This window comes from Xyrauchen texanus, chromosome 20 (genome assembly GCF_025860055.1).
Source record: "Xyrauchen texanus isolate HMW12.3.18 chromosome 20, RBS_HiC_50CHRs, whole genome shotgun sequence".
Taxonomy (NCBI): domain Eukaryota; kingdom Metazoa; phylum Chordata; class Actinopteri; order Cypriniformes; family Catostomidae; genus Xyrauchen; species Xyrauchen texanus.
This window is the reverse complement of record NC_068295.1, coordinates 4,871,140-4,943,228: the sequence shown is the minus strand read 5'-3', so window position 1 is coordinate 4,943,228 and position 72,089 is coordinate 4,871,140. Positions and strand designations below refer to the sequence as shown.

Genomic DNA, 72,089 nt, shown 5'->3' with positions numbered 1-72,089 from the left:
CAAAAATGTAGGTCACGCACAGCCTCAAGTGGATTTTAGAAAACATTTATTGCTGAAAAATGATAAAAAAGACACTATAAATAGTTACATTTATTATTAATATTAATAATCAGAATAAACTATTATTTTGTCTAGTAATATAGTGCATTGTCCTAACTGTAAGCTATTTATGGTCACCAAGCAATTAATCAATTTAGGATACATTTGGGTTTTTTCAACTCAGAATTTAGAGTCTGAACTATCTATGATGTAACTATGATGTAAACACTGACACTGTGACTGTTGGAAATACAGCGTTCCTGTAGTTTCCATTTATCTGCCTGTCATCGTGCACTCTGTATTTGGATCCAGTGCCAAACCTGCAATACACTATCATTAGAAGAGATGACAGCAGGTTATACAAAGTTATACACTCTCTTCCAAACCTTAGAGAGCTGCACCGCCGTCTATTTTTTCATTGGCAGCTTTAAGGCTGCATCCTAATCAATTTGGAGCACTCTACATAGACAGCGACTCCATGCAAATAGCACGATATGTCTTTCGACTACGTCTGCCTAATATCATAAGATGACATTACTAAATAATATTTGAAATACCATCAAAGGAAATGTGTATTTGATTGACATATGTCGTTCTATTTAATAAATTAACTTCCATCTCATGTACCATGGTGGAAGAATAATTTATTTACCCGAAATTTTCCCCAAAGTCTTTAAAATTGAGCCAAACATCAATCTATAATTTATATTTAGAAGTCAATTTTTAATTTACATTTATGCATTTGGCAGACGCTTTTATCCAAAGCGACTTACAGAGCACTTATTACAGGGACAATCCCACCGGAGCAACCTGGAGTTAAGTGCCTTACTCAAGGACACAATGGTGGTGGCCGTGGGGTTTGAAACAGCAACCTTCTGATTAACAGCCCTGTGCTTTAGCCACTACGCCACCACCACCACAACACGCCACCATACAGAACTTATGTATGGAAATACATATCAGGAAATAAACAGACATATAATTTGTTTGATTTAATAATGCAATTATTATTGTTTTTTTTTCAGAAGAATCTTGTGAATGAAATAATGAAATTACCCTGTTGTGACTATTTTGGATTTCTTTTCATTGCAATTCAGTAAATTCCTCTTCCTGTTATTTTAATTCCTATTCAACATCCTGTACAAATCGACCAATTCAATACAAATCTCACTGAAATGAAACTCATGAAATGAAAGGCAATTCTTGAATTCCAAAATTTGCCCAATCCTGTTGAAAGCACATTTCATTACTTTCACAACTACACTGGAATTTAAGTGTCACACATCACAAGACATACTTTAGATGAATCACTCCATTATGTGTCAATTACTAGTAAATGATGTGTTCTGAAATATGCATTATGAAGAGGCTGGTTTGTATGTGTAATCATGTTTAGAACATATTGCACGTGGTTTTTGAATGACTGTAAAACGTTCTCTCTATATGACGGGTGATTGAAGGGGAAGAATTTGAAAAATAAGAAGACTGACACATCATTCCCAAATAAGAGTAAATAGCCACAGAAGTAAATAGGGTCAATTTTGGTTTCATGTTGACTATAAACCATTCACAGGTTGACAAATGTGTTGAAGGAGTTTTTAGGAAATAGGAAAGAAAGTCTGGGAAAAATGTTGAGGTCTCCATTACTTCCTGTTTTATGACACAACTGCACAAAGCTGCATGGGATATGTGTTTGTGTGTGTGTAGTGTGTGTGTGTGCGTGTGTGTGTGTGTGCATGTGCATGTGTGTGTGCGTGTTTGTGGCTGTGCCCTCATCCTCACACAGGTGCAGTGAGATCACTTCCTCTTTGCTGGGACTGTTTCCGTGGCAGCAGCCTTTTCCTGTCCCAGAGAGAGATCAGGAAACACATCCTTATCCAGCAGGAGTTGAATGTACGGGGTCAGATGAGAGATCAACAGACTGTTTTTGTGTTTATTGTGAATATACATGTATGTGTTTTTTTCTGTCTGTGTTCTGTTTGTGAGGCTTTATTTGTCTGCATAGTTTTGTGGGTGTTTTGTTGTCATATGTGGACATTTATATGTTTAAATGTCTGTGTATTTAAATACATTTTGTCATGGGTCATAAAGGTGGAATAATAAATTGTTAATGTTAAGGTTAGGGCTAGATGGCGTCAGCCTTTCAACAATATTTGATACAAAGGCACAGTTTGGCACTGTGGAAAAGTAAAGTCGTTTAAATATTTTTTACAGTTGTCTACTAACTATGTCCTACTGTGTATGAAAATGCATCACAGGAGGTTTATATAATTTTTGTCATTTTTTCTTAAAATCAAGACAATTCGCACCACTGTGTCATTTCCATCACATTTCAAATTCTATATTGTGTTTTAGAATTCTGTGCTGGAAATGACACTGTTGGAAATTAGTGTTGAAGAAACACCCATATCAATATTAATTATTTTTATATTTTTTTTCTTACCTGAGCAAAATAGGATGCTGTGGGTGGTTGCCAGGGTATTCCTTTGTGGTTGCTAATGTGTTCTGAGTAGGTTTTTCGAGCATTATATGGTTAATATGGTGCTGTTAGGTGGTTTCCAGGGTTTGCGCAAAGTCAAAAAAGACCAACCCAAAGTCTCTATGATACATTAGTCCCTAGATATAGTCTTCAATGTAAATCAAAGGGATTTGTTTTGGTTTTTATGCAAATTTTTTTCAACTGCTAAGTTTCTGATTCCATAGAAAAGTAATAGCAGAGCAATGTTTGTAATAGTGATGCTTGTCTCGGCAAACACCGATGATATGATTTTAAGTAGAATTACTCAAAGCAAAGTTAAGAGATTGTTTGCTATAGTTGTAAATGGCCTTGTCATAGTTCACTGCCCTGAGCCCAATCCATCAGTCATCAAACAGGAAATCCTCTTCTGACAGGAACTGACACAGCCCACATGTCAATGAAACAGGAAATGCAGCCCATGTGCAATATATTAATTCGATAATTCATAATCGGACGTCAAGCACAGGTAATACAAATATAACCAATTATCTAATACAGCAACTCTACTGATCACACAGTCTGAATAATGGGAAACGAAAAAGACTCTAGACACTTGATAACCTGTATAGCCACAGATAACTGTGTCTTTGAGGAACATCCCTAAAGGAATGTACACACACACACACACACACACACACACACACACTTAAAGGTAAGAGCCAGGGGGGATGATGTCATATGACAGATGACACATTTTCCACGGAATCAAATGGGAAATGACAGAGTTGGTGAGTTTTGTTTCAACATGCCACACTCTTACACAATGGTCGTTTCTACAGTTTGATGCATCAGATAATTTCAAATAGTTTCAAAGTGTGCATGCCACCAGCACTTCACTCCAATAAAATCATACCTATGTCCTGTAGATAGTAGATTCCAGGGGGGATGGGATCTCCTGTAATCTAGTACGACAAGCAAGTATAACCACCCATTTTTATACCATAATCAATGGAAACATACATATATTGTTTGTGATCAAATCACTTAGTAGACTTTTCTGTGTAAAGAAAACACAGAAAAACCTTATTGTCATGACAATGTAATGCCTTCTAGTGCTTCCTCTAGTGCTTTTAGATTTTAGTGCTGCCTTTGACATGATAGATCACAATATTCTCTTGAATAGACTGGAGAATTATGTTGCCATTTGTGTACTTGAATTAGCATGGTTTAGTTCCTATTTAGTAGACCACTACCATTTTGTCTGTGTAAACGATTAATTATCAAATCAAGCAAAAGTTAAGTATGGGGTGCCACAGAGATCAGTTTTAGGGCCTCTAATTTTCTCCTTGTATATGCTTCCCCTGGGAGATATTATCAGGAATCATGGAAAAAGTTTTCTCTGTTATGCCGATGATACCCAACTTTATATTTCTTCAAAACCTGCCGAAATTTCACAATGCTCCAAATTAGCAGAAAGTATCAATGAAATCAAAGATTGGATGGCCAGAAATTTCCTTCTACTCAAGTCCAACAAAACAGAGGAACTAATTATTGGACAACAAACCTATAAAAATAAGATGCTAAAATATCATTTGACTTTCGATGGATGTACTGTTACATCGTCTTCAACAGCGAAGAACTTAGGTGTTATATTTTATACCACTATGTCATTTGAAAATCAAATTTCCAGAGTTTGTAGAACAGCATTCTTCCACTTAAGAAATATTGCTAATTTACAACACATGCTCTCTGTTGCTGATGCCGAAAAACCCAGAACATTCCTTTAACCTTTGGTCTTTAACTCGTCTCACTCTGTTAATGGTACATACATACTGTAAATTTGACAGTACCTCAAATAATGCAGCTTGGTAGGACGATGCATGCTATTCTTTTTCTATACAAGGTTTGCCGTTTGAGATGTGTTGAGATGTCTGTTTATAAGTGGTAGGTGAGGTGGTAAGGTTCCTGTAGGTCTGGGAATGATGTACATGATCTTTCATCTTAAGGAGGATGGGCACAAACACACTTCTCTTATCCATGTCTGTCATTTACACTGGCATGTGTGGAATGAACAGAGACAGACAGGGCTCAGATGTGCTCACTGTTAGATAAACAGACAGATTAATTGACTGTCTTGGCTTTGATTCTAATGCTGCTCGTTTTAATGTCAACAACACTGACGTGCACAGAACGGGGGCAGCAGAGGCCCAAGCCCCTGCCCCTTTCCTTCACAAATCTATAGGTGCCCTTTTGGTCATTCAGAAACAGGGGAGAAATTTTAATAATTTAAAAACAGTAACAGTAATTATGTGTTATTATGAGATTTTTTTGTAAATCACGGGCGCATTAAAGAAAATGAAGCGTAGGTGCCTTTAAGAGCACAAGCTACAGCAGATTCCGGCAAGACTACGGCTGATTCCAATCGCAAGTGATCCTCCCTATGCCCTATACTCACTCTGAACTGCAGAGCCCTTGAAGTGGGTATTCTGGGTGAAGTGGGTAAAAATGGCATTACTTTATGAATGTACCCTTCACTAACAGTCTTGTAAACGCAGTCTCTTCGGACTTGAGTTGAGCACAATAATCCTCTGGGAGTAAGCTGAACAGCGCGAGCAGCTCCTCGTGAACTAGGAGAACTTTGCCCTGATAATCAACTCACTCAGATACTACAGTATATAACACATTAAAGTGGTAGATAACACTTATGGTTGAAAAAACCATATGTGAAATGTCCTTCGCTACTATTCAGAGCCGGATTTGATGACACGCGGACTGTGATAAAGGCCTATATGGCACCAACTCCCTAGGGGGGCACCGATCTCACCTCGCGCTCAGACTTTCTTATCGTGCCTTCATACTGTGCACCTAGTTACCATGGTAATGCTATGGTACTGAATGATTGATGATGTTCAAATTTCATGATACTGTCATGGTACTCCAAGGTACTTTAAAAAATACCATGGTTTTACTATGACACATGTCATAAACATGGGGTTATCACAGACCATGTGTGAAAATAAATAAATAAACAAGTGTATTACAATGGTGCTTTTCGTGAGAAATATAACAGAATAGGCTATAATTTGTGATAAATGAAAAATGGAACAATTATGTACCTTATTATATATACAAGAAAATGTTTAAATACTCAAAAAGCAAAGAAATTAGTTAAGTATTTATAATTACTACTCATAATTTTTTATTTTTTTTTTTAAATCATTGCCTTTTTTATCCTTCCATCCCTGTCCCTGCTAAGGTCTGTGCACGTCACTGCTCAACAACATGAGTTGATGTTCACCTATCAGTGATTTACAATGACTATCCCAAATATTCAAGACCTTTATTAACCTTTGACCTCTTTGGTCTTGAGCAGTACCATGCTCTGACTTGCACCTCTGATGATAACGGCATAGAAGAGCCTCTGTGTCACCATCAGATAACACTGAGAATCCTGGAAATGTGTGTTTGTTTCCTTGATCTCTGTGATATAATCAATACAGAATGTCAAATCTGAACATCAAACATTAAAGGTGAAGTCTGTGGTTTTTAAGATGTTAAAATAAGTTCTCCTATTCCATCTTAATATGCTGAGACAACTTTTAGTACGTCATTCGTAGGTTAATGTCCGCAAAACTTGGGAGGTGGAGGGGCGTTTCATGGAAGCAGGGAATTACAACGGAATTCACATTCCATTTTACTTCCTATAATGTCCTGAATGACTCCCACCACATCTCTGTCATCAACGCTCTACCTAAAGTCTGAACCACCCAAAACATCCACCGCCATCTGCGTCAGCTGTACTTATGTATACACAAACACGCGGGTACATTTCCCTTCTCCTCTGACATGGTCATAGACCCATTTACAGTGTGTGTGTTTGTCCATTTCCTGGGGCAGCTGAGTGTGGTTCTTTTTAAGCTGCTTCCTATGATCTCTCCCAGGGGTGAGTCAACAACAGATGCAGTTAAACTCAGCTTAAAATGAACACTCCTTACACTGCAACAAATGAGTTACTTGTTCAGTATTTTGGTCTTGCGATCTGGTAAAATTATCGAAACATCCTTAAAAGAAGATACATTTGCTTAAGAAGCAAAATGACAGAAGATACATCTTGATTTGAGATGGGCTAAGCATGCCACAATAATAAAAATAATAGCTTCTAATAATAGCTTGAATTTAATTATTTAAAATGAAAATGTAAAACAATTCCTGAACATATTTGTCATATCTTATTTTCTTTGCATTTTAAATTAGTAAAAGGGAAGTTCACTTAATCCATTTGAGTTGAGACAACATGAGTCATTTTCAATGGCCATAACCAGATTTGATGTGCAGTTCAAAACATATATGCAAAAATATATTTTCAAGATAAGTATTTCTGTCTTGTTTTCCTGTTTTCCAGTAAAAATATCTGATTTATTCATTTACTTGACAAGCAAACTGTAATAAGATTTCAAGTTTTGTTTTGACAGAAATACAATTTTGAGAGATTTATGCTTAAAACAAGACGTAATATCTTATTACATTTTGCTTGACAAGTAAATAAATAACGTTTTAAGAATGTTAAAATAATTTTACATGGAAAAAAAGGCGATAAAATACTAATCTTGAAAGTAATTTTTTGCATTGTGAGCAAAGATGCCAATTAGCTTTTTTAATAGTTACTGTTTCTTTGCTATATATACACAGGTGGTGTGTTTCCTGCCCGTTTGAGTTTTGTATCAAGACCCTGATATAATCCAGAGAAGTTTTTGGTTTTTCGCTCAGGGGTAAATAGAAGTTCTAAACAGCGGAGGAATGGCAAAGTGTTTGTGAACATTTAGACACCTGCCACACCATTGTGGGAGCCATTTAGAGGAGCATTTAAATATAAGGATGCTACATGTAAAACCTTTCAAATGTGTTATCAGTTACATTTTGCCTCATTATTTGAAGTCACGGTCAGTAAAATAAGCTGTTTTAACCACTCAATGGTGATTTACAGTAATATATATGCTGTAGAAAATGTTTAATTTGTCTTGTTTACATTGTGAATTCATGACGCTAATGCGCTAACACGTTAACGCTGCCATAATATGTGGAGTTTACACTCTGTTATTGTAATTGATGTCGCGCATATCTTTGGCCAGATGTGTAAATGGCTTTGCGGCAGATGGTACATGAGTGAATGGGCACTTAAGAGTATTTGAATAGATATAATTCCCTCTGTGGACAAATTAAACTAAACAAAAATCACATGACATGTTCTTGGAAAATGTTTCTAGGCGAACGATACTAATACGAACATACTAATGTAGGTAAGTGTGCACCAGCTCACTAATAATTCTACACGCTGTGTTCACGTTGAATACTGACTGAACAATGAATGTAGTAGGTGGAGCTTCAGAACACACCTGATGACGTGTACAAATGGCAGTAAAGGTGCGTACACACTGCCAGCGACTTTGTCGCTGCAGGTCGCCAGTGGCTGGCGGTGAAGTCGCTAGTGGGTGTTCCCACTACTGGTTGCCTAGCAACGTTTATAAATGACATTCACGGATGTCATTCCATTGCTGTTGACAGCTAATCTCTTTTCTTGCCACTAAAAGCAACATTTTGGAGGGAAAAGACTAAATATAAATGGAATCAGTACATAAAATGCTTTATATCAAAGATGAATGAGAAACAAGGCGTGCTGCGGCGAAAACACAAATGCCTGGCTGGGTCCATAAAATCCCCGCGATCTCAGATACACTTTTCCACGCAGTATTTTTCTTAAAAATGTCCTTGTACGTGGGAAGAGACATATCATAGAACACTGGAAAATTTCTAACAGCAAGAATTAGCCTTTCATCCATCTTTCCGTTACTGCAGGAGCTGAGAGAGAGAGAGCTAGAGAGAGAGAAGGATCACGTGAGCTCTCCCGTCTTCTCTCCTATTGGCTGTCGCTTCCGTTAGTCGCTCTTCATTTGAATAAAGTTGAACTTGTCTCAACTTTGTTGCATCGCTGGACCACATCTAGTCGCCAACGGTCGCGACAGCTCGTGTCGCTGGAAGTCGCTGTGCTCTCATTGAAAATGAATGGGATGGAGTCGCTGTCGCGCGATGTCGCTGGCAGTGTGTACGCACCTTAAGAAGGTGTTTAGCAGCCGGTTAGAAGTTTTCCTAAAATGTTGCCCAGGCGAGCTGTTACAAACCACAGAAAATAACACAAAAACACTATTTTTGGCCAGACATTGTTGACGTCACAACCGTTTGTTTTTCAATTTCATATTAAGTATATCTGGGCCTAGAGTGCTTCTCTTACCCTAAAAATGTGATTGTTGAGTGTCACTGTTATTGTTGTTTTTTGTGTTGGATGTTAAAGGCCCCAAATGCCAGGTTGAAATGCGCATGTCAAAATTCATTTGTGAGATGTAGAGTCCTATTTTGAGACTTTTAGCTCTCAGTTTGCAAAATTTGTTTCAATAAAAAAATAAAAAAATAATATATTAAATGTAATATAATTGTGTGGAAATGTTTCTCCAATTTATTACATTCACATTTTTATTTGTATTTTTTAGGCTGATTTTCATTCAATTCAATGTATTTGAAAACAAGACTTAATTAACTGTATTAGGGCATTTTGTTCCACAAGTAAATGCATCTTGTTTTAAGGATGTTAAGATATTTTACCAAAAAAAGACTGTAAGAAATAAGTTTTTTGCAGTGTTATTTTATTAAATAATGTAATTATTTTTAATAATACTAATAATGAAGGTAACTGTTCCCTGTACACTGTAGATACAGTTCTTTAAATACACAGCTAATTATCTTCAAATGTACATGTACACATCACACATTCTCAACACATCCACACTAGGATTTGTCATATTCTCTTGTCTCCCTGAGGCGATTGACATTTAGGAATGTGTGGTCACTTCCTGTTTCCTGATGAGATGGTAGTCTTGCTCAATCTCAGAGAGCCCCAGCAAGGGAGAAACCCACTTCCTGTGTCCTGGAGCAAGTTGGAAGGAAGGATGGGAGGATAAACGGAGTGACATGAGGTTGACATGCATTTCTCTGATAATGAATGTAAATTCTCAGGCAATGACTCACTGGCTAAATCAGTTTGTATCTGATCTTAAAGCTGATTCAGCAGCAGTGATTCATCACATATTTGATTAATGTTTGGGAATCAGTGCTGATGGGAAAATCCCACCAGTGAGTTTAAAGCAAATTACTGTATATTAGTCTAGTCTAGGGCATATGCATGCATACGCCGAATGCCCATCTATCTTTCTTAGGATTTTGCATATGCCCACCTAAAATAAGTGATGATACGTATGGCCACCAGAACAATGACTAAACCTTTGACCCGGAACTTTTGCAATCTACTAACGCGATGCCGCAGCACCGTTTAGCACAGAGTACAGAGATTCTCTCTAAACGTGCAAGGAGCTTAGGGAGTGCAACTGATGCAACTGGCAATACAGAAAGTCTGACTAATCTGATCCGCCAATCAGAACGTTCATTTTAGATGTAACTTTTTATTTGCTAAACAATCATATTTTCCATTTCAGTAAGGGTCGGACATTTCCAGATTCTCATGCTGTACAAGCATCCCTGGAGTAACCATAATTTGTGCTATAAATTTATTTTTATTTATATATATATATATATATATATATATATATATATATATATATATATATATATATATATATATATATATAGGTCACACATTATATTAAATGACCTTAACAACTATGTACTAACATTAAAGCATACAAGACTATGTATTTACTGTGTAACTACATGTTGTTCTACTAAATGTTCACATTTGCTGCTGCTGAGGTTGAGGTACGGGTAAGTTTAAGTGTAAGAGTAGGTTTAGGATTAGGGGTCAAGTACAAATGTAATTAAATGTAAGTACTTTATATGTAACTGCAATGCAACAACATGTGTGTACATAATAAGTACATTGTATTAAATGGTTAATTACATAGTAGTTAAGGCCACCTAAAAGTGGGTCATATATATATATATATATATATATATATATATATATATATATATATATATATATATATGAAAATACAGCATGTTATTGCACCTTTGCTAGTTTTTGATGCTCTTTGCAGATGCTGGACAACTGTGTCCCTTAATTCTTATAATTTTATTTTTGCCTTTTACTGATGGTTCTTTTTTCTTGTGATATCAGGGACTTTTTTTTCTACCCTTTTTCTTCCAATTTGGAATGTCCAATTCACAATTTGTCCTCGTGGTGGTGTAGTGACTCGCCTCAATCCGGGTGGCGGAGGACGAATTTCAGCTGCCTCTGCATCTGAGACCATCAACCCGCGCTCAATGAGGGTTACCATGGAGACATAGCATGTGTGAAAGTCCTCACCATCCACCGCGGCATCTACGTGGCATCTACGCCACCGAGAGCAAACCACATTATAGTGATCACGAGGAGGTGACTATACCGTCCCTAGCAACCGGGCCAATTTGGTTGCTTAGGAGACCTGGCTGGAGTCACTCAGCTATCCCTGGGATTCGAACTCACAAACTCCAGGGGTGATAGCCAGCGTTTTTACCAATGATCTACCCAGGCCCCCGTGACCAGGGGATTTAAAAAATTAAAAAAACACCAATAAATATAATAAAAGTTGTCCAAATGACTTATGAGGTATATTTCAAGTCTCCTGAAGGTGTATGATAGCTTTGTCAGAGGAACAGATACAAATTCCCTCCACCAGAAAAAAATCACATGCTCGTGTTTTTGACAACATTTGACAACTATGCTAAATCGCTTGATTCTTGTATGTTTCATATCTTAAAATGCAGAGACAAGCATTTATAAAACATTTGTAGATTGATTTCCCCCAAAAAGTGTAAACACTGTGGCTCTGTTGTGCTGTTGTGTTTATTTGAGCAACCCATTTAGCCTGACACAGCAACATTAGCGCAACCAGTGACATGTGTCTGGGGCGGGACTATCTCTTTGTCGACCAATGGGAGACTTGGGGAGTGTTCAGGAAAACTGTATGGAAACATCTGTAGAATGCAATGATAAATTTGTGTCTTTAAGAGGCCAAACTGCATTAAGTTTTAGCGTATGAAATTCCCACATATAATAAAATATAATAAACAGGAGTGGCTTTTTGTCACGTTTTTCCTTATTACTTCCTGCATACATATAACATATAAAATGATATAACGTAACTTACAGCAGACTATCCCAATTCAAACGAGCCCAAACGCAACAAAACATTATGAGCAGATCTTGAAATATTCCTCAAAGAGTGTACAAGGAAAGACATTTTGTGTGTGTGAGTGTGTGTGTGTGTGTGTGTGTGTGTGTGTGTGTGTGTGTGTGTGTGTGTGTGTGTGTGTGTGTGTGTGTGTGTGAGAGAGCATGTATTTATGAAGTTGTGGGGACCACATGTCCCCATAAGGATAGTAAAACCCGAAATTTTTGACGTTGTGGGGACAATTTGTCGGTCCCCATGAGGAAAACAGCTTATAAATCAATGATGTTTTTTGAAAATGTAAAACTGCAGAAAGGTAGGTTTAGGGGATAGAATATAAAGTTTGTACAGTATAAAAAACATTATGTCTATGGAAAGTCCCCATAAAACATGGAAACACAACATGTGTGTGTGTGTGTGTGTGTGTGCACATGTCTGAGAAATTTGTGTGTGCAAACGCACAACCACATGTGTTCATCTAAAGGACTGTGATGCTCCTGAACACTTAATATTTCTGTATTTTGTAGTCTAATCCAAATATTTCCAATGACTGGTCATTTTTGACCTGGAACACAAGAAGTGTAACAAAGTGAAATAAAACCAAAAAATGTTTAAAAATGTGGTAAAACATTTTTTGGTGTGTTTTCAGGTATCATATGTGAACAAAGTAAAAAAAAAAATATGAAAAAAGTCGATGGGTCAAAATGACCGGAACACAACATAAGGGTTAAAAACTTCTGATAGTTCAGTGATATAGATTCTGACCCAAATATAACATGTACGTAAATCACCGGTGTTGAATGAATAACCTCGGTCAAACACACATCTGCTTTCTTAAGAGTTCATGTATTGTTTCACTGTCAAACAAAGGCATTAAAACACTCGCTCATATGTAAACATTTCATGTCTCAGATAGCTAAAATACAATAACTCACATTCTTCAGATGCGATTTCAAAAGCTGAACTAAACTGTAAAGTAAACTGCCCATTGCACGTGTAAGATGGGATAGTTTTATGGAAAGCTGGACACATATAGCAGGAATATAGTTCTTTTCAGTCAGGAACAAACAGCCTAATGTCTATGTTCTGTCTGGAATATCAGTTCTCACTGAATACGTTGTAGTATATACTGTATACTTCCTACTATTTTTTTTAAATAGCATGTAAAGAAAAATGCATTGTGTAATGAAAAATGTTTCAAACAGTAATATGCTAAATTGTTGTCACATGACCTCATCACGTTGCATGTATAATTCAGTGAGTGGCGTCCAGTAAGAAATAAAATTGTATTATTATTATTTTTCATTTTTTTTTATTATCCAATTCTGTGTAAATCAATACTGAATTCACATTTGGCAGTCTGAAGTTAAAAAATGCAGCTGATCTTACATCTGGTTCATTCATCACACAGGAAAAGAAAGGTCAAGTTGAGTACATTGAATTGCAAACATTGTGAACAGTATTTTGCACAGTGTGTCTTGTGTGTCCGGCTCATTTTGGCAAATGTAGTTGATCATCTGTGTATTACAGTACATGCAGAAAATGTATACATTGATATACAGTAGCTTATACTAAAAATATACTGCAGAAATAGATAGAGAAGTATGGTGGCATGCTATTCTGAACATTATGTGTTTTTTATACATATGTGTGTGTGCTTGTGCGTGTGATTTTTTTGTGATGTAGCACCTCTGGTTTTTAAGTCTGTAGCATTTTGTTACATCCTGAAAGTGTTTAAAAGGACGTGCTGCCCTGTTAAAACCCAGGATGTCTTTCTACTTCCTCTTTGAAAGGTTTTCAGTCATAAACACAAACAAAACCAGACGCGCCTAGCCGGACACCACTCTCAAACACAAACCAGTTAGATTTAGACTACATTTGATTCAGAAGTGATCATCCCTATGCCCTTATTCGATTGAAGAATTTACTCTCCACTGTGAGAGTTTCAGAAGGCTGCATGGTGTGAAGCTCAAAAATATTAACGGTTACTCTGAACATACTTTTTTAATCATTTTAATTGGAAATTCTTTTTGGAATGACTCTACAGTTTCGCTACACTGAATGTTCTCCCTTTGAAGTGCCCTGTAAAGGCATCACTTATGGAATAGAGTGTTGGTTGCAGGATTTACGATTTCAACTGTTTTGCTAACTTTAACCTGCACACCCTCTCTCCAAAACCTTAAAAGATATAGCAGCCAACCTGATGTCAGCAAACCCAAACCTGCAAAATGATTCCCATGGGCATGGAAAACCTGGAAATATCAGGGAATTGTAAAAATAGTGTTTTCCAGGCCTGTAAAAGTCACTGAAAACAATCAAATCTGAAAAGTCATGGACATTTCAATAGTCGATATATATTTTTAAATATTTCATTGCTCTAAAATATTTCATGATCTATACATTGCTCTTGTGTAAAGTAAAACTTGCTCGTAAGCCATATTGATGTCCGATTTGTCAGTGAATTTGATTTGAGTCGCTGAAGCGGTTCACAAATCGGTCTAAATGAAAATAATTAAAACAAATCTGTATCCATTAATCACACATCCATGTTATATTCATGGAAATTAATTGGTCAAACGTGTTTGAACCCTGTAAATTCTCTCATTATTCACTTACCCCGATGCCATCTCAGATGTGTATGACTTTCTTTCTTCGGCAGAACACACATGAACACACATGAAGATTTTTAGAAGTTGTTAGGGCTCTGTCAGGTCCTTGTATAGAAGAACACAGGTGTCAGCACTTTGACCGTCCAAAAGTCATATTTAAGGCAGCATAAATGTAATCCAAACAACTCCAGTTGAGCAACGAATGTCTTCTGAAGCAAATCGATACATTGTGTAAATAATAAATTGATAATTAAAATGTTATTAACTTCTAAAAAGCGAAAATTAAAATTTTTGGGTGAACTATTCCTTTAACTCCTCTGCGACAATAATGTAATGCATTAAAGTGATCTGAATATATAGAAATACAGTTGAAGTCAGAAGTTTACATACACTTTGGTTGAAGTCATTAAAACTCATTTTAACCAATCCACAGATTTCATATTAGCAAACTATAGTTTTGGCAAGTCGTTTAGGACATCTACTTTGTGCATGACACAAGTAATTTTTCAGAAAATTTTTTACAGATAGATTGTTTCAATTTTAATTGACTATATCACAATTACAAGTTTACATACACTAAGTTAACTGTGCCTTTAAGAATCTTGGAAAATTCCAGAAAATTATGTCAAGCCTAATTTAGCTTCTGATGAGCTACTTGGAATCAATTGGAGGTGTACCTGTGGATGTATTTTAAGGCCTACCTTCAAACTTTGTTCTTCTTTGCTTGACATCATGGGAAAATCAAATGAAATCTATCAAGATCTCAGAATTTATTTTTTCTGAGATCTGTTTTATCCGAGTCTGGTTTATCCTTAGGAGCAATTTGCAAATGCCTGAAGGTACCACGTTCATCTGTACAAACAATAGTATGCAAGTATAAACACCATAGGACCACACAGCCATCATACCACTAAAGAAGGAGACACATTCTGTCTCCTAGAGATGGATGTAGTTGGTGAAAAAAGTGCAAATCAATCCCAGAACAACAGCAAAGGACCTTGTTAAGATGCTGAAGGAAACAGGTAGACAAGTATCTATATCCACAGTAAATCAAGTCTTATATCAACATAACCTGAAAGGCTACTCAACACGGAAGAAACCACTGCTTCAAAACCACCATAAAATATCCAGACTACAGTTTGCAAGTGCACATGGTGACAAAGATTTCCTCTGGTCTGATGAAACAAAAATGTTACTGTTTGGCCATAATGACCATCGATATGTTTGGAATAAAAAGAGTGAGGCTTGCAAGCTGAAGAAAACCATCTCAACCACGAAGCATGGGGGTGGCAGCATCATGTTGTGGGGTGCTTTGCTGCAGGAGGAACTGGTGCACTTCACAAAATAGATGGAATCATGAGGAAAGTAAATTATGTGGATATATTGAAGCAACATCTCAAGACATCAGCCAGAAAGTTAAAGCTTGGTCTCAAATGAGTCTTCCAAATGGACAGTGACCCCAGGCATACCTCCAAAGTTGTGACAAAATGGCTTAAGGACAACAAATCAAGGTATTGGAGTGGCCATCACAAAGCCCTGACCTCAATCCGATAGAACATTTGTGGGCTGAACTGAAAAAGCGTGTGCGAGCAAGAAGGCCAACAATCCTGACTCAGTTACACCAGTTCTGTCTGGAGGAATGGGACAAAATTGCAGCAACTTATTGTGAGAAGCTTGTGGAAGGTTACCCAAAACATTTTAAAGGCAATGCTACTAAATACTAACAAAGTGTATGTAAACTTCTGGCCCACAGTGAATATGATGAAAGAAATAAAAGCTGAAATAAATAATTCTCTCTACTATTATTCTGACATTTCACATTCTTAAAATAAAGTAGTGATCTTAACTGACCTAAGACAGGGAATGTTTTCTACGATTCAGGAATTGTGAAATATTGAGTTTAAATGTATTTGGCTAAGGTGTGTTACTTTTTACTTCAAATGAATTGCATATATTTGTTTTATTACCTGAATATTGTTTACAGTTCAGCTTGTGAGCGCATAATACCAAGATATAATGTGATTCTTTACTGCATCCGTGCTATGTTTGATTAGAAACATTTAGCATGGAGTAAAAGATTGATATCAGAAAGATATCTGTGTGTGTGTGGGTGTGTGTGTGTGTGTGTGTGCACGTGTGTGTGTATAATCCATCATCCATCCTGTGACTATATTTATATATTATAATCATGTCAGCTCTTATTTCGGTTCATATGTGCAAATGCCTTTGAAATGAAATCATAATCAGATTATGAGACATGAACACACTGATCTGCTGTCAGGCTGTGTGTTATTAAAAGACTAACCTCTAACCCTAAATATTAAGCTTTGGTGCATAACTAGTCCCATATAAGTGGTTTTATTTATTTTTAAGCAATCAGTCATATTTAGAGAGCAGAAAATAATCGCGACTTGGGGGTGGGCTCTTCTGACTTGGGCCAATAAGAACCAGAATTCCCTGGCGACCCCACAGCAACATGCCACTACACTCAGAATGAGTCATTACCAACACCATCAGGGCAGCACCACAGGCAAGCACCACTATCACACATTTTATTCAAGAAATAACAACAGTTATATACTTTTTGAAAATGTAAGCCACTTATGCCTTGCATTGCAGAGATAATCGTCTACCAAAATCGTTTAGAAAAGTTATGTTACACCTCAAGTATCCCTCAAATCATGTGGCTGAAATCCCCAACCCTTAGTATGAGCAATAATATTAGTGGTGCTTGCCTTACTAGGATCCACTTATTAGTATCAAATATATCTCAAATATATGTCTCAGACACTGAAATATTGTTTCACGGAAGAGGAATGGACTTCTGAAAGGGAAACAGAAAAGCGAGTCGGAGCAGTAAATGAGAAAAGCAGGGTTGGGGAAGGATTTAATCTGAAGGAGGGGAGAGAGGGGTTATTGAGGGCAAGGGATGTTGGGGGGGTGAAAAATGGGTCATGCCATTGAACACGCTAACAGAAACCCAGTGCTATGGCAACCTGACAGCAGCAGAAGATCAGTGAAAATGTGAAACTGGAACAGAATCATAATGAGCTGAAAGAGTCTGGGAAACAGCAAGCATTTGTCTCTCGTGACGATGCTTTTCCCACAACGACACAGATGTCAGTGCAAAGGTGCATGTGTGTAAAATAGAGTGCAATGTTTGCAGCCTTAAATAAATACCCTCTATAAAACAACAGCGAATTATGTTTACATACTTTGAGCAAAGAAAAGGTTACACATCTTGAGTATTTAAAGGGATAGTTCACCCAAAAATCTAAATTCTCTCATCATTTTCTCACCCTCATGCCATCGAAGATGTGTATGACTTTCTTTTCTTGCATTCCATATTCCATAGAATATTTCAGATCAGAATGTGAAAGTGAAAGTGGAGAATTACAGTAAAAAACGACTTACTGTAAAAATTTATCTTTTTCTCACCCAAACCTATTATATCTATACCTAATATCTGTCAACTATCACTGACATTCATTTCTGTGCAAATATGCCTCCTTTCTATGTAAATTAGGCTCATTATAGATTACGCTCTATTTAAACTCTATTTGCACAATTAACATCGCATTTTTACCGCCCGAGGAAAGCAGGCGGTAAACGTAATTTTATTTGCATTCTTGCACCGTTTGACTGATCTGCATAATTCCTTTATTGAATTGGGTGCTAAAACAGTGCAAAACAGCACATGCTTTTACTGGCAGCAATTCCCCCCTCAGTAATTTTGACTTTAAGAAAAAAACGACATTTTGAATACAAAGTTGACACACATTGTCGCCATAATCTTATGTGTTGTACAGCTGCTTTTCAAAGCCAGTTCATTATTTAGATTTCAACTATTTCAAGAAACTTTCACCTAAATAGCACGTAAAAGCTAAATTAACTGTAGTTGGTCGCTTTACATGTCATTCTGGTGGTTTCGTCTTGTCTAAGTGAGCGATTCTTGGCCCAGACCAGACTTTATGCTGATAGTCAAAAGTCAGGCAATGCAAGACTATGTCTGGCTTAACAGATGATTTCAATGAACTATGAGGTATCAAAGAAGCACAGCAGCAGATGTATAATTTGATGATGCATAGAGACAAAGAAAGAGAGAGAGAGAGAGAGAGAGAGAGAGAGAGAGAGAGAGAGAGAGAGAGAGATGTGGGTGGTAGAGAGAGATTATTGCACTGTTATGGCTGTGAGGGGAGTAACTCAAAAGCAGTTTTCTGTTTCTCTAATGCAAGCACACACACACACATGAACACACACACTTTCAGTTATGCTGTAGGCAAAACTATACTGCAAAAGAAAATTATACAGGATCCACATCTACAGTGGGTTCCAAAAGACCACTACTAAAAATGCTATTATAACAATTGGTTTTATCAGCGTAACATCTTGAATATTTATTTTGTATGTCCCTGTTTTGCTTTAATGACATCATGCACTCAAGCTGGCACGAACATAACCTGATGATCGTGTGATCCAGCATGGTCAATATTTGTTGACTGTCCTAGAAATACTGCAAAATGGCGATATTATTCTTCAATTCATTTCAAATATTGTTTTTAATTCTTTGGAATGCAATGTTGGACCCTACTGTAAATTACTTAAAAGAATGTGAGAGAAATGACGTGTGACTGTAAGAGAGATGATTGGCCTGTAGCTGGCACACTGACCCATTAACACTGCAGCTCCACACACACATACAGCTGTCTCTCTCTCTCTCTTATACACACTCAGTTTCTCTCTCTAGAGTATCTGTCCCTCCCCCATCCATCCAATCTAGTTCCCACACTATTCCAGAGAACAGTCCACACACACAGCTTCTCTAAGTCCCGAATGGAGCTAAATAATTTACATTTACTTTTATGCATTTGACAGATGCATTTATCCAAAGTGACTTTCAGTCCATTCAAATAATAAGGATGTGCATTCTGTGGGAATGAAACCCATGACCTTAGTGTTGCTATAGCACCATGCTCCATACCAGTTGAGCAACATGATTGAATGAAAACTGACAGTAAATGCCATTAGTTCTCATGTGTGTATTATAGTCGAATGTGGCAGTTTGAATATGCAAAAGGAGAGCTGCAGCAGAGGGGAAGATTTTCAGTGAATAATGAAATAAATTTGGGTCAGTAGTGTAGTCTAGGGCATTCGCCAGCATCCGCCGTATGCCCACATATCTTTCTAAGGATTTTGCTAACAGTATGCTCACCTAACCATACTTTCCGTTTCAGAAAGGGACGGGACATATCTAGCATCTACAGTGAAATGCTGAAATACATAATTTGAGCTGTTAATTCACTTTGCTGGTAAAAGTGACATTTTTTACTCAGTTTTATAGCCTACATCTTATGCTATTAAACTATGTGAAAGTACTGATTGCACCCATATATATGAATTTTTTAGACCGGTTGTGTGCATGTTTTGCGATCAACTGATAAATTCACAGTACGCCCACTTCTTCAGTCACTACTCAGGGCCATTTCTGAGCTAATGGGGGCCCTAAGCAAAATCCTACTTGGAGGCCACAATCCAGGCCCACCCATGAATGGTCTCGCAGTTTTGAGAATTTTTAAAAAGAATAAATAAATAAAATGAAATACAAATGACCATGCTTTGCTGGGCCCTAAGCGGCCACTTATACCACTTATAGCTGGAAACGGCCCAGTCACTATTACACCACTGGTCTATTCCTCACACAAATGTTATCATATGTCCTCAGAAGTCTTGGAATATGGAGTTGCTTAAATGGTGTTTTTGTAAATGTGCATGATTATGTGTCAATGAGTGTTTATATGCACTCCAATACACTATTCAGTTTAAAACAAAAAATCCAACTTTTTAATTATTCTCTGATTTTGACATTGAAACATGCACAGTCACTTGCACACATTGGATCATTTCAGAAAATTATTTCAAAGATTTCAGAAAGAGCCATTTTTCAAGTTCTGACTTCTGAAATTTACAGTATGATTTTATAGTACAATGAACACTGAAGGAAGATCCAGGAAAATGTGATTCATCATGATAAAACCCATTTAATCTTAATGGAATTTAGATTAATTTCTGTGTAATTTTCATGTAATTTTGACAGGTTTTTCTGGCAATGTTAAGTAAGACTTTTCCGTCTTCTGAGGAACTCAGCATTCTTTCTCAAGGATTTTGGGGGCGTTAGATCACAACTTTACAATAGTGGGTGGGGCATTAAAGCCATGTGGCATTTCAACAGTTTAGTCCAGTGCTTTATCTGTTGTTAAAGGAATGTTTCAATGGAAGATACGCTATTTTGGCAATATTTGTAGCACAAAATCAATTACCTGTGAAAATGATATTGACACAAACCTCAATTTAAAAAAGAAACAAAAGTCAAATAAATTCAGTAATGCACTAACAATTGAAGTCTATGGGGTAAGGCAATACAACATTAAAGGAATGTTCTAGGTTCAATACATGTTAAGCTCAACCGACAGCTTTTGTGTTTTGGAAAAGAGTGTAACTGAACTATGCCCAAACAAGCTTAAACACACGTGCTCCGGTTCGGAACTGGACCACGGATCGATTGAGGGCCACCGATGCTGCTGTTGCACTTGTTGAGTGTTGTTAAACTCACTGCTGAGTTTTGCGCTGAGAGGGCTTGGATGTTTACCACCGCGATTCTATCAAAATCGTTTGGAAGGTCAGATAAAGTGATTGGCTGGCATCATTGAATCACTGACTTACATTAAATAAAGACATTACATCATACCGAGAGACTCTGAGAAGTGGTGGAACGCAAGAAATACTACCAGTACTCTGTAGAGTAAATGATAGAACATACCACCCCACTTCAAGCACTGGATAACATGCATATACACGGGCGGTATGGGACTAAAAAGTGGCCCTGAACTTTCTGGCCCAGAGCGCCACAAACCCAGCCCGCAACACACCATAACACACCAGCTTATTGATGTTCATTTTCTGGCTCTTAAAATGTTTTGTGTTGGAACTAAAAAAAGAAAATGTATTGACTGCTAGTCATGACAACAGGCCCCGCAGTGCAAAAATTGTCATAATTTTAAAACATATAAAATGACTGTAAATGTGATGAGGGGATTTTTTAGAGAAAGCACTAAAATAAGCACTTTAGAGCTCAGACAAATAACATGTCTGAAAACTTTTTCCCCAACATACAGTTAAATATAGGTTAAAATGTACAAGAAAGTACAAGGGAAAATGTGTATTTTAGGTGCTGTGACAAGTCAGCATTAAGATTTTAACTTTCAACTTTTTTCCAGAAGTGCAAATAAACTATTTTCTTAGTTAGAAATGATTACTGCTGTTATTGTAACTTGCAGTTATTTGTCATTTTGTGATTATTCAGAGCTCATCTTATACTTAATATGTTGTCTTTGTCACCATTATTGTGATTTGTATGTCAAATAATCAGATCCACACAGGGTTTGGAGTTCATGTGCACATACGGAAATGCGATACGATGTGTCATTTAAAAATAAAAGTCTTCCCACTTTATCAAAATTAAAGCCATTTTATTAGCTTTAGTATTACAAAGTTTTTTGAATATTCACTTTGTAATGGAAACCACACGGTGCCTATATCGGCAGTAGGACGGGCTGGTACTTGCACAGCAATGGGCTGGCCCAAATTACCCTGCAGCCCACCGGGAAAACGCCCGGTGCTCCTGACGGCCAGTCCACCCATGCGTATATCGTTTACGTATTGTGGCTTATATTTTTTCTCCCCTTTTCTCCCCAATTTGACATGCCCAATGCACTCTAGGTCCTCGTGGTGCTGTAGTGACTCCCCTCAATCCGGGTGGGGAATATCAGTTCCCTCCATGTCTGATACCGTCAATCCACGCATCTTATCACGTGGCTTGATCAGCGTGTTACAGTGGAGACCTAGCACATGTTGAGCCACATGCTATTCCCACGGCATCCATGCACAACTCACCACATGCTCCACCGAGAACGAGAACCACATTATAGTGACCACGAGGAGGTTAATCCAACGTGACTCTACCCACCCTTGCAACCGGACCAATTGGTTGCTTAGGAAGCCTGACTGGAGTCACTCAGCACGCCCTGGATTCAAACTTGCGACTCAAGATGTGGTAGTCAGTGTAAAAATTTTATATTTTAACATTTATGAACTGGCCCCATTGATTTCCACTATAAGTGCCTTGTAAGACTGGGAGAAAAAGAAAATACATGTAAAATTTCTTCACAGCTATGATTTTCATTTGAAACCTTTTTCATTTTAACATCTGGAAACTTCCACTCAAACCAAAGTGAAATTATTTACCATTCACCCCATGTTCAATTAATTGTGATAACGTGATCAATTTCAATCTTTAAAATTGTAACTATAATATTTTATCCAATATATTAAGACATGGTATGAAAATGCACTGTGAACTGGGAATGAGCCAAATGATCAATCAAATTCCTAATAAATATCCCTAAAATAGTAATATGTCAAACCAGAGGAGTAAAACTAGAGATACTGTAATCTTGTGTGTGTAGTGCTGTTGAATGGGGCATATGAAATGCTCTGGTGCAGGTTGGGCGATGTAGCTGGTGGGTGGAGTCAGGCACACAAATACTCACACTTGTAGCTGTGAAAGACTTAGTTTGCTCTCCCCACAGAGACGTTTGGATTTACTACCAGAAACCAGCCTTTAATTCTGTCTGCTAAGCAGTTTAAGGGAAAACACACACCAGGAATCTGAACGCTTGGTCATTGTCTGTGCTGTGTGGGTTTGAATTAGAAGGACCATCAAGGTTTTTCTGTATTATTTCTCATTTTAACTCTTTGAAGAAGACATAAAGGAGGATGGGTGCTCAGTTATCTAAAGGTGAAGCTACAGTGGAAGGAAACGCAGTGGCTGAAAAAGCCAATGGTCAGGTAAGGGTCTATTAGTTTGCACTTAAGTATTTAAACAACCAGCTTTCTGATAAACTTGGGTGGCATCTTATCAATAGGATAACAACCCTGTTTATTTCACAATTAATTGATAGCTATTTTTTATGATTTATTTTTATAGATTATTTTAATTTTATTTTATTCTTTGTGCTACATTTTTGTAGACTAATTGGTAATGCCAAAAATATCATGCCAGGTCTGATTGATAATTTAGTTTTTTCGTTGTGGATTTTTTTTTATACTTGTAATTAATTGATTATAAAATAGCCTATCTGTCTATATATATATATATATATATATATATATATATAGATATATATATATATATATATATATATATATATATATATATATATATATATATATATATATCTATATATATATATATATATATATATATATATATATATATATATATATATATATATATATATATATCATGTGTCTCAAACAGTTTTAGTTGGTTTTGTCAGTTAACAGGCAGACTCCTGTACTGTGGTTGTGTGTTGGCACTGAAACTGGCAGTAACCCGATTTGAGAACAAAAGGTTGCAAAGCGGCATGCAAATGATGCAGAGCGCTTCTGCTGATCTGCAAACAATGCAATGCACGCGTTTGTGTGCAAATGCTTTGCCATTCCTTTACTGACTAATTTATCATCATTCTACCCATGCCCCTTCATGCATATGCACCCCTCCCCCCAAAAAGAGAGCATTTTTCTTGATTATTTAAGCATTTTTCTTGACATATAAATTTTTTTGCATACATTTATGTGTTATGATCCTTGCACAAAGGCATAGTTACTGTCTCTCAGGGCTAGTGCTCAGTGGGTACTGTATCTGAAGGGCTAGTAGTCCATTTTCCAGTAATTGCAAGAAAAAGGATGTGTGTTTTTGCAGGCAGACTTTTAAATATATGACTTAAATCCCGTTATAGGGTCGTTGTCTACCTTTGTCTTTGTTCACTCTGTAGTAGCTGGTCTTCCAAGTTGTGAGTTATATTTTGTGGAACAACACTGCCCTCATGTGCAGTGGGTATATCAATGATGTAGTTCTGATATTACATTCATGGTTGGGATGTAATGCAGTACCTAGGCTACTCACGTTCACAAGAACGAAGGTGTCGCTGTCTTTCTCCCCTGGAAACATGGTGTTTTTTATGGGTATCTTAAGATATGCTGTGCTTTTTAATTATATTTTAGCTCAATAAGTGAAGAATATTTTCCCTTAAGGCTAGCAACACAGTCGTCATGGGATAGACGGAATGGCGGACCGATCTCGAAACATCGACGTTGAATCGCGAGCTTAGCTAATATAGGTACTAAGTGTTTTTTAACAAGTGTTTTTATCGATTTAAGGCGAAAATTAGTGTATGACGAGCTTTGAAGTGTTAATAAATTAACTGTGTTTGCAAATAGTTGTTTAGGATATGAACTATTTTCCTTCCGCTCATCTTAATATCATTATGTGGAGTTATTTACCCCTCTAATTAACGACGTCGCTAAAATTGGATTTTGATGATGTTTAGGTTTTATTTGCTGTTTAATTAATGATTATTATGATGTTTTTTTTTTTTTAATAAAATTAATATACCTAGTACTGCAATTTTATAGAAGTATTATGTCTAGAAAGTAGGCTACTTATAATCATATTGGACAGAAACTAAGTGTTCAATAAATCAATCATTAAAAGGGCAAAATGTTGGTAAAATATGGCTTACATGTTGCGCCGACAGTTTCTAAAATTCACTTTTAAGAACAATTTTGACCTCTTAGGCCTACAAGGTTGTATGCCTGATTAGATCAACTTAAATCAAATAATAATAATAAAAATGCACTATATGAAGCCACATTCTCAAGTGTCCGTTAATGTGCTTCTATTGTTTTTACAAAATTGTTCTATTCAGCCTATCGTGTTAATAGCTTTTCATATAGCTGAGCCAGTGCAGTTCTTGGTGGCATTAATAAATGTCAGTGATTGATGAAAAGTGCATTTTTGGTACAGCGTTGGGTCACCACTTGATGTCTCAAATAAAATCTGGACATTGAATCAAACCACTGCATTTAACAAAGCCTTTATCTAATCAAACCATTTCTCCTTTTCTCTTCAGGAAAATGGCCATGTGAAAACCAATGGTGATGCCAAGCCAGAGGGAGATGTAGTTGTAGCCGATGGCAACGGAACAGCAGAGGTTGCCAAGGAGACTGAGGCAGGAGATGGCATTGAAGCCGCGCCTGCCATCGAGGGTGATGGTACCAAATCTGAAGGCGAAGCGACAAAGGAAACCAAGAAGAAGAAGAAATTTTCACTGAAGAACACCTTCAAATTTAAGGGCATCCTGAAAAAGAACAAGAAAGGAAGTGAGGAGGGTGGGGAAAATGAAGCCACGCCCACTGCCGAAGACAAAACTGAGGAAAACAGCCAGGCTGCTACGGAAACCAAAGAGGACGAGCCTGCTGCAGAAGAGAACGATGAGACGCTAGCAGCACCTGAGGCAGAGGCGGAGCCAAAGGAAGAAGACTCCGCCCAGGAAGCAGAAGCCGCACCCACAGAGGAAACTACAAAACCTGACGAGACCCCCGACCCTGCTGAGACCATGCCCACCACAGCCTCGGACCTAGAGCCAGCTGCAGAGTGACCTTGCTTTGCCATGGCAACTAGACTTTTTCTTTATCCTTTTACTTTTTGAGATTAAAAATATATAAATATATATAAATATTTGAGACTTGAGCCACAATCTTAAAGTTACAGCAATACTACAAAGAAAACAAGTTGTTTTTACCACATTTGCTGATAATGGTGTACTAGTTCATGGTTCGTCCGGTTCTGTTCCTGACCCGTGTGTCAGTGCGGAGAACTTTGTGGTGCCACCACACTGGGCCAGGAATGCTCAGTGTGTGGATTAGAATGATTTATGGAATTTTCGCCTTGGAAGAAGAGCAGTGTTTGCAAGAGCATGGCTGCCTGTTCACAATCTTTTTCAACGTTCTTCTTTTTTTTCAGTTACACTTCATTCAATCCTTGAATTTTCAGGGCTGATGAGTGAAATGACAAATTGTCCTCTTAAGAGATGGTTGAAGGACAATGTAAATCCTCTAAAATGTTTTTTCTTTGTTTTTAAATAGCTCTACATTTCAATTTTGTAGCCCTGAAAACTGTATGATGTCGAAAAACCTGGGAGAGTGAATCGTTTTTAGTCTTAGTCTATATCTAATGTTTTTACAGTTTTATTCAGATCCATCTTGACATCTCAGAGTTTACGACAAAGGGGAATTACACCACTGCTTTTATCAAATATATATTTTTGTTCTGTTATGTCTCTGTACATATATTTTCTGACTCTATTTTGCTAACATTTCCAGATGTGAATAAGATGATGCTGTAAGATTAGGCCAAATAAATGTTTGACCCCCTCTTGGTTTCTTGACTGTACAATTATTCCTTGTTTTTTCAGACTTGAAAGATGTAAGTGTTTTCCATTAGAAAGAAACAGTTATTTGAACAACACATCACATCCCCTGCCCCATGTGTGCTGAATTCTAATTTTAACTAATTTGATGATGCTTTCGACTACTAATAAGTGTAGTATCCTACTCTTAGCTCTGTGGAACACATTTTACTATGTTTAAATCGATTCCACAGAATTGCAACGTGTCCTAACCAGATGTGATGCAATAGAGCGACAAACAATACAATTGATAAAATCTCTTCCCTGTAAATCAGAGTTTATGTCCTAGCTAGCAGCGATAAGCAGCAAGCTATTTTGTTGTTGGTTGCTTGGCATCAGGTTAGTTAAAAACTAAATTAGCTTGTTAACAAACTTGGCTGAAGTTGGCTTGTCCTGCATTATTACATGCTATACTCTACATAAACATATTTGAAACAACATTTTGCTTATTATTTTATTAATATTACATTCTGCTTTCATTATTTGGGAGGCGACATGCCATAGTTGTACTTTTAGTTGTAAAAATTCACTTTTCGTGTTTTAGGACTATTTAGAATAAACTGGTGAAAGCAAAAAGGTGTTTATAAATGGTTAAAATAAACTTAAAAAGAAATGGTGACTAGTTACATGCAAGAAGGCAGACATACACTTTCCATTACACATTTATATGCAGTTTAAGGTTTTGATAAGAAGTCCATGGTCATGTCATGCATCTGTCCGCAGCATCGTGCGTAGCCCACACAATAAACTGAAAATCCCATTTTCATACTTACGGTCCTCATTAAACATCAAGCAAGGAGAAATATGGTGGAAAAGATTGGTTGTTGAGTTCGAGACACATCATTATATGACATATCCCACAAGAAAAACCCAAAAACGGATGCACTTTGGAGAAGCATCACGGGAGTCATGAAAATATCCAACATATTTTTCAGAAAAACTAGGGCGCCGCCATTATCAGGTTCGACTGTGGACCACTTCCAGTATAAGCCACTTCCATCTATTTTAGCTATACAAAAATACAATATTATGCTGCTTTATAACAAACTGGCAATAAATGTTGACATATTATTATCATGAATTACAATTTTCATAAACTCATTGGTTTTGAGCACATATAGTTTTACCGTTTATCGCATTTTGCCATTGTTTAATGGCAGAACGAATTAAATCAGGCACTGATGTGGACAGTCCTGAGTGTTGACACGCCTCCACAAACTTTACACAACCAGCAGATAGATGAAGATAGATGCTGGCAAAATGCTGCTTCAACTTTCTTTGCACCAAAACGGCATCTTGTTCCATCTTAGCAAAATAATAAACACATTTTACTCTCCGTTCTTGCCAGAGAGCATTATCAATTTCTAAGCGGTGCATAGTAAACAAACACGCAGATCTCACATTCAACATGGCTTATGAAACATCGCCTTTGGAAATAAATAAAGGCATCATCGGAGGTTATGCAGATACATATGAACGGAGGTTTACATGAAGACAAGAAAGACTAGATTGTCACAATCTCGGTAAAGAAAGAAGCAGATTTTTTTGTACAGTTTCTTCTATACAACAACTCACTCAAAGTGAACAATTTACTTACTCTTTTACTATAAATGCTGACATTACAAAATTATCTGACATTGGCACATAATTCTGCTGTACTTGTGTGATAGTTTATAAGCCCATATCACTAAACTCTGGCATTATAACTTTCTAGTTATTTACATTTTTTACATTTATGCATTTGGCAGACGTTTTTATCCAAAGTGACTTACAGAGCCCTTATTTCAGGGACAATCCCCCCGGAGCAATCTGGAGTTAAGTGCCTTGCTCAAGGACACAATGGTGGTGGCTGTGGGGCTTGAACCAATGTCCTTCTGATAACCAGATTACCAGTTATTTGCTTAGACCACTACACCATCACCACTCCATATTTACACTGTGGTCAATTGTTGATTTTTCGCTGCTTACAAATTCAGGTGATTTTTCGTTTAACGTTGTCACATCATGTCTGGTTATGTTCAGATGAAAATGAATAAATGGTTGTAGTCTGGTCACCCTGAGGAATCTACCTTCACATTTCTGTAAAGAAACGGATTGGACAGAAAAGTCTTTGAGGGTAAGTTTTGAATAATGACAGGTCATGCCTTGATATCAATGACATGAATCTATAACAAACAAATCTTAAACCTTGACTGATGAAAGGGTTTATTGAGAGTCCTGTAATGAAGAAAAGTACACATTTACTGTGTAGCCCCAAGCAGCAATTGTCAGGGTCCAAGCCGATTGGAAAAGTGGAGAGATTACCACAATAGAGTGCACTTATTCTGCTGGATTCTGGAAGTATTTTTACCATAGACTTTTCTTAAAATCCTTCATGAAAGAGTTTTAAGACATGAGCCAAACCAACCAGCTCCAAGGTAAATCACAACATCACAAACTTCTTTATGAGGCAAAAAAGTATTTGAAAATAGGACAAAAAAAGACATAGGTACACATAGGCGTAATATAGGTGTGGGACGGATGGGACATGTCCCCATCACTTTCGTCAGGTACGAGTCTAATGCCGAAGAAACATCTTCAGTTCTTTACCATAAAGAAAACTTTACCATGAGACCAATCAGTAATTCTGGCTAAAATATACTGATCCATGTATTTATCCACTGAGTAACAAAATCCAAGTACTGACATTGCCTGATGTATCGATCAAGTTATTAAATTACTTATTTTAAATATTTATCGGAGATCTAAAAATTGGTCCTCAAGACTGATTGTTTATCAAAACAGAAAAAACATAATTTTACATTATCTGCACATAACCTAATGAATATTCATGAGCACTTTGTGACATCGCCCACCCCCCTCCCAAAAAAAAAATCCCTTTTTTATGCAAAGTGATCCCCATTGGTGCAGAACGTTAGCAGCAGATCCTTTAAGTCCTGTAAGTTGAGAGGTGGGGCCTCCATGGATTGGACTTGATGTTCCAGCACATCCCATAGATGCTCAATTGGATTGAGATCTGGGGAATTTGGAGGCCAAGTCAACACCTTGAACTCTTTGTATGTTCCTCAAACCATTCCTGAGCAATTTTTGCAGTGTGGCAGGGCGCATTATCCTGCTGAAAGAGGCCACTGCCATCAGGGAATACCGTTGACATGAAGGAGTGTACATGGTCTGCAACAATCTTTCGGTAGGTGGTACGTGTCAAAGTAACATCCACATAAATGCCAGGACCCAAGGTTTCCCAGGAGAAGATTTCCCAGAGCATCACACTGCCTCCGCCGCCCTGCCTTCTTTCCATTGAGCATCTTGCTGCTGTCTCTTCTCCAGGTAAACGACGAACACGCACCCGGCTGTCCATGTGATCTAAGAGAAAATGTAATTCATCAGACCAGGCCACCTTCTTCCATTGCTCCATGGTCCAGTTCCGATGCACACGTGCACATTGTAAGCACTTTCGGCGGTTTTCCTGAAAATGTAAAATGCCAATGGAAAAATGGAATTCCCTCTAGATTTCCAGTTCTTTGCACAATGACAGCTAGAGGCTATACCATATGTCTCTTGGAAACTGTATGCTTATTTAAGTCATTAAAAGTATGCTGATGAATATTGACCTCCTCTCCAGTAATGAGCACACAAAATGTGTGGCGAGCAGCTCCTCCTGCTGGGAAAGGTTAGTTAATACTCTGTCAGGGAGACAGACACTGCACAAGCTATGTGGAAACAAACAAATGTAATCTCATGGCAAACTTTCAGGAAACATTGTAGAAGCTGGAAGAAGTTTCAGACATAATACAGTAGCAAGAAATATGAATGGATTTTGCCTGTTTAATAAAAAAGAAAACAGTATTTTGTTTATTCATTTCTGTAAACAAAAATGAAAAAAATAACAATCCATAAAGTTAGATGAACTGCTGTTTACAAACCCCAACTAAGTAATTGATTTTAAAGTCATACTGGTAAATATTCTGATCAGTATTTGTACAATGTAGCAGAAATCACCAATCCTGCACACATTTCGTATTTCACAACTTAACTGTTACCTATATTTAGAGATTAAGCATAAATATGCTATGATATACATATACATACAGAGTGCATTCAGAAAGTATTCTGACCCCTTCATTTTTTTTGTTATGTTGCAGCCTTATGCTAAAATGCTTTAAATTATTTATTTTTTTTGCACATCAATCAACAATCCATACCCCATCATAACAAAGCAAAGTTTTACATTTTAAAGATGTCCCTAAGCCACTTGCATTGTCTTGGCTGTGTGCTTAGGCTCATTGTACTGTTGGAAGGTGAACCTTCGGCACAATCTGAGGTCCTGAGCACTCTGGAACAAGTTTTTTTAATAAGAATAGCTCTGTATTTTTCTGCATTCAGCTTTCCTTCAACCCTGACCAGTCCCTCAGCCCCTGCTGCTGTAAAACCCCCCCACAGCATGATGCTACCACCACCGTGCTTCATGTTATTGCACAGGTAATGAGTGGTGCCTGGTTTCCTCCAGACATGATGCTTTGAATTGAGGCCAAACAGTTCAATCTTCATTTCATCAGACTAGAGAATCTTGTTTCTCACAGTCTGAGAGTCCTTTAGGTGCTTTTTAGCTTTCTTGCACTCAGGAGAGGCTTCCGTCTGGCCACTCTGCTATAAAGCCCAGATCGGTGGAGTGTTGCAGTGATGGTTGTCTTTCTGCAAGTTTCTCCCATCTCCACACATGATCTCTGGAGCTCAACCAGAATGACCATCGGGTTCTTGGTCACCTCTCTTACAAAGGACCTTCTCCACCGATTGCTCAGTTTGGCCAGGCAGCCAGCTCTAGGAAGAGTCCTAGTTGTTCCAGACTTTATCCATTTAAGAATTATGGAGGCCACTGTGCTCTTGGGAACCTCCAATGCAGCCTAAAATTTTGTAGACTTCCCCAGATCTGTGCCACGACACAATTCTTTCTCTGAGCTCTGCAGGCAGTTCCTTCGACCACATTGGTTGGTTTTTGCTCTGATATGCATTTTCAGCTGTGAGACCTTACATAGACAGGTGTGTGCCTTTCCAAATCATGTCCAGTCAATTGAATTTACCACAGGTGCACTCCAATCAAAGTGTAGAAACATCTCAAAGATGATCCAGAGAAATGGGATGCACCTGAGCTAAATTTCAAGCGTCGTAGCAAAGGGTCTGAATACTTTTGTCAATGCGATATTTCAGTTTTTTCTTTTTAATAAATTTGAAGTTATCAAAAAATATTTTTTTTCTTTGTCATTATGGGGGTATGAATGCACTGTACATGAACAACAGAGAAAGCGTGCATGTATGATAACTGTGTTGTTCAAAATCAGTGAATACATACTTATGTAAGGCGAAACCAGATTTAATATCTGATTGCTGTCCCAACAGAAAGTCAAAGAAAGGCAATCCCAAAATGCGACTGAAAGTTCTGTCAGAATTCCCGGGTAAGTCCAATGAATTGCCAAGCTAGCCAAATAGGACATCGAGAGATTCCGAATCAGACGAGTAGACAGATTCATCTGTTTATGAACAAAAGAATGAAAACAAACATATTTCAATGGGTTTAGAACTCAAACACATTTCTACATTTACATTTATTCATTTAGCAGATGCTTTTATCCAAAGCGACTTACAAAATGAGGAAGGATACAACATAAGCGATTCATCTTAAGGAGGCAGTAGAACAAAAAGTGCTAATCCTCTTTTTGCTCCATAGAAAAGAACATGGGAAAGTATTTATTGGTCTTTAAATATGTTTACTATTTTAAAACTAGAAACTTTTCATCAAAATGATGTTGAAAAGAGAACAAAAACATAATAACTGTTAAAATATTGAATGAGTAAAAGAAGAAAGAGTGAATAGAAAAGATAAAACATTTTTGAATGATATTTCTAAATGTGTGCATTTCTGTCAAGAGACTACTTACACATTGGAGACATGGTGGCTTTTTGAAAATGGCTTGTGAAAATTTGGACTTCAGCAACTGTGAAGATGGATACACATCATTCACTTACTGTACATATCACTGAAATGTTGTATGACATGTTACATGACACACACAATTTCAACAACAGCTTAGCTTTAAACTCCTTTTCAGTCAGTACAAAATCTTCATGATAGTGGTATGATTGTTCTACTAATGCTTACTGGGCCTCCAATTTTTGAACTTTTTATACATTGAAACAACCTACAGTACTTCTGGTTGTATCGTGGAATATCGCGGTGAATCTCTCTATGTTGAAGAAAACTCTCAGAGTCTTGAGTTCCAGATGCCAAAGTTGTAGTTTATTGAAGATCAACAAACATGAGTTCAGTCAGCTGTCTGTCCTGCCTCTATCCTCCTGAGTTCTCAGTTATATACCTTTTGTTATCTTTCTACCTGTTATCTCTGTTCAATGGGATATTTACCCCTGTCCTTTTCCTTCGCCACCAATATGTTTTAGTTCTTACTTTAGGTAAATATTGGTGGAAAATTCCCCCTCTTTCTATTTTTAAAAAACATCATATATGAAAGAACATACATCAGCAAAAATGCACATCAACCATACAGCTGGTGGCTTCACACATTCTGGACACATGTCCTAGTTTATGGTAAGCACACGTCAACTTAAAACATCATTGCAAGAGACTCTTACTCACACCTCAGCACTTTTCACTTGAGGTGACCTTGTTTGAACATATGCTTCAACATTAACACATTTAATAAATGAAAGAAAATACAAGGGATTTAATCCCTTTGATTATGTTCTTATGAAAGAACATAATCATAAGAACATAATCAAAGAACATAATCATAATAACATAATCAGGATTGTTCTACCATAGTTGTTACACTGCTTTTTGGTTCACTGTAATACAGTAGGGAACCTGGGGCTAGTTGTCCCACAGGCTATTTCTCAGTAACGTAATGTTTTATACAGTACATCTCAAACACTTACTTCAGACCTCTCTTAAATGGTAATACATTTTGTGAATTCTACCTTCTAAGTTAAGTTTTAGATTTATAGCGTGAATCGTTTTGTGCCTCATAATTGCTAAAATGTATGCAACTGGTTTTATGACAGTTTCCATTGTGACTTGCCCCATATACTGTAGTGTGACAACATGCCCGGCTATTGGGGTTAGGTTTTCAAAAAAGTGTAACGTGTCCAGAACTATATCTTTTTTCTTGGGCATTATCAGTGGAAATTCTCAAAAAGTTGTTGGCACTATTATATCTTGACACTCAGCATTCACTCAGCATACTTGGTTCTTACTCTAAAGGCTGAATGGTTGGTTCTTGACTGTTGTTTTACCTATTCTTGATATATTGACCGTGTGCTCTTGAAGAACTTGATTCAGTTGGATTTTCAGCTCTGAGAAAGATTTTTTCACATTCTCAAATGTCGGGAGCTCATTAACAGCCTTGGGCACGGTTGATGGGGACAACATCAATTCAGAAATGGAAGAGTAATTCTGCAGTTGGAAGAAGAAACAATACATAAAAAAATGATATGCTCATTGTTCGTATTTAAATGAAAATAAGCATTCTTCTAGATTATCTGTTTTTTCACCTGGAAGAAATAAATGCGATCATCTGTGTGTAAAACCTTCTCCAATAGATCGTTGTCCTTCTGCAGACTACCAATCTGCTGCTCCAGGCTCCTTATGTGATTCTCAACCTGTTCTACTTCTTTCTTCTCTTGAGCTCGGATCAGTGATCTTACCTCAGTTTTTGTTTTACGTATGGAATTGATCAGCTCCTTAAAGATCTGCTCACTGTGCTCCACTGCTGCCTGAGCGGAGCGCTTTGAAAAGACACCAAAACAGAACATAAAAGATTTGATCAACCTTAAAACACATTCACAGCAAATACAGAACGTTCCCTAAACGTTACTCTGTGGTTCCGATTTGGTTATCATTTTTGGTAATCATAATTGCTTTTATAGTACAATACAGGTAATACAATTTTACAAACAGTCAATTACAGGGGCATTCATTAGTTTTCTAGCTAGCATTAGCATTGCTCTATCTCATGTACTTTAAGTATGTTACAGTGGTGTCACATACTATACTGCTATCTTTCATGATCGTCTCTGCTGCTCCCCTCAGCTTTGGAGTATAATTTGCATCTGGGAAATGTCGGAGTTTGAGGTAATTTCTAAAGTCTTCGTGCATTCCCAGTTTCATTTTTACTGACTATATTATGCTATCAATTTAATTGACACAGATAATGACACTACCATGTTGTCAATACCAAGAAAATACCTTTCTGAACAAATGTGCAAAAACCAACAAGTGCTTTATCCTTGTTCTCCACCTTCACTACTGCTAAACTAAAAGACAGCAGAATTGCTTGATCAAATTTTATAGATAGAAAAAAGGTTTTGCTGAGTTTTGTCGCATCCCACAGTGCTGCACGTTGAAGGTTTTTGGTCGCAAGTTGCAAAAATGTTGGCGCGGTCATACAGTGATGTTACATATATGGCTCAACAGAAAAAAGGTGTTATTTACATTGCATTAATTTAGTTGGATTTCTGAACATTAACATTGTACAAACATTAGCAAAAAGAAAAACTAATTGTGAATTCACAACGTTTCAGATGCTTAAATGATCAGTTCAGTAATTCATTGCAATTATGTAACCAACCTTTGAGAGTGTACCACGACCGATGACCATTTTGGACTCATGAAAAACCCTGGTTGTGCCATAGTGTATGTGTGTGTTTTGAAATAGTGAATGCCATGTTAATTGGGGTTAGTGAGCAAAGGTCTTGATTTAGGTTGTTGTGGTAGACATTTACAAACTATAGACAGACCTAGTTGGCCAACTAGTATCAAATATGCACGTGTATGATTGATTTGCCCCATGTCATTAAAATCTCACTCCTAAGATGGCAACCCTGATGTTAGTCTCAGCTTCAGACGGCATGCCCACGGTCCACCCACAGTCCATTCTCTAACCTTCTGATGCATTTAGCACACAAAACGGAAATCAGACGCTTTCTCGATCAACTCTGCGCAAATCTGATTCACTGGTTTGATGGAAGTCAATAAATGGTAAATGGTCTGCACTAATATAGCGCCTTTTTAAACTTAACGGTATTCAAAGCACTTTACACTGCGTCTCATTCACCCATTCAAACACCAATGGCAAACGCTAGCCAGGTGCTAGCAACTTGGGGTTCAGTGTCTTGTTCAAGTAGACTTCGGCATGTGGAGTCATGTGGCCGGGAATCGAACCGCCAACTCTTCGATTAGTGGACAACCTGCTCTGTCACCTGAACCACAGCCTCCCCAATAGATAGTGTTGATAGAGTGCGCTTTTGAGGATATATTATGTGATGATATGTTTGGTTTATTTTGATGATTTATTGAACAAGGGCTTTTCAGTCAATCTCTTGGTACTGCTGTACAACGCACTTACCTTGTGAGAGTCCACAGCCTTCTTTAACTCCTGCACATTCTTCTCTATATCCTTGATTTTCTGTTTGGAACTTATCCTTATTGATTTGAGTTCCTCCTGTGGAGAGATTAACCGTGAATGAAAATTATGATCTGGTTAAAAGGTAAAATAAAATCTGTAACAAAAATTGTGTGATAAACTAAATAACTTAAAGAGTTATAACACAGCAGTTTTCATTAACAATATGTTTGCAATCTGTTGACAAATGCTAAAATGTAGAGCAAATGGAGGGTGTTCCTCTAAGAGTTTCAGACAAGATCTCAACAATGTCTCAAATGGTGCTCAGATTCGCTAATTTCCCAAAGTCAGAGATTTCAATATAAATGGCCTCATCTTTTATTTCTCCCATGGCATTTTTTTGGACAAACTTTTTAGACAGAGTTACTTACAGTAAACCAAAACTATGAAATAGCAACCTCTGAGCTATCACCTATTAATCTAGGAGACCTATTAAAAACCCCATATTTATTAAAATATATTTTTAATTTACATTCTGAAAGAGTGCAGAATGAGTTTATTTGTCTCTTACATTTGCAGCCTTATAAGCAAAGGTATTCAATTTGCACTTTGGTTCTGCGTGTTCTTCACACAAAGCAATCGCAAGACCTGTGATACACCCAGAATGAAACAGGTAACATAAGCAGAGCAGAATGTGTGTAGAAAACAACAGATCAAAGGCTAACCACTTCAAATATATAACTATTTGCTGGTTAAACTTTAACCACTGTCAATAAATGTTGCAGAGTTTAAATTAAATGAAACTCATATCCATTTAGATTTCTGCATTTGGCAGACACTTTTATCCAAAGCGACTTACGGTGCACTTATTACAGAGACAATCCCCCCGGAGCAACCTGGAGTTGAGTGCCTTGGTCAAGGACACAATGGTGGTAGCTGTGGGGATCGAACCAGCAACCTTCTGATTAACAGTTATGTGATTTAGCCCACTACGCTTTTAAAATTGAACCCAACCCCAATGTTTCACACTGATAAAATTGACAGTCTAATGACTCCAAAGGTTTCTCTTTGAAAACAATGCGCTTTGAGTTGTGTGACAACTAGCCCCTCTCTCCTTTATACTTGCCTGTTTTTTTGCCATTTCATCTGCAGCTGCGAATGTTCTATGTCCAATGTGATCCCCCAGGCAGAGTACACAAATACATCGATTGTCATCAGCACAGTAAATCTCCAGTGCTTTATGATGTTGAGAGCAGATCTGCTGGTTCAGTTGTGGGAAAGCTTTTACCAGATTGTGCTTCTTGAATGCATCAGACTCATAATGAGGCTGAAGGTGAACTTTGCAGTAAGAAGCCAAACACACCAAACAAGACTTGCTGGCTTTTAGTATTCGTCCTTTGCAGAAATCACACTTCACGTCTTTAGGCCCAGCTTGTGGAACGTTGTTTATTTCCTCTAAAAGTTCTGCCAGCACAGTGCTTTTGCTCAGATTTGGTTTATGACTGAATGTCTTCCTGCAGTTGGGACAGTTGTAAATTCCTCTCTGAGTAAATTCCCTATTCCAATACTCATTAATACAGCCCTTACAGAAACTGTGCCCACAAGATGTAGTCACTGGATCCTTAAACATATCCAGACAGATTGGACAGTTTAAAGGATTTTGAGCATCTGAAGAAGACCCTGCCATTATGGTGCTTCCAAACCCAGCGGAGGTTTCAAGGTAGAATGAAAGGTTTTACTTTGATACGTTCACTGAATGGGAGTGATAGGGAGTGGCTGCTTTGGAAACATGACAAAGGGAAAAGTTTCGTTTTTAACAAAGTGAGCATAATGAAACCATATTTAGTGGATCATTAAGTTTCAGGAAATGTAACTATATAGTATATCTATACCAAGATCAACAGTCACGAATTAGATAACATCTTATTAGTGATTCTTTAATTGCAATTCGCAAAAAAAAAAACAAAAACAAAAAGGAGACAGTGACAAGTACTGACATATGGAGGCCCAAACCTGCATAAATAATACATGAATATATATAATAATAAAATAAATAAATAAAGGAATAAATGTCTTGATAAAACAAATATAATTCGTTTTTAATTAAATGTATTCCTGAATGTATTATTGTATGACTTTATTCCTTTATTATTTTCTATATTTATTTTTAACTTAATTTTTTATTCTTTTTAACTTTTAATTATTTATTAATTTATTTTGCATATTTTTTTATTTATGTGTTAATTTATTTTTTATATGTATTTATTCAAACATATATCTATTTCCATATTTATATATTCCCATATATATATTTATTTATTATACATGTATTTATTTTTACTTTTCTGTGTGCAACATGGAAATGAGGGAGGCGGTCCTTGCGGAGCTCCAGGCGTCCACCTTAGCACCTTTGACTCGCACAGATTTTGAATATGCAGGGAACGTTTTGCAGAGAGTTTAACATTCCAGGATGTGCTACGACATGCATACAGCTCTCCTAAAACATCAGTTAGCACCACTACTCTAAATGAAACATAGTTATTTGATGCGTGGTTATCGACTTCATTCGCAAGTTTCGCAACTCTCAGATATATGTGAAGAGTCAGCTAGATTTTTTAATTTTTTTATTGCAGATGTATACATACATAAACGATCAGGTAAATGAAGCATGGTTGTATCTTTTACAATGAACAATCATAACAACAGAAAACAATATTATGGATTTGCAGACATCAAAATATGAAGTTATATACACAGAAAAAATCATATAATTTATGAAACTTGCTTCATTTTGTGGTTTTGTTGAAGAAACAGCTCCCGATTTATTTTGTGATTGTAGTATAACCAATACATCTTGGATTTTTAGACCCACAAATAGCTATAGTTTACACGCGATATGGCTATGACCTAATGTCGCATCAAAACAAGTCAAGAGTAAAGGTGCGTACACACTGCCAGCGACTTTATCGCTGCAGGTCGCCAGTGGCTGGCGGTGAAGTCGCTAGTGGGTGTTCCCACTACTGGTTGCCTAGTAACGTTTATAAATGACATTCACGGATGTCATTCCATTGCTGTTGACAGCGAATCTCTTTTCTTGCCACTAAAAACAAACATTTTGGAGGGAAAATACTAAATATAAATGGAATCAGTACATAAAATGCTTTAATATCAAAGATGAATGAGAAACAAGGCGTGCTGTTTGCCAGAGCGGCTGTTTATCTGCGGCGAAAATGCAAATGCCGGTCTGTCTGGGTCCACAAAATCCCCGCGATCTCAGATACACCTTTCCACGCAGTATTTTTCTTAAAAATGTCCTTGTACGTGGGAAGAGACATATCATAGAGCACTGGAAAATTTCTAACAGCAAGAATTAGCCTTTCACCCATCTTTCCGTTACTGCAGGAGCTGAGAGAGAGAGAGCGAGAGAGAGAAGGATCACGTGAGCTCTCTCGTCGTCTCTCCTATTGGCTGTCGCTTCCGTTAGTCGCTCCAAAGTTGAACTTTTCTCAACTTTGTCGCGTCGCTGGACACGCCCACATCTAGCGCCAACGGTCGCGACAGCTCGTATCGCCGGAAGTCGCTGTGCTCGCATTGAAAATGAATGATATTGAGTCGCTGTCGCGCGCGATGTCGCTGGCAGTGTGTACGCACCTTAATCGAGCACACGCTTCAATCTACAATAAGCCAATGGTAAGCAGGACACGCCCACATAATTATCATACAAGAGACAGAAATGTAAGAATAAATACAAAAATAAATAAATGAGGGAATATTTAAATATAGAAACAAATACATGTGGGAATAAATACAAATAAACGAATGCATAATTAAATAAATTTAATTATTTGTTTTCTTATTATTAATTTTTTTTTTTTAATGTAGGCTATTTATTTATTATTTTTGCATGTTTTCCATACTGACAAGTGTGGGATTAGTTAAGGGATAGTTCACCCTAAAATGAAAATTCTCTCATCATTTACTCAATTTCATGCCATCCCATGTGTATGACTTTTAGAAGATTTTTAGAAGAATATCTCAGCTCTTTTGGTCCATACAATGTAAGTGATTGGTGGCCAGAAATGTGAAGCTCCAAAAATCACATAAAGGCAGTAATCCATAATACTCTATTGGTATAATATTTGTCTTCATTCACTTTGTGTGAGAATTTGATCAATATTTCAGTCCTTTACTACTATAACTCTCTACTTTCACTTACATGATCTGAAAGTGGAGATTTATAGTATAAAACGATTGAAATATTGATCTGTTTCTCACTCACACCTATCATATCGCTTCTGAAGACATGGATTTAACCACTGGAGTAGTATGGATTACTTTTGTGCTGCCTTTATGTGCTTTTTGGAGCAAGTTTTGGTCACCATTCACTTGCATTGTATGGACCTACAGAGCTGAGATATTCTTCTAAATAAAATTAGCTTGTGTTCAGCAGAAGAAAGAAAGTTATACACATCTGGGATGGCATGAGGGGGAGTAAACAATGAGAGAAATTTCATTTTTGGGAGAATTATCCCTTTAAAAGTGCTTAATATGTGAAATTGAAAATTCCTGAGAAAAACTAAACCTAACTTCACAAGAAAGTGACATTGGCATTTCATCACTTAAAGCTGAGCTGGGTAGCAAGCTCTCCTTAACGGAGAGTCACTATTATTTTCCACTGTCCTCATGGGACATCAGATAGTAATTACAGAGGAAATTGCCTTTTACAGAAGTCGCTAAGCTGTGCTGGTGGAGACCAGGGTAGCTATTCCCTTACCTGCACAGTAACAAATAAACTAGAGAGATAATGCTGAATGTCTGCAAAACTGAGATTACCCATCTCTTATCAGGGAAGAACAGCATGGAAAAATATAAAGGAACTTTATCTGATAATAAATAACATTCACAGTTAACAATTATTTTGACAAGTAATTTATTTTAATAGCCCTGCCGTTGGCAAGGGTTGCAACAACCTACTGGTAGATTTCATAACCACACCAAGAATTACACAATGTTGTGGTATAATTGCAAATAGGCTTCTCAATTTATGCTTTATTACCTTCCTTTGGTGTTGTACTCTTTGGTTTGACGTCGTATGAGCGCTTTGAGAGCGTCCTGCAATGACTGCAGCCCTCTGTACTGCTCTGTTTGGTTTGCAGTAAAGCGTACGCAGTTCATCCTCTCCCGGCTGCAGGCCGCTCAGATCAGTATTGTTTTGAAATGTGGGTTGAAGCTCAGAGCGATATTGCAAGTGGTGCTGCCTCACAGAGGGACAGTTTACTATATTTGTTTATGCTCATAATGTGTTCATTTAGAGTCTCTGTCAGTGTTCATTGTAGATTAATCTGTACTCAACACCTTTTAAAGGAAACACCCCGGTGTTACATCTTAAATGCAGTTTTAATGTATTATAGCTTTATTAATTTTCAAATGATACAGAAGCAGGTCATGTAAATAACTACAAACTCCGAAACGGTCATTTCTCAGTGCGCTCAGCGCCTCTTCTATGAGTTGTGCGAAGTGTCCCGATCTAAGGGAGAGAGATTGAAACTGCACCGGCTGATGCACACTCGGGGATGCTCATCCCTCGAGCGTGCACGCTTAATGCAGCTAGATTATAACATGATTGCTTTTGACTTATTGAATTGTAATATATGTGTCACTGTGTGTTTCTTATCTTGAAGAAAATTGTCAATATGCAGCTTTATTAATAAGGGAGAGTTTTTTTTTGTGTGAGTTAAAGATGGATTGATGTGTACAGAAAGGTGAGAGAGGAAGTCTTCACCCCCATTATACACTGAAACAAAATACGTTTTTGGCTTTGGCTTATTTTCCAATATAAATATCTAAAACTCCTTTAAAACAACAGCTATACTGCAGAAGAAAAAATTGTTATCTGAGAATGTTGGATATAATATTAAAAATACGAATATTTTAAAATATCTTAAAATCCTTTAAATAAAGATGCATTCACCTGAGAAAAAGCAGATATTTATACTTGCTTTTAGAGAATTGATCTTGAAGTATATTTTGTCTTTACTGCACTCGCAGAAGTATAACCAAGTGAAAAATACACTTATATACAAAATACATTTACTGTATATTTAAGATACATCCTCTTAAAGCAAGACTAAATATATTATATGTCGATTCTCAATTAAATGTTTCTTTTTTTAAGGATTTTTGACCATTTTAAATGGATAACAAGACAAAAACATTTGATAACAATAGGATTTATTGTAAGTGAATTTCTTTACTGAATTAAACATAATAAAATGATTTTTTAATTCAGTGAATGTCATTTTGAGGTATTTTTAAAAGATGATTTTGTCCTCTTTATTGTTAGTAAGCAAGTTTAATACAACGTTTTAAGTTGGGGCACAAGCTGAATAATCGGGTAAGATTCACGTTTGAGGTATGACTGTGTATAATTTATGTTGTAGAACAAAACTGTTGTAAAAATCCAATTCTAAACACCCAAAGGAAAATCCAGAGGGAACACATGGCGAATTACACTTCCGGGTTCGCCTACAATCTGACGTCACAGCTGAACAGCGGTCAATTTGTAAGCGAACCAATTGAATCTATGAGTGAAAGAGTTCAATAACAGGATTTCCCAACACATAGGAAAATCCAGAGAGAGTGCACGGTGAATTCTCTTCCACGTTTCGCCGTGCAAAGGTAAATGCGATTTACCTCAACACTCGACAGTTTGATACAGTGAAAGAAATCTGCTTCATTCATAACTTAATAATGCTATTTCTAACTGACAGTGTACTTTGTTGTATACTCCACATTTAGCCAAATCTAGTATGCAGAGCATACAAATAATATTAATAAAAACAAATATGAGTAGTATGCTTGTATGCTTTTCAAACATAGCCATTTAATAGCACTCTTGTTTGTAGAGGAACCAGGCCTCGTCTCCATTGGAAGCATCATGTCTTGTCCACTAGATGGCAGCAGAGACCATGTTCTGCAATGTGACTCTTTCACGTCATGTCCACACATGCTCTGCGCATGACCTCTTTCATGAATGCAAATAACCTGTAAATGACACATTTAAAGACTCTATCTGGTTCCCATTACACTCTAACCTGAGTTGCCAGATTTTTGCACTAAACCACACTCATAAAGTAGAGTTCAGGTTGGAGAAAGCCCTCATGTTTGTTCAGTAGCACAGTGACTCTAAACTTGTTTTCATTCAGGACTCAGATTTTACATTGGAATCAAATTACAAGGAATTTGCACCAATGCAGTCGAGTTTGATTGAATGCGGTAGAGTTATTGGATTTTGGAAATATTTTCTCCCTTTAAGCCTCTTCATTTCACTTTATTTTGCATTATTAGTTGCATTTTATTATTTGCGTTTAGCATTGTTTTTTCTGGCAATAAAGTTTTTGGTCGTGACACACCAGTTGAGAAACACTGCACAGAGGTGGGTAGTAACATGTTACATTGACTTGAGTAAAGTTTTTGGAGAGAATATATTTTTTGGAGAAAATGTACTTTTAAGAGTAGGTTTAATAGTGGGTTCCCCTTCTGTCACTCACTCGACGTTGTGTCGATTGTAGTGACACAAGGGGTCTTCCTTGGGAGCCTCGTGTACCTCTGAACTCAAGAAAAGGCCAATGTGAAATTGGCAGACAGAATTTGCATGTCCCGCCCCGGGACATACGGGTAAAAAGGGAAGCAGGCATTGTTTATTTTTACGTGAGTACAGTTTTTGGCTACCCTACCCACCTCTGCCACTGCATGAGTACAAATGCAATTTATTTTTCATTAAGTGCATATCAATCACATATTCAAATAGTTATTTAATAAATACAATGATTTTGTCAAGTAGACCCTGAGAGCAACAGTTTGGTTGAACAATCATATGAAATCCAGATCGTCTTCATCCATATCAAAACAGTGCCGTGCAGGGGGGATATGGCGCCGTTTTCACACTATCAGCGTGCAGATCTATCACGACACCTCCTGTTCTGTGCATTATCTGTGAATCAGTGTGAGGCAGAACCAGGGCTGAACGGGTAAGCTCTAAAAACATGAACGTGCATTTACGCACATTGATTCAGAACACTGAGCAAGTTCTGAAGTGTATTTAATGCCCTCTTCCTCAGTTCAGTACATTTGGAATCATTCGAAGTCTGCAATTACAAATTGTATGAACACAAATGTCTCAATCACATGGTTGTGAGATCCTTTATGTGAAGTTAGGATGTTCAAAACTACATCATTTTAAAATTGACTTTGCAACTGGTCTGAACTGGAAAAGTCCTACTTTACAGTACACATTTTCAATGCCCCCAATAACATACTGTAGGTGTTATTATACTGGATAAAATATTACATTCACAATTTTTTAAAATAAAATCGTATTAGTTTGTATTTTGTCACAATATGACAATTAGGATGTCCTTCTCATCACTTTCCATCCTGTTTAACATTCGTAATTTCCTTTTAAATTGCATCATCCTCCAGGAAGTGACATCATTTTGGAGGGAAAACAACAGCACAAACATCAGTAGGTATCTTCTGAATTCTGTGATGTTTTGTTGTGTTTGTTGGTTTGCCTTGATGTAATTACAGAAATCAGTACAACACCACAATTAAATGGTTGGCGGGTCGGTTTGCGAGGGGGGTCATAATGTTTGATTACAACACATTACACAATTCATAATAACAGTTCAAATGAATGCAAGGATAAATAAAAAAAGTGTATTCAATGTAGGGATGCCACAGTGTGAGTTTTCGACTGTTAGATTACCGTCTGAGAACAATATCGTGGTTAACCGGTTTTACAATTATAGGCAATGTTTTTTATTATTATGCAACAGCACAAAAATGCATATCATATAACAATTGTCTAAATGTCTCAGTGGATGTATTTCCGGGGGATATGTGGATGCTAAGGGAAGCCCTTGAATAAGAACTGATAAATCACACACATTTACATTTATGCATTTGGCAGACACTTTTATACAAAGTGACTTACAGTGCACTTATTACAGGGACAATCCCCCCGGAGCAACCTGGAGTTAAGTGCCTTACTCAAGGACAGAATGGTGGTGGCTGTGGGGATCGAACCAGCAACCTTCTGATTAACAGTTATGTGATTTAGCCCACTACACCACCACAACTCCACACACAAACAAAGGAGGTATTAAGAGATGCTCCAATGTAGTGCACAACGCTGCTTATGTGCATCCAGAGCTCAGTGATGTGCTTAAGTGTAAACGGGGTGCTTCAAATGTGCATAAATGTAAGATTATTGTGGGTGTGCAACATGTAGTTCACGGCATTAAACAGTTTTTTGTTCTGCATCAGTTTATTAAAGCAATCCGTTGTTCTGTCAGACACCACAACATAAAGAATTGGCAATATACTGTCCACATCACCTTACAAATAAACGCGTGGACTATGCATATTAATGGGAACATTGCATGCAGCAGGCAGTTTAAAGTCCGATCATGACTAAAATGGACATTTATTGTTGCATGCGTGAATTTGCACTGATGCAATTCTTAAATAACGAGGTCGATTTAAGACGCAACTTTTCAAATTTACTCGCTGATAGCATGCAAATACACCACGTGCTGTGTCAGCATGCTTAAAAATGACAAAAACTGGCATCTTTAATGCATCACTTTAAAATCAACGCAGCTAAACATATTAAACGTACTAGTTTGATGTGGGAGCATCCTGTCCCATTTGTAGATTATGTGTCTTTCTAGGACTTCTGAGCGCTTGTTTTACATCCGTCGTCTTCAGTCAGTCTTTTAAATGCCGTCAAACAGACGATTTAAATAACTTTTTTGATGGACGTGATGGGTTGATTTACGCTAATTCATAACAAATTTCAATCGAATTAAATTGTGTGATGTTTACCAAAATCAAATGAATAAAACTAATATTTAAAGTAATATTCTTAAATATTTAATTTAGTTTTTAATTTAATTAAAGTGCACTCAACTTTCTGTTATCGTTTTTATTATACTGGACTTACACTGACTTATAGCAGCTTGGATGCAGCTTCATTCAAAATCAATAGTTTTCAGTTGCAAATGCCATTGTAAAAAAAATCACTAGTCAGAGTCAGTCATGATTACTTTAATCAAGTGTACCGAGTGCATCTTTAAAAATGACTCAATTCAATTTGATGGAATTTTGTTATGAAAGTGTTCTTTTGTGTTCCACTGAAGAAAGTCATGAGGGTGGACCGACATGAGGGTGAGTAAATGATGACTGTTTGTTTGATGATGATTGTTTTTTTTTTGTTTGTTTTTTTGGTGAACTCTCCCTTTAAATGACATTAAAAGCCACCTTTGCAACTATAAGCAAACAAATAGTTTTTTTTAAGCATTCAAATTTTAATTTTGAAGTTAAGGGTTCAAAAAGTAGAGCATAACATTGAATATACAATGAAAATAAAGCTCAAGGTAAGCCAGAAACATGCACGTGTAGGAGAAAAACACAAACATAGACTACACTAATTTCTCCCAAAATGTGTCCACAGTATAAGAACAGTCAAGCATATCATCTTAACACACCTAGCACAGCAACTCTTTCCCCCGTTAAAAGAGAGAAGTATGCACAGCTGGTTTAGGTAACTTAAACCCTTATAGTAGAAATAACTATTCAAAAATGTGATTCATAGTGACTCAATGTTGTTTCAGATGCAGGCGGTGCTCCAGAAGCAGCGAACAGGACCAGCCATTACCATACACTCATAAAACAGACCTCAATGTAAATGAGGTATGGGGCCCTCCTAAAAAAGAACGTCTACTTGCTATTTTATTCGGAAGGCAATATAAATTCCCAGCCTGCAATATAAGTGCCATGGTGGTATGCATATACAGTATGTGTGTGCTTGTTTCACTGTAGGCCAACTTATGAGGGCCACATTTCTTAAAATGCCCTTCAAAATGCAGTAAAACCTCTTAAACCTACTGTGTGGATGTTCCTCATTAGTAAATGTTCATACATTGGCCAACTGGCTTAATTAAAATGTAAATTGCCAAAAATCTTAAAATCGAATCAAATATATAATCTCTTTCTTATAGTGACAGTTAATAATGTGAGCTTTCAACTCAGAGAGGAAAAAATGAATATGTGGGTTTGTCATCAAGGGCAAATTAGATTCATGCCTAAACTAATAAAACACCCCTCAGCTGTCATGCAACCTCATTCACACTACACATATTTCACCTATAGACTGTGGTTTTCAAGACACACGGGCCAAATTTGAGACCTTTTGAAGTTTTTCAAAGGCAATAAATCACAGGATCAGGCAGATTAATTTAGTGTATTTTGGAAAACTGCAAGCAGACAAATATTATCCTGCTTTTAAGGCGTATGTTTTTATATGTGTCTGTGTGTGATGGTGATTTTTACTTGGACGTTTTCTGACAGTTCTTGAGACAATAATGTAAACAAACACCAAGAGTAAAACATTTTATATTTACATTAAAGGGCTAGTTCACCCAAAAATGAAAAGTCTCTCATCATTTACTCACCCTCATGCCGTCCCAGATGTGTATTACTTCTGCTAACAACAATAAAACATTTATAGGAGAATATCTCAGCAATGTAGGTCCATACAATATAAGTCAACAGGGTACAAAACTTTGAAGCTCAAAAAAGCACACAAAGGCAGCATGAAAGTAATCCATATGAGTCCAGTGGTTACATCCATGTCTCCAGAAGAAATATGAGTGCTGTGTGTGAGAAACAGATCAATATTTAAGTCCTTTTTTATTAGAAATTCTCCTCTGTGCCAGTAGGTGGCGATATGCATGAATGTGAATCGGCAAAAACAAAAAGTGGATATTTCTAGTAAAAATGTTTGTATTATATTGATCTGTTTCTCACCCACATCTATCATATCACTTCTGAAGACATTGATTTAAACTCTGGAGATTACTTTTATGCTTTTTCTTTAGCTTCTAAGTTTTGGACACTGTTGACTTGGATTGTATGGACCTACTGAGCTGAAATATTCTTCTAAAAATCTTCAGTAGAAGAAAAAAGTTATACAGATCTGGGATGGTATGAGGACGAGTACATTTTCATTTTTAGGTGAACTATTCCTTTAACAGTGCCTAATGTTGGCATGAATGTGCGTTTTTTGTTGTTGTTTTTTTAGCGCAGAATGCATCAAATATCCACATTCAAAAAAATGTCAGCAATGTTTTCTAGCTGTCTTAGATATAAATTATCATTTTAAAAAAATTGCGTTTGGCTTCACATTAGTCCATTATTTCCATCCGGTGAAAGCAGTTAGTGGCTGTAATTTGAGTGCTATTTTGTTTTTATATCTTTGAGTATGAGAAAGTATTGTTTCACTAAAAGCCCATGTTTTGTCCGGGCTAGGAACTTTAAAATATTTTGATCATTAAAAATGTGATTATCCAAATTAATCAAAGATCGGGCAATTTTACTGTTTATCTGACTGATAACTTGGCCATTAAAACATAATGGCTGTTAATATATTATTCTTATGTATATATATATAATGATATCAATTTTGTCCTTTACTGGACCTTATTTTACTGTAGCAAACAAGAACATATCAACATTGAGGACATAAAGACATTACAATATACTATCAAATACAGTACATTTATGTGAATTGACCCCAATATCAAACATTTTAGTAATCAAAATGACATTTCTTTAATGCTCGTCTTAAGAATATTATATGTTGTGGATGCCTTGATATTCAGGGGTCTAGACATTTTCTGTGAGGAGGCAAGACGGGAATTTACATCAACAGAAAACAATCTAAAATTAGGTTTGGAAGATGAATATAATTTTATAAAAAATCTGAAACAAATATCACATAGGTCTCCCTTGGTAGGCTTTAAAATTAATTTGCTCTGCAGTGCCACCTTGTGGCAAAACAGAAGTGAACCTCAACTGAGCCTAACCAAAACAGATAGCAAATTGATTTGTCTGTTTTTAGAAAATCCCAAATGACCTCAGCATTTTAACCCTATTCTTCATTATTAGACATTTAATTTAATAAGGTGATATGGAGGAAAGATAAAAGACATTTTAGTGGTCAAAATTACACTGTAGTTTGATTTAGGAAAAGAGTAATGAAACCACCATAGCACCATGTGCTACAACTAACTTTCTGAAGTTGTGCCAATGTTTTGGCCTGTGATTTTGCCGTCCTCCCACAAGACTGATGCATTTAGTCTTCACCCACACCGAGCTAAAAGCTTCTTTATCACTGTTCAGAACAGAGACTCTGGCCAGCTGATAACCCTCATACATCACGGCCATTCTGAGATCTTGTCTCTATAATAACACAGCATTATGACCCCGGCTCATCTGTGCATTTGTGCCAACATGTGCTGCTCAAGGGGTCAGAGTTTGGCTAGTTGGCATGGTGTAGGAAGCTCCTGGATGCTAGACTCTGTAACTAAACCATTATGGGTGTAAAAAGCATCTTGCATTGAAAAGTTGAGCAGATTATGTTTAAAATTGAAGGGGAGGGATGTTCCTATTTAGAGTATGCTAGCATAGAGATTGCCTCAATGCTATCAGATATGGACTAAAAACCACAAAACTCCAATTCTGATTCAATTCGGTCTTGAAAGATATCGAGGGGAGGGACTGTGAGAACGTGGCTTCAAGTTCCAGGCAATTTTTACAGCATTGTTCACCTGGTTATTAAAGCGGTCCTGTCTGCCTTCCCTGGAAGCCCATTTGAGTTATCGAGCTCCCCTTTGTGCCGGTTCAAATTACTTTAATATCTCCTTCCTTTCTAGAGAACAGCCAGTGCTGGCTGTTAGCTCACTTTGATTCAAATGCAAACCAGTGATGTTTGCAAACCTAAGAATGTCAGTTTCTGGTATATATACAGTCTTTATAAAACACCCTGTCCCTGAATGACAAATGCTACATTGAAACGGAGTTATCTAAGTTTGATTTTATTTTCATTATTTTAAATGTGACATTGTTCAGAATCAAATAAATAAGTATATAAATATAAAATAATTTATAAATATGTACAATTCACTACCATTCAAATGTTTTGAACATGGTGCTTTGACATCAAGCATAAAAATAAGAATATATATATATATATAAAAACATAAATAATTATCTGTATAAACATACAGTATATGAAATAAATTAAATTAATTCTAGAATTTGAAAATAAGGTTTTGTATAATATTGCATTGCTGTGTTGCTCCTAGATTCTTACTCACACAGTGTAGATTAAAACATTATTAAAAATAATGAATAAGCACATGGCCACTGCTGTGAATCATTAAAACAAGCACCACTATTTCATATAAGAGCTCTACAATTAATGCATCTCTACTGAGGTTTTTAATCGAAGAGACAGCGGAGAAAATAAAGAATAAAGAGCATTCCAAAAAGTTAGTGATCTTGGGAATTTCTAAGTTACAAAACAATATCAAAGTGTTCGTATGACACCACTAGTACAATTATCAGTTAGTGGATGCTACATCAAACCACTCAGACAATGGTTATGTTACAAAAACGACCATATTGCCTACTTCAAAAAATAGCATGTAAACAGTATGTAGTACAGGTAGTGAAACATTTTCAAAATGGAATACTAGCGTACTGAATATTGCACAGTATATACTGTATAATGCATACTTCAAAAAATATGTAAAACAGTCTGCAGTAGGAAATGATAAATGTTCGGAATGTAATACTTGCATACTACATACTGCAAAGTCTATACTGTAAAATGCCTACTATTTTTTTTTTTGTATGGAGTAGATAATGATACATCTTAAAAATGGAATTCTAGCATACTGTGCAGTGTACTATGCAGTGTATATAGTATAATGCCTAGTTTTTTGTTTTAAAATAGTATGTAAAACAGTATGCAGTACAGGTAGTGAAACATTTTCCAAATGGAATACTAGCGTACTGAATATTACACAGTATATACTGTATAATGCTTACTTCAAAAAATGGTATAAAACAGTGTGCAGTATAGGTAAGAATAAATGCTTATTTATTGTAAGTGCACATATTTAAGTGTACTGCACAATTTAAAAAAACATGTACTGTAAAACAATATGCAGTATGCAATGATAAATGTTTCGAATGGAATCGTAGCATACTGCATACTAGCAGTATGTACTGTATAATGCCTATTGGTTTTTTTTTTTGTTTGTTTTTTAAGTGTGTTAAACAGTTTGCAGTTGGCAATGATAAATGTTCAAAGTTCTGACTATGTTCAAAATGGAATACTGGCATACTGCATACTGTACAGTGTACTCCTGCCTACAAATTAGTATGTAAAACAGGTCACATTAGGCAGTGTTAAAAGTGTTGCCTATGTTTAGAAAGCAATACTAGCATACCACATTCTGCACAGTACAGAATATACAGTATACTGCTTTTAAAAAACATGTTCAGAATAGAATACAAGTATATAATGTGTGATACCTTTTAATAAAATCATATGTAAAACAGTTCAGAATGAAATACAAGCATACTGCATACTGCATACTGCACAGTGTGTATGAGGCCTAATGTTTTGGGGAAGAAAATATGTAAAACAGTCTGCAGTAGGTAATGATAAATGTTCGGAATGGAATACTAGCATACTACATACTGCAAAGTATATATTGTGAAATGCCTACTACTTTTTAAGTAGTATGCACAACAGTATGTAGTAGATAATGATAAATCTTGAAAATGGAATACTAGCATACTGTGCAGTGTACTATGCAGTGTATATAGTATAATGCCTAGTTTTATTGTATTTAAATAGTACGTAAAACTGTTTAGAATGGAATACTAGCATACTGCATACTGTGAAGTACAGAATATATAGTATACTGCCTACTGCTTTTAAAATAATAGCATGTAAAACAGTATGCAGTAGGCAATGGTAAATGTTCAAACTTCTGGCTATGTTTGTAATGGAATACTATTGAACTAGTGAGGTACATATTGTTTGTGTTCTGCTGTTTTTGTTAAATAGTATGTAAAAAAACAGTATGCAGTTTCTCCATTCCTGGTCCTATGTCATATGGCATGTTGTAGAGAGGCAAAAAGTCCATAAAATACATTTAAAACTTCTCATTTTAAACATTGAAATTCGGAATTTATACAAAGGATAAAATGTCAATATAGGATTTGTAATTCAGTATAATGAGAGGCAAAATTGTCTAAAGGTCTGAATACCTGTAGCATGTGTGGTTGGAGAATGTTTCAATCACTCTTGTTTATAGATGAATGAAGGCGGAGAGAAGGACAAGAGGAGGTACTAAAGGTAATGCAAGCCAGGCAGTGACATGACAGATAGCAAATTTCAGTGCTGGGAAAAGAGGTGTTCTCTAATCAGAAGCAGCCTCCGATCTCCTCTCACAGCTTGGCTGACCTACAGAAACTTACTGATGTGAAGAACCAGGTCAAACCCTTAAGGACACCTTTGCACACAAAATGGAAAAATCCACTGTATTTTGAAAGTTGACCAACCTGGGGGAACCCAAGATCTAGCTTAGACCAATGTAAAACATTTTAAATCAGCATCCCATTCCAGGGACCAGCATTTAAAACACAACATATGCTGGTGACCAACAAAGCTGGACTTTCCAAAAGGGTTGATGCACCATATTTGAATTCAATTACATTTCTGAGAACTAAGCCTTTATTGAGATTCTGGGAATGTTTGGAGAATGTTTGGACCTAGACAGTGTTGAAAGCATACATTATGTTGTAGAATTTGTTTGTCCTATTCACTAATGGCTGGCTGTGATAATTAACCTGTCTCTGTAGGTACTCAATTAGAGGGCATGTCACAAAACTGATATCTACATTGTGAAATTTACTGCTGTCTGTTTGCGTGGTGACAGAATATTACTAACAACAGAGTAATTTTCAGCAAAGTTACAAGGAAGCAAGCATTCTGCCCAAGAGTTGACCTGACTAAACAACCACATAAACTGTCTTTAGTCTTTGTCTCTTCAAATACAACATGCCTGAGCGTCTGAATATTCACCTGAGACTGTGTAGTATAATGGCTTATGGTGGACAAAGGAACTTTTAAACCTCTCTAAAAATGGCTATTTTTATTGTTTACTTTGGGAAGAGTTACCAGACTGAAAGGTCGAATAAAGGTGATAGTCGCCACATCATTGTGGACATGGAGCTGGTATAAAGGGCCATATGAAATGTGTTTTATTTCATTTTTCAAATTATGTTTTATTTTTTTATCCCCTTTTTCTCCCAATTTGGAATGCCAAATTCCCACTACTTAGTATGTCCTTGTGGTGGTGCAGTTACTCACCTCAATCAGTTGCCTCCGCTCCTGAGACCGTAAATCCGCGCTTCTTATCTCATGGCTTTTTATGCATGACACCACGGAGACTCGCAGCATGTGGAGGCTCATGCTACTCTCCGCGATCCATGCACAATTTATCACGTGCCCCATTGAGAGCGAAAACCCCTAATCGTGATCACCAGGAGGTTACCCCATTTGACTCTACCCTCCCTAGCATCCAAGCCAATTTGGCTGTTTAGGAGACCTGGCTGGAGTCACTCAACACGCCCTGGATTCAAACTTGCAACTCCATGGGTAATTTTTTTTCTAATTATCATTTATTATTATTATTATTATAATTTTGGTCAAATAGAGTGCTGCACAGCTGCGGCACTGTAAACTCTTGCTTGAGATATTGCTTAAATATTCTGGGAGTGGTGGTGGTGGTGTAGTGGTCTAAACCACATAACTGGTAAACTGGTAATCAGAAGGTCTTTGGTTCGAACCCCACAGCCACCACCATTGTGTCCTTGAGCAAGGCACTTAACTCCAGGTTGCTCCGGGGGGATTGTCCCTGTAATAAGTGCACTAATAAGATTGTCCCTGTAATAAGTGCACTGTAAGTCGCTTTGGATAAAAGCGTCTGCCAAATGCATAAATGTAAAAAATGTAAATATTCTGTAGTTATTATTGATATACTGCATTATTATCATTACTACAAGATTGAATATTTTTTTTATTCATTTTACTGAAAAGAAGTAATATAATTCTGTCACTTTTTTTTTTTTTTTTTCAAATTCACAAATCTAATTAAATAGAGCTTTTTATTTTGCCGTTTTGGCTGAAAACCAGATGTTTACCTCACCTCTGCTAAAGCAGTTAGCTATATAGACTAATGTGCTTATTAAACCACAAAATTAATTATATAAATAGTCTGCGTGTGCTGCGCACTTCACAGTGAATAAAGAGGTCTGCTCTTTGTCATTAATACATACAAAGTGTGCATGTGAGATTCATGATGCTGTTACTGCATAAGCAGCAGCTTCTCACACTCATTTACTGTTGAAGCGCGCAGCTCATGCAGATCGTATAGTCTATTTGCTTAATTCAGTCTCAGCTTTTTGTGGTTTAATCATCATACTAGGACATATCATGATTTTTATTTTATTTACCAATTGAGCATTTATGCATCGATTTAATTACAAATATGTCAAATTCCGTGACATTGTGCTATTAATCGCGCTGTTGTTTACAGAACATCAATGTTTCAAACTTGAAACTGTAAAAAGGGTCCATTGTTTATGATCTATTGACACTTCTTTCTCCCCAATCCTATCAATAACATTACACAAACCACATTACTCTACAGTCTCACTCTGAATTGTTTTACAGTGGGATCATTGGCTGATAACATTTAATGGGTGAATAAAAGAGTCATATGTGTTCATGAGGTCGTATGTGCCCTGGCTTGTGCGCTCTGCACTTGAATCAACAGAGATGGCAGTCTATAAAATACTTATTCTTCCTCATGGGCCAGCTGCTGTTGTGTATATTTGCACATGTACTGAACATTGCGTGCTTTGGACTTGCCACCTTTATAATGTGGACAATGATGGAATAGAATATCTTATGGAATATTTAATTAAACAGCCCCTCTTGTTTTGCTATAGAATGGCCCATATATCACATATACAGTAAATAATTTGTGACAATAAGTGTCTAATAGTTTCCAGAACCTGAGGCAGATTTTTAGATACTGAACACATGGCTTATGAATGTCTACATTTATAGGGCTGATGGTAACACTAGTTTTTGACAACGAGGTAATAAAATGAAGAGGTAATGATTTATGAATGTATCAACCTCTCTACTCTGTTGATTTTACCAGGTTTATAATAGCCTACCTATTTCTATTTCAGTCGTGCTCCAAAAAGCAACTTGTAACACAATGTAATGGATATTAAACCCTTACAAAGAAATACCATTGTATTTGGGCATGGTACCATGGTAATACCGTGTTTTAAATATTGCAATGATGGTATTACCACAGTATTCTATCAAGTACTTTGGACTACTATGTACATATCCTGATATAGGAATATTATAATTGTACTGTACTATTGTAAATATCAAAGTACCATAGTATTAATACCATCCAATAGCATCTTGGTACCATCAATGTACTTTTTGTACACTGAATATGTTAAATTTCCGATAAAATGCTGGCAGCTGTGGTTGCTAAACTTTTACCGTACAAAGTGCGTACGGAGACCACATTTCATGCTTTACGGGATATAATTTTGATGCCTGTGTATTTTACTGTATATATTGTTAACCACTAGTAACTAAAAAGGTCACTTGATGAATACCATCAAGAGTGACCCTTCCAGGAGCAATAATTAATACACGTTGTGGCAGCGGGGGCTTGGTCAAGCGCCCGTCCGGGAGAGAAAAGCGGTAAGGGCGCTCACACCTGAGCTAAATTATGTCTAACACCTGTCTCTAATTGCAGTAGCGTGAGGAGAGCGGATAAAAAGCCGGCAGCCACAGAGCATGGGGAGAGAGCCTGACACAAGGCAGAGAATAGTTGTGTGTGACAAAAGGAAAATTAAGTGTAAAAATAAAGCTTACCCCTTAAGCTGACGTCTGTTTCCGTCCCTTCCTTGGTCCGCTTCACACTGGTGCCGAAACCCGGGAATAGAAGGAACATCTTTTTTGTTCCAAGTTATGGAACAGAGTCGCCCCATAGAGTCCTCCCAGCTGGCGGAAGTCCTCCAGTCCCTCGCTACTCTCCATCAGAGCCACCAACACTCTCTGCTGGAGCTCCGACAGGACCAGGATCGTCGGTTCTTTGAGATAATGCGGGCTCAAGCAGAGGACCGGCTTGCTATCCGGAGCCTCCTCAGCCAGGAGGCCGCCCCAGACGCAGCCGCGAAGCTTGGGAGGAGGGACCTTCTAATAGTAAAAACGAAATTCAATACGTTCTTGATCTTAGAGCAAAACTCCACACACTGGGGAAATTAACACAGGAGAATTTGCTCCAGGCTCAAGAACGCCAACGCCGGCTGTATGACAGGGGTGCTCAGCTACGGGAATTTGCACCGGGAGATAAGGTACTCGTATTACTCCCAACATCGAGCTCTAAATTACTCGCCAAGTGGCAAGGACCCTTTGAGGTCACACGACGAGTAGGGGATCTCGATTATGAGGTTAAATGTACCGATAGAGGGGGCGCGTGTCAAATATATCACCTCAACCTCCTGAAATTGTGGAGAGAAGAGGCGGCCTCTGTCACGTTGGCAACGGTAGTTCCGGAGAGGGCAGAGCTCGGACCGGAGGTAAACAAAGCCCACAATCTCAACACCCCGGTTCCTTGTGGAGACCACCTCTCACCGCGCCAACTCGCAGAGGTTTCCGAATTAAAAAAGGAGTTTGCAGACGTGTTTTCTCCGCTACCGGGCCGCACAGACATCATACATCACCATATCGAGACCGAGCCGGGCGTGGTGGTACGTTGCCGCCCTTATCGCTTGCCCGAACATAAAAAGAAAGTAGTTCGAGAAGAATTGGACGTACATTAGCCAGAAGCTCTCCTTGAGGGAGACTAAGTACAGCACCGTAGAGAAGGAGTGTCTGGCCATCAAGTGGGCGGTCCTCACCCTCCGATACTACCTGCTGGGGCGGGCCTTCACCCTCTGCTCGGATCATGCCCCACTGCGGTGGCTCCACTGCATGAAAGATACTAACACCCGGATCACCCGTTGGTATCTGGCCCTCCAGCCTTTTAAGTTCAAGGTGGTCCACAGACCAGGGGTACAGATGGCTGCCGCTGACTTCCTCTCCAGGAATGGGGGGGGGGGAGTGGTAGGCAGGCCGGATGACGCCCCGGCCTGAGTCGGGCGGTGGGGGTATGTGGCAGCGGGGGCGTGGTCAAGCGCCCGTCCAGGAGAGAAAAGCGGTAAGGGCGCTCACACCTGAGCTAAATTATGTCTAACACCTGTCTCTAATTGCAGTAGCGTGAGGAGAGCGGATAAAAAGCCGGCAGCCACAGAGCATGGGGAGAGAGCCTGACACAAGGCAGAGAATAGTTGTGTGTGACAAAAGGAAAATTAAGTGTAAAAATAAAGCTTACCCCTTAAGCTGACGTCTGTTTCCGTCCCTTCCTTGGTCCGCTTCACACACGTGTATAGAGTGTGTGCAGTGTCACTCACAAACAGAAAACATCACCAGGGTAACATGTGACACTAAATTAATACAATAACCATTAACTAAACTACATACAAAAATAACACATTAAATATAAGAATGCAATGTACATAACTGATATTAAAAATCAGGAGAAACATTATTTTTCCTGTAAAATATAATGAAATGTGAAGGGTTACGAAGGGACTTCTTGGAACGCCTGGCTTTTGTTTTTAATGTAATTTTAATTATAGTTTACCGTAAGAAGTACATGTATTTTCTTGTTAAGTGTACTAAATATTTTTACCATTAATTATATGGTAAAATCCTACCTTTTACACCTAATTTTTTTTTTTTCTATATTTAAAATATTTGTTATTTCACAATATTTTAAAAAAAAAAATGTTACAGAAAAATTATTTGCATTGTCTTGCTAAATATATGATAATTGTTTTTGTGTATAAAACCGTTAACCAATTAAAAAGAATTTCTGGAGCATTTTTATATTCTTTGACTGTCAAAATGATGGACATTATTTGCAGTGTATGTGAAACCTGCTGTTTGTAGTACTTTGTAATTTGCAGTAAAATACTATGTAATTGCCCAAGGGCCCAAAATGATCATAAATTATGTCAAAAAATAAATAAATAAAAAAAAATCTGTTGAAGGCTGCTTTAAAATTTAGTTGGAAAACTTTAAAGTAAACAGAAAACATCATGATTCTTCCCACTTTTTAATTGGGTAAACTGAAGTAAGCTAAACAGTTTACTAGTTCTCGCTTTCCCTGGGAATCAAACCTTGTTGTTCTAGCACCAGTTGAGCTACGAGTATCCATCTCAAATTCACCATTGTTGCACTCCCTTAATGTACAGTAAATGTAAAGTGAGTTATGAGCTTCAATGAAGAGGTACAAACTGACACTGACTGAATTACCTTTCAAAGAGCAAACTATAAGTGTGGGTGAAACCAAAACAGCATATGCCTTCATTCGAATTTTGGGATTTATTAGCTGTCAAACTTATCAAAAAGAGCCGAAAGCAGCAGAATCAAGCAACATCTTTGTATCGTTCCTCAGCAGCAAAACGCTCTGTTTGCTGAGAAATTATTACTCTATGCCTAGACCTGCCTGAGTATGTTTCCACTTGTACTGGATGTGAATGAGGCCAAAAGATTTAGAGTATAGCTACAAGACAATAATATTTGATGTGTTGACATATATTTGGTGTTATAAAATCAGGGATGAACTGGCATTATAGCATTTTACCAGGTTACAGGGTTAACCAGCATTACCTCGTCATGTCAATGAAGTTGTAATATTGGATATAACTTTACACAGATAGGATTAGTAATTGATTTCATCACACTAGAATCACGTCTTGTGGCTGTATTTTTGAAATAGTATGCATTTGAATGTTTATGGACTTGCCCCATTCACTTACATTGTAAGTCCCGTCCTGTAACCTTGATTGATTCACCTTTCATTGTTTTTCTTGCCAGATCTGGCAACCCTGATTCAAGAATACCCCCTCCCATTATCAAGCTCCCTGCCTGTCATCTCACCCTATGTTTGCTTTTGTATGTGTCTGGGTCACATCCAGGCCTGGATGGGGATACATCAAGAGCAGGACAGAGAACGCATTCTTAGCTAGCTCGTTCCTCCACAGACCCACTGTTATTTCTCAAGGATATTTGAAAGCAGAGGGGTCTCCATCTTGCAAAAAGCAGCATGTTGTAGACGTGCTGACTCGTAACACACCATTAAGCTACTCAAGTCACGACTTTGTATACACGGTTCCACTATGTTGAGAGTTTATACGCTTAGCATCTTGGCATCTTAGCCTCGCTAGCGCAGTGTTTGGATAGTACAACAAACATTACCTCATGCGCTCGTTTCAGGGCAAACAAAGGCAATCATATGTTGTTTGAAGCACAGTAATTCAATTAGATAACATATTAAGGAATGCTATTTTTTAAAAGTAGTTTTACATTAGAACGTTTGCCTCCACTTCTGAGACCGTCAATTCATGCATCTTATCGCTGTGCATGACACTGTGGAGACTCGCAGCATGTGGAGGCTCATGCTACTCTCGCAAATTACTACATGCCCCATTGAGAGCAAGAACCACTAATAGACCTCGAGGATGTTACCGCATGTGACTCTACCCTCCCTAGCAACCAGGCCAATTTGGTTGCTTAGGAGACATGGCTGGAGTCGCTCAGCACACCCTGGATTTGAACTCACGAAACCAGGGGTGGAAGTCAGCGTCAATACTCGCTGAGCTACCCAGGCCTCCGACATGCTCTTAATATTGAAAGTCTGGGTGGGGGACAAGAATAATAATAAAAAAAAGAGTAAAATCTTTAGATAAAAGGCATTTGAAAAGTACCCAAAAATGTCAAATGAACACATGGAAAAAAGTGTCTAATTATGTTTTAGTGAGACCTTCATATAACAACAAGAACAAAGATTAAATCTCATAATTTTAATGAAAATAAATCCCTGGGGCACGAAAGTGCCAAAAGTTGAAGAAACACCCATGGTGAATATCCTCGCCTAAATGTCTCTAGTTACTTTTAGGATTACCACCCATCCCCTAAAATACAGAACCATCACTATTTAAGCATTAATTAAAGTATCCCATAACTTTTTTTAATGATAGATTCTATATAATAGCCCTAAATAGCCAAAAACTACATTTACCGCATTAACCCACCCCCTGTTCTTCCCATTCTTCTTTTAATTAACTCTCTCTTTAATTCTTAGCTCTATGTTTTCAATCTCCCATCTCAGATTTCAAGTTTGTTCATCAAGAAGCGATTGACTGACAGCCTCATTAAGAGCTCATTACTGCTGCCGGCTTCCACAAGGCCTCCAGTGGAGAATCTACAGGCAGACACCCTCTGACCCCGTCCCGCCCTGCCTCCACCAGGAGAAGACAGACAGCTGAAGGGTGGATGCTTGGTGGCACAGCTTCTATTTGGGCCAGGTGAGTCGTTTCAGGTTAAACTGGATTGAAGTTCAAGAGTCAAAATTCCAAACGTTCAACTCTCATTGTCAGCACACCACAAATCCAAAGCGTTTCATTTACAATAACGCACTCTGTTTTGAGAATGTGAACATAAGCAGGCATGCATTAATACTCTACTTGGGCAAAAAGCCAACAAAGCATATAAAGGAATAAATGTCAGTGGTAATTATGAGTGATTCGAAAGTCTGTTTGTTTGTGCATTGTTGTTTGTTTCCAAGCGCTGCCGGCACTTTTGAGTTCATCGCTCAATTTTGAGATCGGATCATGGGAAGGAAATATATAAACTATAATTAATAAAGTTGCATTCAACAGCTTAAAAAGACTGATTCCTCAATTATTATTGATGCTTTCAAAACAAATCTAGAGAATGTTTGTTTAATTTACTGTAATATCATTGCCTGACAAAAAAGCCTTTAATAATGTCATAGTAAATTGTGTTGATGCGTGCTGTTTTGTAAGTGATATGTAGATGTGCTTGAAACACATGCGTGTGTTATGTGTTAAAAACATGTAATATAAAAAGTAGAAAAATACTTGTAAAGGGATTAATGGAAATGAGGAGGCGAGAACCAGCTTGAGAATATAAATAATAGTGATTAGGGGCCGGGTGTGCAGAATCACGACCCCCTCCCCCCTCCCCGTCTACCTGGATGAGGGAGGGGACAAGGGGAGGGAAACAAAAAAAAATGTGGCACCTACATGCCACATCCAACACAGAGCGGCAGTGGAAGAGAGAGAGGAGAGGGGGAAAAAAAACACTCACTCACGGTTCTCCAATACGCCGTAACTTGGTCCTCGGCCACTCCTCCAACGGACGACAGCTGCGCCTCCCCGGATGGATCGGAGGCAGTCTTCCGGCTCCTGCTAGACGGAACGCCCCGTTGCACTCTCGGGAAACAGGAGCCCCTCCCCGCTCGCGTTTAGTGGTCTCATACCCCGCCGCGTTTCAGAGGCTGGTAGGGGTCTTCTCCGCACCTGGCAGCAGCCCTGACCGCCCAGGTGGTCGGTTTGGAGCCCCTTCTCCCTTCACTGTCAGCGGCCGTTTGTCCGCTCTCAGGCGGCCAGGATACTCCGTCCTCCGGCGGATGGCTGCGGCTGCTCCTTTGGGGTGGATGGTAGTGGCGAGGACTCTACTACAGAGCATCCCTCCTCCTTCCCGGGTTTCGGCACCAGTGTAAAGGGATTAATGGAAAGGAGGAGGCGAGAACCGGCTTGAGAATATAAATAGTTTATATTTAATAAAAGACTTTAAAAAAAAAGACAAACACACAAAGGTGTCGGACAGCTGTCGGTAAATCTCTCTCTCGCGCGCACTGCAGCTTCCAGTCGGCCTTTATCCCTCTCTGAGGCTTGATTAGCCCGATTAGGGGTGCGGAATCACGACCCGGCCCCACCCTCCACCCTGTCACAATGCACAATGTCGACATGAAATCAAAGTTGCCCCTATTTACTTTAATTAAAGCAATATTTAAAGGACAGCGTTAGTGGCATAATGTTGATGACCACAATAATTAATTTCTACTCGTTCCTCATTTTGTTTAAAAATAAAGCAAAAACCGAAGTTACAGTGAGGCACTTACTATGGAAGTGAATGGGGCTAATTTTCAGAGGGTTTAAAGGCAAAAATGTGAATAATTTTTTTCTAAGCTTTGTTTTTATAAAATCTTCAGTTAAAACACAAAATCATCGTTTTAGGGTTTATGGTGGTATGTATGTCGTCATGGCAACGAAGTTGTAAAATTGGATATAACTTTACACCGACAAGGTTAGTAAGCAATTTTATCACACTTAAGTCATGTTAACACGCATATTGTTTACATCTCGTGGCTATATTTTTAAAACAGTGAGTATTTTTACGTTTACAGATTGGCCCCATTTACTTCCATTGAAAGTGCCTCACTGTAACCCAGATTTTTGCTTCTTCTTTTTTTCAAGAAAAGAAGGGAAAAGTAGAAAAATAGCAAATGACAATATATTTTAAGAAGAAGCATTGTTATTGAGATACGTGGATTTCAAATTGACTTTAATGCATGTTGATTTTTACTTTAGCTCAGGCAAATCGTCCCATTTTTACACCTTTTCACCGCAGCAAGCATATTAAGAACATATTTAAAACGAGAAATCTAGTATTTGTTGCTTAAAGTTGTCCTGCTTCTAATATTTCCATCAACAGGTTGAAATACCTGCCTTGAGCCGTGAGGTTTGTGTAATGATGATGAATGGACATGTGCAGAATGTGGGGTGGTTATTGAAACAGTGTGGGTTCAGTCCACAGTGCCAGAGAAATCTGTCCAAACACGTTTCACATGATCTACAGCACCACCTAACTAAAGGGGATCTATGATATATGATGTGCATGTGTGTACATACTTAGCAATGCTTTGGGAACAAAATCTTGGGATAAATTGTGAGCTAAATCTGACAAAAACACTCTGAGATGTCCTCAGTTGGAAAAATGAATCAAACATTAAATAAATAATGTTTAAAAAAAATGCCGATAGTTTTATTTTAGGGGTAGGGGTTGTCTAGTATGTCCTAATTTTGTTATCTAAGGCAACATGTGTGTGAATATTGTAATCAGGACACTAAACCCTGCAGTCTAAATTTGAACATTTATGCATTCTTATGTTGTTTTGGGCTGGGTCGACGTCATCATCCACCACTTGAAAAAATAAAACGGATACTAAGTTGTTGAATCTACATTTCATAGCATACATGTATGTAAAACTTGTATAGGTGCATTCTTCATGCTCCTTTCCTTCCAAATTTGTTCTAGCAAGGCAAAATTGGTCATCCGAGAACTAAAGTCATTCATTGCATTCTTAGCGTTGAGAAACGTTGTTTTTCACACATCTTTTAACTTTCCGCTTCAGCCAAATGTTTTGTAATAGTAGCCCTCTCACAACATGTTTCATATCAACCGAAAAAACACAACGAAAAAATGCCTGCTTTAAAGTTTTTTGCATGGTATGTAGAATATTCGCTACACATGTGGGTAGAAGATTTACTATAGTATGTGTATAGTAGCACAGTGTGTGTATGTGTTAGGCCAGAAACAAAGAACATGTCATCACTAATAAGTTTTCAATTGAAAATGCATTGATTTTGCATCATTTACAGCTCTCATCCTCACTGGAACTACAATTTGTCTCCATCGAAAATGTATTTAAAGATTTTCCAAAACTGGATCGTTGTGTGGACGTTGCCGGGGTAAGTTACTTTAGATTTTTTTTTAACACTAAATAATAACAAAAACGACCACAGTAACAGTACTGCAAATTTATGTAGCTAATGAAAAATCCCTGAAATTATCAAATTTATCTTAAAAAATAAAACAAAAAACAAAAAAAAGATATATATTTTATTTTTTATTTATTTATTTTCAGGTTTTGTTCAGTGTGATTAAATAAATTAACATATCAATAACTGCAATAAGTGAAGGGATAGTATTTGGAGTAAAATGCCCCCCTGTTGTAGGGGGTAAAGAACACTAAACACACTGTTTTTCTTAAGTAGGGCAAATAGATTTGTTATGAAAAATGTTTCAAAGAGGCATCACATTGACTGATTCAATCACAATAGAGATCCATTTGTGTATGGAATAATTAAGATGTTATGAAATGCAAAATGTGATTGAAATTAAGAGGAAATGGTTAACCCTTTTAAAGGGTCATGAAACGCTAAACTACATTTTCTGAGATGTCACCAGGTATGTATGCGTTACACATGATAGAAGACTTTAGACTTTAAGAGGAAAGTGTTCAATTTAGGGATGTATGCGCCATTTTCTTCTTCCTGGTTTAAAATCAACATCGGGTCAACGTCACAACTATTGTTGTACTTTAGTGCATTGATAGTGCTTCAAACTCTCAAGTGCCTCAGTTGAGAGTGTTGATAGTACCGGGCTGCAAGTGTTCAAGACTGCACTGCCTCTCCGTAATACTGACAGAGGGACAGGACAGGCTTTCGATCAATGACAAAACCTTTTAAATGTTCACACCAAATTAATTTATTAACGTGATATGCGGCGTGGTGGACTGTCTCTAACTGGGGCTCGTTTGAGATGCGGTTGGATTGTCCCAGACATAAACACTATCGATCCATCCATCCATCCTCAATGGGAGTATATTAACCAATATAAGCATTTATATTTGTGAATCAACATCTTGGAATAAGTATCAAAATATATTAAAGTGTAAAAAACATTCACATATTTTCAATACAGAGTACACAGCTTGGCATTTATTTGCGCATTAAATTACAGATATAAAATGAACAGTGGGATTCTGTGTAATGTATTGTGAGCTAACATAACAGTGTATCATTTCTTCGTACATTTCGTTACAAGTAATTGTGAGACTAGTTGATGCTGTTAACTGCATTAGTTAAAGCTGAGTGACTAATTCAGACAGTTGTTGTGTCCCCTACCCCTTCTCCCCTCACTCCGCTGCTGATCATGCCCACTTTGGCTGGCATTTTTTGAAACTGTGGTGAGAACTCCACTGTGCTGAAACAGGGGGTGTCATGACCCTTTAAGAAGTGGTTATTTTGAATAAGCAATATTTTAATTTGTTACTCAAAAAATTAGATTGCTGTCTTAAAAGTATTTGCCTACGTTGGCATATTTGCCCTATAACTAGTGTCCCTTCATCTTCATGATATCATTATAACCCCCCTGAGGGTGATATGTGGGAGCCTTTTACCCCAAAATAATTAGATTGTTAGCTCCAGTTGTTATCTCCTGCTGGTAGATGCTGAACTACACCATTAGTCAGGCAAAAAGATGGGATAGGATTTAACATGACAGTGGCACCAAATATAATTGCAACAACACCAAAAATAGATTGTTTAAACAGTTTAAAAAGTTTAAACAGGTTGTCCCAACCCATACTTAAGGCTGGACAACACTACACGACTTTCAAGGGACTTTCTCATCTCTGTAGGCCAAAACAATACAAGTCTAATGGGTCCAGAACTATGAAGCTCAAAAAGCACATAAAGGCAGCATAAAAGTAATCCATACGACTCCAGTGGTTTAATCCATGTCTTCAGAAGTGATAGGATAGGTGTGGATGAGAAACAAATCAATATTTAAGGTATTCTTTTACAATTAATTATCCTCCCTTTCCAGTAGGTGACAACATGCATGAAGAATTTGAATCGCCAAAAACAAAAGAATAAGAATATGGAAGTGAAAGTGGAGATTTGTTGCAAAAAAGGACTTAAATATTGATCTGTTTCTCACCCACACCTATCACATCACTTCTGAAGACATGGATTAAACCACTGGAGTCATATGGATTATTGCCTTTATGTGTTTTTTAGACTTTAAAGTTCAGACCACCATTCACTTGCATTGAATGGATCAACAGAGCTGAGATATTCTTCAAAACATCTTAGTTTGTGTTCAGAAGAATAAAGAAAGTCATACACATCTGGGATGGCAGCATATCAGAATTTGTGGGTGAACTATCCCTTTAAACTTGATTTGCATTCAGCCGGTGCTAGTCGGCTCCAATCTGCAGATTTTGTAGTTGACAGACTTAACAGATAATTGCGTTGTATATGATCGGTAACTACTCTGATTCCTTACCCTCCAACTATGATACTGTAAGGGGGTTAATGGAAAGGAGGAAGCGAGAACCGGCTTGGCCATATAAATAATAGTTTAATGATAAACTGAACCAAAAACACACAAATATCAACACACAGAGCAGCTACCTGTAATTCTCTCTCTCTCTCGAACTGTCGTCACCAGCCACCTTTATCCCTCGCGTACCCCCATCAGGCTGATTGGGGACCTGGCGTCCATTGTTCCAGCCCGGCCCCGCCCTCCTCTGCTCTACAGATACCATCAAACATGTTTGATATTTTTGAGCCAACTATCAACAACTACAGAGGTCATCTTGTGTATGAAGCTCCATGACTGAGCAGCCAATGGAAATCAAGTCTTCCACCCAAATGCGCTTAGGCCTGTTTCTTTCATGACTCAGAACAGGAGTAGTAGTAGCAATAACAACAACAACAGTAGCCTGTGAAATATGTTTGTTTACATCTGTCATGCAGCTCGTAATGTGTGTTTTTGCACGAGTTTGTAATCAGATCGGATCGATGGTCAGGTAGCGTGTGATCCTGCAGTCGTTTGGTGTGTGATTCTCAGGTTTTGCAGTGATTTTCAAAGTTGGTAAGTGTATGATGCTGGTAAGAGTTGTGCAAAAAATGCCTTGTGAGTATTTTATTTTTTTAAGTGCTTTTCCAGCAATCACAAACAATTGAAAAAGTTACCGAAAAGTCATGGAAAACCTTTGGTCAAAAAGAGTGAAAACCGTTCATTTAACAATGAAAAAACACACTTTGCCTTAAGTTAATGGTGTCTTAGTGAATTAGGTCTGTGTTGGTTTCACCTCTCTGCTTTGTGTCTTCATAGTTTATCATTGACACTCTTGACGTTAGGCTGAGAAGTTGCTGCACAGGTTCATACTGTCCTGACGGATGTAAGAGTGAGATTTATCCACTTCCTTTTCCTCTACACCACCAGGACATTTTTAGTGTCACTTTTGAATCTGTCATCATCTCACCTGTGACCCTGAGACCAGCCTGGCTCTGGTTTTGTTCTCATGTTGCACACGTGTCTCCATCATGCAGTAGATTCATTATTTATTTATTTTTGGCCAATTTGTCTTCTACCCGTCTTCTAAACAGATCCGTCCCAAACGCATGCATTTGTTTGGGTCAATATAACTGCGTTGGGATGGTTGGGATATTCTCACAAACAGAGCAACATTTTGACTTCCCACCGAGCCATGGTGTTTACAGTTTTTGGGGAAATAAACAGACAAATGGATTGTAACTGTAACCTTGATGTTTGCTTTTGTCAGGAGGGACATTTGAATTTTGGTTTTAATAAAAATTATGCCATAAATGCGGTCAATGGAGCTGAACTTGTAGGATATTCCTTTAAGATGGGAAAAGAGAAAGTATTTTTAACAACAGAAACGTCTTGGTGCTTTGTGCTCAAGCATACAGAGACTCAGACATAAACATAGAAAATACTAAGAGCTGTATGTAATGTTAACTACCCATTTCTTCCATCTGTCACCAGGGTTCAATAAAGGTTAAGTTTAGAGTGGGCACTAAACCTGAGTCATAAATTGGCATTCTGGTCCTGTGACACAAGCAGTTTAATATTTTTTAAGCAAATGTTATAAAATGGAAAATAAAAGAGGAATATGTGCATTAGTGTGAGTGCGCTCCAGGTTTGTGTCAGAGCTTCCTGTGGGCCAGGGTTGGGTAATGCTTGGGCTGCGGATCGTCAGTGTGGCGATAGTAAGACTCTGGCAGGGGAGGTGATGGGTCACCCCATCCAAGGTAAACACAAGGGGTGTGTGTGTGTGTGTGTGTGTGTGTGTGTGTGTGTGTGTGTGTGTGTGTGTGTGTGTGAGAGAGAGAGAGAGAGAGCAACAGGTCAGGGGCAATCAGTGATTCAACACTCCCTCACTAGTGAGCTAAGAGATTGGTCTCACACTGACCTCAGGTGATGTATTCCAGATAAAGACAACACAAGAGGCCCAGACCTTGCCAACTAATTAAATCATATTTGCAGACATGTGTGTGCAACCAACTAACATATTTACAGGGAGATATGACCTTGTGAAGCTGAGCATTTTTTATTAGTGGTGCTTGCTTGGGCATCTTTCATATGCTTGGCCGTCTTTGTCTAGGGATGTGAAAAGTACCATCACTTCGTAATTACACACCCGAACAACCAAATAAACGTTCAAATTCAGTCAAAATGCACATCTTAACACAGTTTTTTTGGTGTTTAGTTTTATTTGATTTCTTGTCTTTAATGTTTGACCCTTCACAAAGCCCAAACTTAAATGCATTTCTGACCAATCCAGCCTTAGCAACGGTTGCTGGGTGCCATTTCTCTATTTGCTGTTTTCCAATGTGAGTCAACCAGAGTGATGTTTTTATTATTATTCTTTTTTTTAAATATATTTAGTAGGATTTTACCAAAATTATCCAAAACACTTTAAACAGTTGGGCGGAGCTTAGCGAAGGATTAATAGAGCGCAACAGTCCCCGCCCCATTTTCCAGCAGTCTGGGTTCCGGAAGTATTTTCCCCATACATTTCTTCCAAAGACTTTCCTTCATAAAAGAATTGTGAGCCATGAACCAAACCAACCAACTCCGAGAAGAATCACAAAATTGCAAACTTTGTTTGGAGGCAAAAATGTATTTGAAAATCAGACATAAAGACGAAATATACAAGATTGTACTTACCGTCTTTCATGAGGGCACAAATTACAATCCCATGAAGCATTGCAAATAATGTCATTGAATACAAAATGATGGGAATATATAAAAATAATTGATTTTAAGTTGCTGATTAGAAGTATAGAAACAATATATTTTAAGTTTACTGCAAAATATTCAGAGATGTTCAAATATATAAAGTAGTTTAAGGTTGAATGAAGACGGACTCGATTACATCATTCACAGTGCATCATGGCAGAGGGCGGTTGCTCCAATGCACTTTTCGAGGGTTTTGTTGGCAGCGGTTCACTGATTGGTGGATTGTTCTCTGCTGTATCATGGGTAATGTAGTTGTTAAACATGAATTCCGCAATCAAACACGATTAAAAAAAAGGTTGAGATAACGCAGACAGATGGTTTCAACTGAAGCATATATCATCGATGAACGAGTGGTGGTGGCGTAGTGGGCTAAAGCACATAACTGGTAATCAGAAGGTTGCTGGTTCGATCCCCACAGCCACCACCATTGTGTCCTTGAGCAAGGCACTTAACTCCAGGTTGCTCCGGGGGGATTGTCCCTGTAATAAGGGCTCTGTAAGTCGCTTTGGATAAAAGCGTCTGCCAAATGCATAAATGTAAATGTAACAACCTCTGTAGCTCACAGTAGGGTTGTCTTTAAAGGTTCTTAAAGTTATAGTTGAAAATCAATTTGTTTCTTGGATAAATGAACTCATGGAAGGATTTATCCTTCTGTGCAGACTGTTGTTCAGGAACCATGGTATTTGTAGTAAAACCATAGCAACCATAAAATTATGATTCCTTTTACCTTCATTTGTCCCCCTGTATTATTACTATAGTTTCACTAAAAAAAACATGGTTAAAATATAATTACTCTAGTACAACCATGGTAAATTGTGTAGTTATGTTTTTACTCCAAATATCATCGTTCAGCTATGGTCACTGTAGTAAAACCCAGTGATGTGCGGTGATGTCTTAAAGAGGCTAGGCACTGAGTTATGAAAGCCAGATTACCTGATTTATTGTTTAAGCTAATATACATAATAACAGTGAACGTTATGCACAAGCGCGGCATATCAAGAAATGTATAAGTATTTTATATATGTTTTATATAATATATACGATTTTGTTAATATATCTTCATTAGATATTATTATACAAAATTCAGTAGTCAAAACACAGAATATATAACAGAACATAAGTTGTTTATTTTTTACAACATTATGTGCTTATTTTTGTATGTGCAATCTTCATCTTTATAACAGAAGATACAATACAACAATCTTCATTATACAGTAAATCTTCAAATGTGTAACAGATTGTCACCTTAAAAACAGTCATTGCGTGGTGGTGGTGGTGGTGGTGCAGGTTATATTCAGCTTCCTTTGCTCGTCAAGTGCAAGGTCGATCCGAGATTTTCCAAAGGTTTTCAGTGTAATTTGACACTGGATGTGAGCTGACGACTTTTCATGCTTGGTTAAAGCTGCGGGCAGGTTGTTCAAATCACAATATCCCGCTGAAGTCCAAACAGTCTGACTGGTTGAAAAAGCAGGCAGGGATAGCAGTACAGCCGCTGATTGTTAGCACAGCCACATAGCCAATCTTTTCTTACATACCAATCAGTTTGAAATGATCGGATAATTTTTGGGCCCTTTTGCTGTACTAGTCCATCTAAGGCTGGCGTAGACCTCCCTCGTGCAATTAACTCATATTTGGAATTAAAATCGAGCTTGGAAAAAAAATTTAATTCCGTGATTACGGCCGGGTGCTGTCATTTTGATTTTGAATTTGGCGGGGATTAGGCATGTACGCTAGCTGTTGTGTAATGACGTTAGCTACGCAAATGTCCAGGAATATCTCGATTTTAATTGGTCCATGTCTGATACGTAACGGAGATGATTACGGGCATAACATATTTACGTCAAAAGGCACATCAGATTTGTGCTTTTTGCCGTACATGTTAAAGAATACAGGATCGAAGTGCGCATGCGCGCAACATGGGTTTTCCGCTTGTCGTCTGCAATGAATGGACTGTAAAAGCACTACTTATTCTACCATTGTTTTTAGTTGATTATGCGTAACTGCTACATTTGTCATCATAACGTCTAAACAATTGGAATAACACACATATTGCATATATAAATCACAAGAATAAAAAGTAAAAATATAAATACAAGTTTATTATTTAATAAACATTTTATTTTTTAATTTTGGCAGGGTAGGTAGTGCCTAGTTTGCCTACCCAGACCGCATGTCAGTGGTAAAACCATGGTTAATTAATTGCAAGGGAACACAAAACTTTTTCAGAAAGGGCTCCTCTAAGAGACTGTTCCTTTCAAAAATAACACAATCTTAATCACAACAATGTCTCGAGAGGATTTCTAAAAATTTTAAGGTCTTTAAACCTGACATGACTTCAGTGGGCTCATGGCACAAGATGCTGAAAATCAGTTAGACCTGTTGCACGCAACGACCCCTAGAAATCCAATTTGAAACGTCATTACCATTTGCATTGAGTAACGTGCCTATAACTGTAACCCTGAAAGTGGAAAGACGTGAAGCATGTGCTGAAAAGTTGATGGATATCCATCCATCCATCCATCCATCGTCAACCGCTTATCCTGTGTACAGGGTCGCGGGGGGCTGGAGCCTATCCCAGCTAACATTGGGCGAAAGGCGGGGGACACCCTGGACAGGTCGCCAGTCCATCGCAGGGGTTGATGGATATAATTATATTTAATACTTTATGCATTTTTGGATTATAGATTTAACCATTTTTATAATATATTTAATGGCTCTCAGTGCTTGAGAACTGGGAACAATGTTGACATATTGAATTACAGAGTATTCATCTTTGCTGTGGTATCGTAATTAGTGTTGGAATTGATATTGGAATCAATTACTGAAATCATTTGTGCTATGAATTGCACTTGCTAAAATTGCTAGAAGTGTCTGTGTTCATGTACTTGCAAAAAGTTTCGAGCTTACCCTATATATGTGTAAGGAAAGTTGTGCTTGCTTTCGCATGCACTACTAATTACTGTTCTCTGTTTATCCCACTTGTTTCAAATGCTAACTATAGTTACATTTGGTACATTTGTTTAAATTCTTCAAAATGGATCCATTCCCTTCTGGAAACCATTTACACTCTTCGTCGCTTGCCAAGAGGTTTCTAGGAAAATCTACACACTTGCAGCCCTTCATCAAACCACAATGAGCTATCAGGAGA

The 72,089-nt window shown here is 37.5% G+C and overlaps 2 protein-coding genes across 2 annotated transcripts; one reads left to right on the top strand and one right to left on the bottom strand.

The window, feature by feature from the left end:
• Positions 1-22,952: 22,952 nt before the first annotated feature.
• LOC127660542 (MARCKS-related protein 1-A-like) lies at positions 22,953-26,677 on the top strand. Its single transcript, XM_052150860.1, has 2 exons — positions 22,953-23,225; positions 25,352-26,677. The coding sequence occupies exons 1-2, from the start codon at positions 23,154-23,156 to the stop codon at positions 25,877-25,879; spliced, it is 600 nt and encodes a 199-aa protein (XP_052006820.1). The 5' UTR covers positions 22,953-23,153; the 3' UTR covers positions 25,880-26,677.
• Positions 26,678-30,206: 3,529 nt separating this feature from the next.
• LOC127660535 (E3 ubiquitin/ISG15 ligase TRIM25-like) lies at positions 30,207-37,802 on the bottom strand. The gene is made up of 6 exons (XM_052150849.1): positions 37,226-37,802; positions 36,103-36,198; positions 34,250-34,483; positions 33,992-34,151; positions 32,623-32,679; positions 30,207-32,214 (listed from the first exon to the last, which is right to left on the bottom strand). The coding sequence occupies exons 1-6, from the start codon at positions 37,784-37,786 to the stop codon at positions 32,162-32,164; spliced, it is 1,161 nt and encodes a 386-aa protein (XP_052006809.1). The 5' UTR covers positions 37,787-37,802; the 3' UTR covers positions 30,207-32,161.
• Between the last annotated feature and the right edge of the window lie 34,287 nt (positions 37,803-72,089).

Bases quoted from the DNA above. Each gene is read 5' to 3' on its own strand.
- LOC127660542 (XM_052150860.1), top strand. From the start codon at position 23,154: ATGGGTGCTCAGTTATCTAAAGGTGAAGCTACAGTGGAAGGAAACGCA. The intron at 23,226-25,351 runs GTAAGGGTCTAT...TTTTCTCTTCAG, and splicing joins CTGAAAAAGCCAATGGTCAG to GAAAATGGCCATGTGAAAAC.
- LOC127660535 (XM_052150849.1), bottom strand. From the start codon at position 37,786: ATGGCAGGGTCTTCTTCAGATGCTCAAAATCCTTTAAACTGTCCAATC. The intron at 32,680-33,991 runs GTAAAACAACAG...CCATCTTCACAG, and splicing joins GGTCAATATATCAAGAATAG to TTGCTGAAGTCCAAATTTTC. The intron at 32,215-32,622 runs GTAAGTAGTCTC...GTTCATAAACAG, and splicing joins AGCCACCATGTCTCCAATGT to ATGAATCTGTCTACTCGTCT.